At 39.6% G+C, this 60,948-nt stretch overlaps 2 protein-coding genes across 6 annotated transcripts; one reads left to right on the top strand and one right to left on the bottom strand.

The window, feature by feature from the left end:
- Positions 1–703: 703 nt before the first annotated feature.
- chrna2b (cholinergic receptor, nicotinic, alpha 2b (neuronal)) lies at positions 704–17,555 on the top strand. The gene is made up of 8 exons (XM_008397890.3): positions 704–909; positions 5,420–5,949; positions 6,651–8,410; positions 13,641–13,792; positions 14,333–14,377; positions 14,494–14,603; positions 15,271–16,438; positions 17,229–17,555. The coding sequence occupies exons 3-8, from the start codon at positions 8,344–8,346 to the stop codon at positions 17,352–17,354; spliced, it is 1,668 nt and encodes a 555-aa protein (XP_008396112.1). The 5' UTR covers positions 704–909; positions 5,420–5,949; positions 6,651–8,343; the 3' UTR covers positions 17,355–17,555.
- Positions 17,556–18,176: 621 nt separating this feature from the next.
- On the bottom strand, positions 18,177–42,030 carry ptk2bb (protein tyrosine kinase 2 beta, b). 5 transcript variants are annotated; one of them, XM_081602132.1, is made up of 31 exons: positions 41,783–42,030; positions 41,146–41,212; positions 35,236–35,471; positions 34,810–34,988; positions 34,605–34,692; positions 34,099–34,178; positions 33,837–33,899; positions 32,893–32,947; positions 32,631–32,771; positions 32,471–32,545; positions 31,489–31,590; positions 31,231–31,348; positions 31,117–31,159; positions 30,987–31,021; positions 30,830–30,874; positions 30,637–30,734; positions 30,479–30,560; positions 30,292–30,392; positions 30,055–30,170; positions 28,532–28,632; positions 28,333–28,422; positions 27,985–28,189; positions 20,887–20,995; positions 20,718–20,777; positions 20,515–20,637; positions 20,000–20,428; positions 19,421–19,445; positions 19,302–19,336; positions 19,081–19,209; positions 18,864–18,944; positions 18,177–18,714 (listed from the first exon to the last, which is right to left on the bottom strand). In XM_081602132.1, the coding sequence occupies exons 3-31, from the start codon at positions 35,431–35,433 to the stop codon at positions 18,496–18,498; spliced, it is 3,225 nt and encodes a 1,074-aa protein (XP_081458258.1). In that variant the 5' UTR covers positions 35,434–35,471; positions 41,146–41,212; positions 41,783–42,030; the 3' UTR covers positions 18,177–18,495. The 5 variants fall into 5 exon arrangements, with proteins under 5 accessions (XP_081458258.1, XP_081458260.1, XP_017157794.1 ...); XM_081602134.1 differs by lacking the exon at positions 41,146–41,212 and having other exon boundaries at positions 20,000–20,035; positions 20,276–20,428; positions 41,783–42,029; XM_017302305.2 differs by lacking the exon at positions 41,146–41,212.
- Between the last annotated feature and the right edge of the window lie 18,918 nt (positions 42,031–60,948).

The raw sequence follows: 60,948 nt of genomic DNA, 5'->3' as shown, positions 1-60,948 counted from the left end.
ATTTAGACTTTTAAGGTTTGAAACAGACACGGCTCCAGTATTCTTCCTGCTTTATACCAGTTATGATCCAGATTCAGGATACTTTAACTCTTTAACAGAACTAAAATCATCCCTTTCTATCTCACAAACAGGACCCCACACTCCTATTGATGCCCCCTAGTAAAGTAAGTGTATGAAAAGCTTTAAATATGAGATCTCCCATTATTCGCATTATTTAGCGCATTTATGCATTTTGTGTCTTGATAAATTTCCACAAATCAGACTTTTCATGCTTCTAACACAAAACACAATTCTTGCAATATAGCACAATTAACACAATCTTGTCTTTAAACATATAGTTTAATTTTTTTTTCTGTTAACGTGAACAGAAACGTTTTTGGACCGGAGATATGAAGGAATATAATTTCCAAGAGAATGTAAGACTTTTGAACATGCCACAAGAAACTCAGACCTGCACATAATTAGCATGGGTTTAAGGAAAAACGCCATGAAAATTTATTATGCAGATCTCTCGAAGTTTCCATTGTGCTATCAAGCCCACATGCCTACTTACCATAATCCCCATATGTGAAGTAAATTAAGCCCATTCTTTCCCCTCCCTGCTTCCAGCCTCCGTTCCCCGTTGTGGAGAAAAAAGAAATAACTCAGTTTTAGCCTTTTCTGAAAACATTCCCCTTCCTTATAAAACTCCTCCCAGCAGACATGCAGAGGCAGAAGGGCGACCAGGCTCTCCAGACTTACTCTAATTGCGTTTGCGCGTGTCTGCACTTTTCTTTCTCTGACATGAAGGGAAGAGCTGAGTTATTTCTTTTCTGCTTGTAAATGGTACTCTTGAACTTCTGAGTGGATCCGGCGGACTGAAAGAGCAGAAGTGGAAGAATCCAGAGGTGCAAAAATTACTGGAGTTAGGTAAGTCTGATGTGTGGACTGAATGAAACTTTATATAGAGAGTACACTCAGTATTTTCCCTCACGTATTCCTCAGCTAAGGTCAAGACGCTTACATCATTTGCACAAACTTATAAGATGTTAAAGTACATGCATTTTCTGGAGACACTTGAACTGATGTTGCAAATAACCAGGGGAAAATACTGTACCATACTATTAACATACAATTTGTATCATGAAAAATGTAATTTGTAATTTTAAGTAATGTATTTCTAGTTTATTTGTCCTAAAACAAGTTTGATGGGGTTAAAAAAAATCAAGCGTTTCCAAACTTAAGGAAACCAAAAGAATCATGAGGAAATGCGACTCCAGATGAGGGCTGAACTAAGAGAATTCAAAAATTTTCTTACTGAAAATAGAGAAATATATGTATCCATGACTTGACCACACCATGAAGATGTTAAACATATTATACAAGTTAATGTAATATTGGTCTTTTTTACTATTTAACATTTTAAACCCTTTCACTCCTATTTGTGTTTAGCAGAAAAAAACTGGCAACTTTTTTTTTGCTGGCTACCAGAGCCTTCCTTGTCATGGTGCTGCTGAAGTAAATGTGTTTTGACAGCTGTAAAACACACCTGGTCAAGCTTTGACAGGACGGGCCACGAAGCTGAATGGCACCAACCCAACAAACGCTCAGATTTGCTCCTCAACCCGGACTGAAAGAGGAGGACGTGTGCAGCCAAGAGCATCCACATCTACATTTCAGGGATTAATAAAAAGAGATTCACCAAAAGCATTTCTGCAAATGACAGAATCATTTCATACCAATGCCTCATTTTCAGAAAAGAGATACCGTATGTCTGTTCAGCTGCATTCAGGGTTTTAAACCAGATTTTTCCACATACGCTATATGAAACTAACCCTACAAAACTTGCACCAGTGAATCAAGACCTGTACTGACACATGCTGAAGTGTCGCTCTGTGAGAAAAAAATAAATAAAATTTTAGTGTAAAAGACTGCTCTACCGAATATTAAGGAAGCTTCTTGACTTCTAAACACTTGGGAAAAAAAATGGCTAGAATGTCTCAAATTGTTTTGATATCTGGCTAAGAGAGCCAACTCTGATACTAAAAGTTGGTGAGAAGAAAAAAGGTTTGTATCTTTTTATGCAAAGCATACACACATCTGGCTTCAACTGCGCAAATCACTTGAACAACGTTTCAATATTTTCTCATGAACTTTTCTATTTTCTATTTTTAATCAGACCTGCACGCTGTTGCGCTTAAAGATTAAGGTGAAGCATTAAAGGGTTTGGCAAACTCACGGCTTTCCCTTTGTCGAAACGCTTTAAGCCAAGAGAAAAGTCAGCCCATAAAAGTCACTTCCCTGTGACGAATCCTTTGCAGTGAAGCCAAGAAAAACGTGACTACACACTGCAGTCCAACACAAGCACAGTTTGCACCCAACCGTCCTGCATCTTAACTTTCAAGGCATTTTTCAAAGACAAAGACCACTGACTGCTGCTGCAAGTCTGTGATACACTGAAGAATGATCAAGGGTGTTTGCAAAACAAATTTGTCTGTCTTTTCCGAACAGACGAATTACATTTTTATCTTATTACCTTCAGTCATAAGACCAGTGCTGCCACTGCGGACCAACAGGGATTTGTTTTAGTGGTGCTGAAACAAACGTGGTCAAAGTTTTGTAGGAATAAAAAAAGTGTTTGCATCACCACAATTATGGAACATAAAGTGAAGTGCTCCCACTTTATGACAGGTTTCCAATTTAATTTATAAATAAATGTGCCATTTTTCTGTTTGTGGTCAGCTAATTGGTTTTAATCCTCAAAATAACAAAAGTCTATGCAGACTGGATAAAATAATTGCAGAAGCAGATGTAACGCAATGCCGTCATCGACTTGGAACACATCTGGAAAGCTCATTAAATCTGCCTTTATTTTACATGTCAGGTCATCCCAACTGTTACCATACACACAAACACACACATGCAAAAACGCATTACTATGATATCAGGATGTAAACCTCATTGTCCCAAAGTAATCCTATTTGAACATATTTCCACAAAAACCACTGCAACTTAATTGAAGTTGCCATTGAAATGCAGAGGGAACCCTCTTGGTTGTTTTATGGGTGACTGGATGTCTTTCCACACCACAAGTTGCCTTAAAATAAGCAAAATATTTTATTATGTTTGTTTCAGCAGATTTCAGAACAAGATGTACTGAAAAATAATAACTAACCAGACTTTCCTCTAAGCTTTGAGGAGTTTAAAAAGTTTTGAGCCAAATCCAAATGCGATCTGACAGCAGAAATATCTCTGTCGTGCAGTTTATGGTGGATGCCTTCAAATTAAATTTCAATTTTCCATTTCCAGATGCTAAAGCGTGGAACCTAGACAGCCACATAAGTTAATCAAAAACTGTAGTTTGAAAAAAACCCAACCTAGATTGTTTCTTTTTGTACCCAGAAAGACAAAAAGACGACCTGAACATCAGCATTCAGAAGAAAGATCCTTAGAAAACCACTGGAAACAACAGAAACTCTACTGTAAGGAGAAGTTTCAGCTTTCACAGCCTTGGCGTGACACGAGTCACCACACAGTCTAGCCACAGAATGTGAAAAGCTTATTTCTACTCCACAGCTGAGGCGGCACAGTTTTGTGCAATAACTTTTTATATAACAATGATACAAATCCACTGAAAGAGTAAATTTAACCTATTTTACTTCTCACAACAGAAATAGAGAGACATGGTAACTGCTGATGCATCCATTTACAGTAAAACTGTAATCTTTTGAGGAATCCAAAACACCTTTGAGATCTCATACACGTATTTTGAAGGGGCTTCACAGTGGTGCAGTTGTTAGAACTGCTGCCTTGCAGGAAAAAAATATACTTGTCTTGATTCCAGATCTTTCTGCATGGAGTTTGCATTTTTCTACCACGGGTAATCTGGCTAGTTCCCATAGTCCAAATGTACAGGTTAAATGGGCTTAGCAACAAGTGTGTGTGTTTATGGCTGTTTGTCCTGTGTCTTTGGGTTACCATGTGATGGACTCACTGCATGTCCAGGGTGTATCCATGCCTCTAACCCAGTGACTATTGTAGACAGGCACCAGACTCCATGTGACCATGCATGGATAAGCGAGTATAGACAATGAGACTTTATATTATCAAATCAAGTAGTGTGCAGTTGTAAAGAGGAAGGGAAATTGTTGCACACGGGTGTATTTAGTCTGAACTGACAATGAAGCTTAACCCTCTGCTGCAGTGACAACTGGAAGGATTTTGTGATATTCCTCTACCAGCTCTGCACATTTAGAGACGTCTTTGTAAAAAAAAAAAAGAGAGAGAAAGATTGTTTTGCAGATAAAACTACTTGTATAGTAAACTAAATTTAATTGGTAGATGGACAGATTTACTTACCCGTAGTAAGAGTCTCTAAAGCAAGTCTTTCTATTAAATGGAAGTCACTCAGATAGCAGCAACCTGTATGTAGCAAAATAAGACATGTTGTGTGTATATTATTTTATAATCTGCATGTGGCATTTAACAAAAGTTCAACTGAAAAAATGTTGTCTGATAAATTGTACATAGAAAAATATGATTGCTGCTAAAATATGCAGAGTGACATTCAGAGGTTTATGAACCTCGTAAGTATCAGAGAAGAGTCGCAGCCACGTTTAATTCTCAGCTGGATAAATAAGATGAACATTACTGGAAATATTTCAGTATCATTACGTCTTGAGGAAGTGATTTTGAACAAACATTATTGCCATTTGCACAGTGCTGAAGATACAAAAAGTGGAACTGAAAACATATAAATCGGAGTACAAGCTCCGCTGATGGACTAGATGTAAAGTGTAGCGCGCTTAAAAGTGACAGCAGAAAGAAACGACAAAAACATCAGAGCCAGTGGTTGTGAGCAAGTACTCTACTTTATATTTCCAAGATGTTTCCAGCCATTAAATCATCTTATTTACAGAGCTTTTCAAAAGTGCCATTACCTCCTTGAACGTTCGCTACGTTGAGCTCTGCAGTTTGCCTCTCGCTCTGCGCGAGAGGTAATTGCGTCATGCGTCACGGGCAAAAGGTCAAAGGTAACAAGGTGACCGGCTACGAAAAAAACCCAACAAAAAAACTAATAATTTTAGTACATGTTCTTATGTGTCAGAAGAGGGCTTAGGAAATAATAAAAAAATAAATAAAAATAAAAATTTGACCAAAAGGGCACTTGGGGGCAAGGAGCAAAAGGGGCAGGTGCTCAAGCACCCCTTGCCCCCCCCTCTGCACGTGCCTGCTCTTTGAAATGAACAAATGTCACTCTTGTATCTCCTCGGCATATTGGATGTTTGTGCAGTTCAGGTGGTCGTCCATCTGAAAGTTGCAAAATTAAGCTTTAACAGCATACCTTGAACCCAAACCATATCCTCTCACGATCTTACAAAACTCAGAAATCTTCACATCTTTTCATGAAATTTACAATCACTCACCTTTATCTGCTCAGGCTACCATGTGGCAGTTTTGGATGAAACTCATCTTGGCCTGGATCTCCCTGGCAACCCCGATATTTGGCCAAAGTGGAGATGGCGACTGGGGTTCAGGCTTTGACATCCTCCCTGCCTCGATGGCCACCAACGATACATTGGAGGCCATTGGTGACGAGCCTGCGAGTGCGAAAAACAACCATCTCTTAACCCCGTCATCGCCGTCCCCCTCGCTCCAATTTGAACCCCAACCAGATAAGTGCTCTGTCCACTTCAGCACTAAAGCCGAAACTGTTTCAGCTCGAAAGCTGAAGGCCCGGCGAGAGGAGCTGGACTACCTACGGACGATTCAACGCGCCAACAAGGCAGTGGTGGAGAACCTGGCGCAGTTTGTGGGAGCAGAGCTGGGGGATCAGAAATATGAAGATGTGATTAAAGAAAACATCATCAGCATCCAGGAGGACCATAAAGGCTGTAGTGAGGATTTAGAGAAAGCTGAGGAAGATTTGAGAAAGCAGCTGGAGGGAGATGGCTTCGCTGGGATGGAGAAGTGAGTATTGGTTGAAGTTACAGACTGACAATGAAAAGAGGAGAAGATTTAGCATTTCATAAAACATTAGTTATTATTTTTACTACAAACATCTATCTGTGTCAAATTTTTGGCTATCTTGTTCAGGATAAACCAAATAAAGCGTATCAGCACAAAACATTTTCACCAGTGGAGGTATTGTGCTTTGGGCTAATATAGAAACCCATTGGGCCGATGAATCTTGCTGCTGTACACAGACATTTTTAAGCATCGGATAGACCGTCCGTCTGACAGACAACGCTTTGCCCAAACTGAGTCATCGACGGGACAAAACTGCAGCATGTATTTAAAAAAAATAAATATGTCAGGCCTGAACATTTATTTCTACAATTAACAGAATCATTTGGTAAGCTTAATTTATCCCACACAGATGGCGATCTGTCATGGATCATGACTGTTTTTTTGTGTCCTTGATGTTAGATTTGGATCAATTCTAAAGTCTCCAAGCACATCGTAAAATGTAAAACAAGTTGCACTTTTTTTCAACATGGCTATCATTTTCTGAGTCCGTCTTTTCCATTACGAAAACGTCAATCATAATTTACCCCCCGGGAAATGAACAGTAGGTCAAGAGACATTCCTTCATTTGCCTTTTCTGTTCTCATCTTTCCTCCTGAAACCTGTTTTCTTCTCTTTTCTTTTTTTCCCAAATTCTGCCGCAGAGTAAGAGAAGAGTCTGTGGTCTTTGAAGAGATGCTTCGCGCCGCAACGGACATTGCCAGCAGGTTGGAGAGGTCCTCCCAAGCCCTGCATGTTTCATTTACACGGCAGCTGAAAGACATTGTGAGAAATTGATGAACAGAGTTTTGAAACTGTTCAGACGTCAGTTTCCAGTTGCAAAATAATAAATATGTGAATAAAGGCTGGCAAACTGTTATGTGCCAAGATATACAGACCTAAATATTTTGTGTGTTTTTGTTACTCAGATGCAACGATGTCTAGTTGAACTGTTAGCAGGAAAGAAAATGCTGAATAAAATGCTGCAAGTTGGGAGATGATGGTTTAAACAATCCACCCCTCATGGAGTAAGTCATAAAAGCTAGACTTTGTTAAATATTATCTTTAATTCAGGAATTGTTTATGAAATAAATGGAAACAATCTGTGGAGCAAGTTGGAGCCAAGTCTAATATTTATAAAGCAAACTAGAAGAGTCTTTTGGAAAGCCTGAGTAACGACACAATAAGCATTTAGAATGAGAAGACTGTTCATCTATTATGTATTTTCTAGAAAGTGTGGCATACGTTTGTTGAAGAAGAATGTTGCTCTGGTCAGATGAAACCAAAATCAAGATATTTGACTCTACAAAATGCTATTAGATCACCCAAGTTTTAATAGTGAAACTTGGTGGCACCAGGTGTCATTCGTGCTGCGAGGATGCGTTTCTTCAGCAGAAGAGGCAAACTGATTGGAGCCGATGGGAATACAATGTACAGCACATCTGATTAATCTTTCAAAATGTTTTGCCCTGGAAGAACCGATTGTGAAACTGTTTCTCCTGAGTCTCAGAAGGACTGCGTTGTTAATTTAACAGTGTTTGTTCCAATGAAAATCATTTTTCATTAGTCAGTGATGTTACGCAGCTTCTGTGTTCACCCTCACGTTTGGAAAACTTAAAACATCTCCAAGTATATTTATTCACTTAGTCTGCCCTCTAGCTGCTTCCCACAGAAATATCCCAGTTGAGCTGATTCCTGGAGTGAAGAAACGCTTGAAAGAATTGCTTAAATAAAACACTTTCTTATGTGCTCAGATGTAAATGTGGTATTTCAGTTGCCTTTACATCTAAGGTTTATGGCAATCGTAGTGAGAAAGAGAAAGAAGGAGAGAGAAAAGAGAGAGATGAGGAGGAAGAGAAATAGGAGGAGGGACTGCCGGAGGTGTCCTACCAGATACAGGCGCATGTTCCCTGCTAGTTGGATCTACCACTCTCCAGATGAATATCATTAGAAATAGCAAGAGGATAACAGCAACGTGCGTAAAAATGCGCAATAGTTTGGAATTGGCACCGGAGCAAGCCTGGACATTTTCCTACACTTAGGTTACTAAAATAGCAGATTTAATCCACAAATCTGCTATTTGTGGATTAAATAGCAGATCCACAACAGAAGCACATTTCAGTGGTGACCGAAGAGACATTTACCAATGCTGAACCGCGGTACAGTAGTTGGTCGGAGCACTTTTCCACTCTCTCCTCTCCCTCTGATGTAGCAGCAGTTGTGCAGTTTTTTTCCGGATATGCCTCCCAGCTGCGAAGATGACACATGCTTCTCTCACGGACAAAACTCTGACGGATCGTCACCGCTGCGCTTTACTCTCTGATCAAGTTGGACTTATTTTTTCTAACAGAGCGCAAAATGATTCACAACCACCTGTTCCTGAAAGGGACGATCGTCGTCTGGACGCTACTTCTGGGTCAGACAGGTAAGCGTTTTTGTTGTTGTTGTTGTTGTTGTTGTTGTTTTTCCTGTACTGCAAAAACTGAGCATGAATGTAATACACAGACCAGCTGAAAAAAAAAAATTAAGAACCGAAACCTGCGAATTGCAATAACAATCACCTACATTATTTTCCAATAAAAGCCCTACATTTATTCTGACGTCCATCTCTGGACTCGGTAAAAAGCAATGAAATAACTGCGGTCTTTCCTTGTTTGAATTGTTAAACACGTTTTTACTAATTAAAATTTTGTAAAAAAAATAAAATAAAATTCGTATGGTCTTGTGCTCTTGTGTCTCAAACACATCAGGTTTTTTTTATACCTCTATATCCAAATTGAATTAGCCAGCATGGGATATTTTCTTGGTTTAAAGTAGTAGCTACAAACTAGGGATGTCCTGATAGCAGCCCCCCCCCTCTTCGCCCCCCTTGATGCAATATGGAAGCATTTGAGTCTCAAGAAACTTGTAGGTTTAACTGCACACCTGCACAGCACTATAATCAAAATCCTCCAAGTTAAGAATTTGTCATGTAGTTCCAAGTCCCCCTCTAAGGTAAAGTGTGTGTGTGTGTGTGTGTGTGTGTGTGTGTGTGTGTGTGCATGTTTTTGTTTTTTTTGCACTATTTTGTATTTGTCAATGGCATCATCTAAGCTAGTACCTTACATAGTGCAGTTGCATTATGAAAATGCAATGTAAGTTGTTTTTATTGGTTTTCTTGTTTTCTTTTTTAAACAGGTGAAGATGTAAATTATGACATTGTTTTGTCTTTTTTTCTTTCTTTCTGTATGGTCCATTTCTAAATCTGCCCTTTCAGGGTCCCTGCATCTTTTAGTCACAGCCGTATTGTGGCACCGGTTGATGTAAAACAAGACAGCAGGTCAACAACAGGGAATGGGAGTCAAGTCCTACACACTGCCACTAGAATACCAATTAATAAAAAATGCTTTCATTAGGATTTGATACTTGAGATCATATTTGTATTAAAATCAACTGCCTTCTAACCTTCAGATAAATTTCTCCGATTGCAACTGTTTGTTTTCCGTTAGTCAGACATGTTGCAGCCAATATCTCCAGAAGCCATAAAGTCCATAGTGCAGATTTTTAGTTCATTAAAACAAATGCTGGTATCTTTTATTTGTTCCTCATGTTTCACTTTATTAATTCTTTTGTATTTTGTAATTTAACAAGCACCCAATTTATTCTCTTAACCCTGTTTTATACCATCCACCTGATACAAACTGGCACTTTTATATAATAAAATTACTTGCATCGTGGCCTTTCTAAAGTCATTAAACACACAAACATCTTGCAATGTTTGCATGTGTGCCAAAATTGCTAATCTACAACTGATCAAATTCAGATTTTTTTAAATAAGAGGTGGATTCGATATGCATAACCATTGAAGAAAATGTATTTTATGAAAACATTATGCCTTTATAGATATCTGTAGAAACTTTCTCTATGAAAAGAGATTGACAGTAAAGGAAAAGAGTGCTCTTTTTTGCACCAATTTAAACTATGAATCAATTGTTCACTCAAATGCACAAACAAGTAATTTGCAGACTTTCTCAACAGATGCTTGAAAAAAAAACATTTCAAGTCTGCATCTCCCTGCTCCATGTTTCCTTTTTCACTTCTGCAGTAAAAAAAAAAAAAAAAAAGGTAGAAACACAATCTAGAGATGGTTCATTTGCCACCAAGCCAAAGATTAGCTCTTTGACTTGACGCCTTGCAGTTTTCTTGACCAGAAAATGTTCCACGTTGTTCCCCTCTATACTCTTTGCTAAAAGCACTTGACAGTCCAATTTCACCAAGAGTGCCTCTGGCCAAGGAAGCTGCTGACTCGATCCTCCAAACGGGTCAGTGTTTTATAGACCTGGCCGAGGGGCCTGGCTGGCCTCCAGTCTTCTAAGCCCAGTTTGCTGGATTTTGAAGGTGTCATCTCATTTCAAGACTCCACTGGCAGGAGGTTCTTTGATGTATGGTACCCAGGAACCTTTTTTGTTTAGCCCCACACATCTGGTTGCTCCCAGAGGCACGGGAAATGGACGCATCTCACCAGGGCTGTCAAGAGACCAGACAGGAAGCCTCAGCTGCTACCTCATTGGTCAGATTAGAATAAACAAATGAAGGTAGTTGAGTCTATGTGTCCACTTTAAAACCCATCATATGGGAAGGATAATGTCTGGAAAAACAATGCTGAAAATTGTATTTTAAAACATAAAATACTTACTCTGAAACAGCACCGTGATGTTTAAAGTCCATCCAAGATGTCAGTTCTAGCACTAAATCTCTGCATCAGATTTACATGTAGCCACAGGTCTTTACGGCATTGACCCTGCAGAGGGAAGATGTGCAAAGTCCTCTGCACCATGAGAGAAAACGGCAAACATAGCAGGACCTTGTTTAAACCTCGATTATATGTGGATATGCCTGATTTTATTAAGATTTTGAAAAAGATTTTTGAATGAACAAAAGAGAGAAAGGTACTTCTTTCTTTCTTTGTTTGTTGAAAGTTAAAATATTTAATATAACAAAATACTGCCCAGTATTTTTCCTTTATGCCAAATCTTACCTGATTCAAGAACACAATGAAAGCAAGTCACAGAAAGGACACATCACCATTTTGGGCAGTGAAATATAATGAGTTATGGTGCATGACCCATTGTAAAATGTCACACTGTCAGTTTAAGGCTTTTGTTTTAGAGCTAATAAAATAAATGAGGAATTTAACAGTCTTCAGTTGGTAGCTTTTGACATTTTTTGCTAATTAAGGGCTGCTGTTACTCCTCCTAAAGTAATCAACTAGAATAAAAATAAAAGTATAGTACCAGGTCTTAGGCACACTAATGGTCATTGCAATATTCAGAATTGCACATTTTAATCCTTTCCAATATAGTGCACATGAGATACATCAAAGGCCCTTTTTGAAATCTGCTTCTTTTTATGCACAAGTTGTGACACCAAAAGAACAGACATGGTTAAAAACACGCAGTTAAAAATAAATCATTTATCCAACAGTTAAGAAAAAGAAAAGATCCAGTTCTGGTGCACGGAAAAGCATCCATGCCTCAAGACAAGACATGGGTGGACTCATTCTCGTTATTTGCTTACAGGACACCCAGAAAAGTGGAAGAACTCACAGGGAACAACAAATAACTCGAATATGCGGTAACTATTACTGTCAGGACGAAAACAGGCGATGAAAAGCAGGCAGTGATGAATGGACAGGGATGAACAGAGCGTCTGGCAGGAAGGTGATGAAACTGACAGACTTAACTACTGGGAGAGTTAATGAGCGACATGAGAACCAGGAGTGACTAATCGGGGGAATGTGGTGCAGTTGGAGAAAAAGCAGAGCAGGAAAATCAAGACAGACTGACTAATAAACCCAGAGTGAACACAGATGGAGCTGAAAAAGGTCATGCAATTAACTATTAACAGAAAGGTTAGGGTCTAACAATAAAATAATAGTCTTAAACATAAACACAAAAATCCTTTCTCTCACAAAGATTAAAAGTTGCCAAAGTTTCTGCAGCTACAAACTCTCTGGTTTAGCACAGTGTGGATTCAGCTTTTAGATCAACATCAAAACTCGCAGACATTTAATTACGCACAAGCAGCTACATAATTCATGTCCATTCGATCGTTTCAGAGTCACCTGTATTCAAATGTTTAATGTCTGTGTCACATTTGGTGGTTGGCGTTGACCCACAGGCAGAAACATGGAGTGAATGTACACAAAAAGTACAAATAATGGAAGGTAACCAAGAGTGAGATCAGGAGCGTTGCTGGTGCCTATCTCCAGCTAACGTTCCGGACGAGTAGCGGGGTACACCCTGGACAGGTCGTCGGGCAACACCGAAACACACTGGACAAACAACCATGCACACACCTAGGCACAATTTGGAGAGGCAAATTAACCTGCCAGTCATGCTTTTGGACTGTGGGAGGAAACCGGAGTACTGGGGAGAACCCATGCATGCACAGGGAGAACATGCAAACTCCATGCAGAAAGACCCCGGGCCGGGAATCAAACCCAGAACCTTCTTGCTGTATGGCAACAGCGCCACTGTGCGCCCCCATTAGAAACATAATAAAACTAGAGTAACTAAGAGGACTAGACACAAGAAATAAACTTGATAAACTACTGAGATCACTAAGAAAAAACTGGACCAAAGTAAAACAGAAACACAGCTGATCTAATGAATGACAAGAAAGAAGGGACAATGAAATAACAAAACCCAAAACCAGCTCAAACTACCTGGGGTCCTGCTCACCTTTTTCAGTATTAACTAAACTGAATGAAAATGAAATCCAGTTGAATAAGTCAATATTATCATGTTTTTTAAAATATGACTGGTAAATGTAAGTTATGACAGAGACTTTTTTCATGCTCTTAGTCAAAATATCAATGAAAAAAGCTAGTGCAACCTCTACTCCACGGACATTTGCAAATAGGCCAAAACGCTTCATTTTGGTTTCATCTGACCCAAGCACCTTCATTCTCATGTTTGCTGTGTCTCTTTCATGGGTATTTCAAAACTGCAAATGGGGACTTCTTCTCGCTTTCTTTCTAGAAAGTGTTGATTCTTGCCACTGTTTTAGGATCCAGATGTGTGAAGTGCATTAAGAGTAGCTGTTCTTTCAACAGACACTGGCATGTGGCTCTGTCCAGCTCCTTCAGATTTTTCTTCTCTTGCCTGCTGCTATACATAACGCTCTCATAGCCTGTACTTCCAGTTAGTTTGCATTTATTCTGCAATTTCTTTCGACTTTTAGATTATTCTCTGAAAGGTGCTCAAAGCCTGGGATTTTATTTTATAACCTAATTTTGCGTAAAATGTCTTTAAAACGTTATCTGTCTTCTGTATTCCTTGGCTCTCTTGATGCTGACAGTCTGTAATGTTCTCTAACAAGACATCTGGATTCAAACTGAGATTAAATCTCACACAGCTGAACTGCAGCTGGACGTCTGTGATGAAACACCTCCATGTTTCCAGCTCCTGCTCTTTCCTTCACAAGCCACAACATGATGCCATGTTTGCGTAAATTAAACATTATTACATAAAGAGTGTAAATGATCATATTTACTTGAAAACACTTGATAGCATGAAATCAGAGATCCAACGTAATCATCTAAATTAACTCTATGTGTTTGTAAAATTCTAATAAAGAGTATTTTTAATAAATAAACATCTTATTTTCCACAGTTCTTGGTCATGTTAAGACCCATTCACATGCCGAAGATGAACTCTTCAAGACGCTGTTCTCTGGTTACAACAAGTGGTCAAGACCTGTCCCAAACATCTCTGATGTGGTTATAGTCAAGTTTGGACTGTCCATAGCCCAGCTCATTGATGTGGTGAGTTACATGAAAGGATTGTAATTGTGGATGCAAAAGGATTCAAGCAAAATTGTTGTTTTAATGCTAAATATTTTTGTTGATATTCAATATTTCTGAATCTAGCAAAGGATTTGAAGCATCGCAGTGTCATTTTCACCAGTGATTACAGGATGTGGTGAGGGAAGAACTGATGTATCCTCTGTGTGTTTTCAGTAATGCTTGTGCTGCTTGGTCATTTGATGATAAAGAACTGATGATGATAAAGAAAGAAAGGCAAAACTAGTATCGGAAAACTGGTTGTAAAACTGTTTAGATCTGACCTCAAGTCTAACATGAACACCAAATGGAAGAATGGATGTGAAAGAAATTCATGCCAAAAATGCTGGATATATGCAAAAAACAAGATGTTTGTTCCATCGCTTGTAGTCATAATATTCAACCAAACGGACCGGATCTCATGTGTGTCTCATTTAGATTGCAAAAATGTTACTTTACACATACATCTTTAAGTACTTTCAGTTAGTTTGTTCTTTGTTTTCTCCTGCGTCTCCCGTTTAGGATGAGAAAAACCAAATGATGACAACTAACGTGTGGTTAAAGCAGGTCAGAAAACCTGTTTCTACAGTCAAATTTTTTAAAGAATTGTTTCTGCCTTCAATGACAAAATCTTAAGGGATAAAAACTCAAGGATCACACTGATCTCTGTTTGACTCTCCCAGGAGTGGAATGACTACAAACTTCGCTGGAGACCGTCTGACTATGACAACGTAACGTCCATCAGAGTCCCATCGGAGCTCATATGGGTCCCAGATATAGTTCTCTATAACAAGTGAGTTAATAGTTTCTTTTTTTTTAATTTTTCGTTAAGATTTTTTATTTCTGTGATAGTTCTTTTTGATCAAATATTATTGTTTACAAATAGCATCCAGTTTTAATGTATATTGTCAAAAAGTAAAAAGTGTGGAGATCGTTCAGGTGACTATTCAAACTGTTTGCTTTAAAAATTAAATACATATTTTTATTGTATCTTCAAAGACTCTATGACAAATTTATAGGTTTATGATATGTGTATAGTGCCATCTAGTGGTATAATAAATTGATTACTGTTTACATGTATTTGATGAGCTCCCTGTTTAGCACATTGGTGAAGCTCACTCATTTTAAAAAAAAGGCAGCCTTTATGAATGCACCATCGCCATGTGAAATCAGCCTTCAGACTCAAGTCCCAGCACCTAAAGTCACCTCACTCAGATTAAAATCAAGCAGGTTGATGATGGAGTTCTGCTCCGATGAGTCTGTTTAATCACTGTCTAAATTAAACTGATGAAATGATAGCGGCTCTTCAACAGAAGCTATTATAACGATTAAGATAATGAATGGGGTTTAAAGTGAGTTACAGTTTTTCAGCGTGTGATTTTTGTATGTGCCTAAACTTTGCTTCCCTCTAAGCCACGGCAGTGCTGGGTTTGCTTTCGCAACTTCTTTTTCTATTCTAGTGCTGATGGTGAGTTTGCTGTGACCCACATGACCAAAGCTCACCTGTTCCACACCGGTAAAGTGCGCTGGGTCCCCCCTGCCATCTACAAAAGCTCCTGCAGCATCGACGTCACCTTCTTCCCCTTCGACCAGCAGAACTGCAAAATGAAATTCGGCTCCTGGACCTACGACAAAGCCAAAATCGACCTGGAGCGGATAGAAAACACCGTGGATCTCAACAACTACTGGGAGAGTGGGGAGTGGGCCATCATCAACGCCGTGGGAACATACAACACAAAGAAATACGACTGTTGCCATGAGATCTACCCAGACATCACCTACTTCTTCATCATCCGAAGGCTTCCTTTATTTTACACAATCAACCTCATCATTCCCTGCTTGCTGATCTCATGCCTCACCGTCTTAGTTTTCTACCTGCCCTCAGACTGCGGTGAGAAGATCACTCTTTGTATCTCGGTCCTTTTGTCCCTCACCGTGTTCCTCCTGCTCATAACAGAGATCATACCCTCCACGTCTCTCGTCATTCCTCTCATCGGCGAGTACCTCCTCTTCACTATGATCTTCGTCACCCTGTCCATCGTCATCACGGTGTTTGTGCTAAACGTGCACCATCGCTCACCCAGCACTCACAAGATGCCCCGCTGGGTTCACTCCGTGTTCCTGGACCTGATCCCACGCTGGCTGTTCATGCGCAGGCCGGCGCCCGACGGCCGGCGCCGCAGGCTGCTGCTACTCCAACAGCAAATAGCAGCAGAGAGGCGGCAAATGCAGATAGCAGAGTATGAATCAAGCCACTGCATCAGCACCTCTTATACCTGGATGAGAGACGGGAGCACTCTGGAAAACCCGGAGAGAAGCTGCTACGAGGACCTGGAGCTTGGAACGCTGACGTCATATTTCTCCTTCCGGCCCCCCTCTCCGAGACCTCCGGGGTTGACTCCTCCGCTGCAACAGAAAAAAACCCAGAGCAACCAAAACTTGCAAGATGGTGCTGCAGGATTAAACAGACAGCCGTCTGGAGCCAGGTTTAACTCCCCGCAGCAGCCGCCTAAAGGGGACAGCTCACTGTTAGAGTCACCTTTCATACTTTCACCAAGTGTAATACGGGCGTTACAAGGGGTTCACTACATTGCAGACCATCTGAGAGCTGAAGATGCAGATTTCAGTGTGAGTATTGCTTATCATAACTACCGCAGTACTACTATTTTCCTGCTAATGAAAACAAGGTAAGACATAAAAATAAGATATGATTTACCAGCTGATGAGAAAGTTAAAAGTAAACAATGACTAGACATGGGGCCTGTCAATGAGAATTTAAAGAGTCTGTTAGGAAAGTCATTAAATGTTTGTGAAAGGGCAGATTTGATTCGTTCTCTGCTCTACAATACTGGAAATTGAGATTAGATTGGGGGGTTAAACTAATCTCAAAGATTACGCTGAGGATTCACAAAAAGATATCAAGGAATTTTTTTGATAACTAACAAATGGATGAAAGTCAGATCCATAAAACAGCTAGAAAATTAGTCAATTGAAGAACAGAAGCAACTTCTTGTTTTAGGTTTACTAAGGTAAATAGATCATTTTTTGGCAAAAAGTCACTTCAGAGACATTTATTCTTGGGTTCTTGAGCTAGTGGTCTGCTTTTAATGTACCTAAAGTCGTGTTAAAACTCCAGCTGAGAGTCAATATCAGGAGTTCCAGAGAAAAGAATCTTGTGAGTTGATTGATGCTGACAATTTTCAGTAAATCACTTTGCTGGATGGGAATAGTGAGGAGCAGACTTTAAGCTGAGAGCGTAGTCCTCCAGAATATATTGCAGCGCTGGTGTCCTAAAGCAGTACATTAAAAATCTAGTTCATAAACAAAATACATTTATCTCAGAAGATTGCTGTCTTCGCTTAGGCATGTTTTTTTATTCCATTAAATTTTCTCTCCTTCGTTGTTTTTTTTTCCACAGGTGAAGGAGGACTGGAAGTATGTTGCCATGGTTATTGATCGGATCTTCCTGTGGATGTTCATTATTGTGTGTCTGCTTGGAACAATAGGTCTCTTCCTACCCCCCTGGTTGGCTGGCATGATTTAGGTTTTGTGAGATAAAAAAAATAAAATCTGTAGCTGGACTCTGATTTATTGTTGATGTTATTTTGTTTTAATATTACAACTTCTGTGGGCTCAGAAGTCAGAAGTTATTTAAATGGACTTCAGTAATACTGCATCAGGGTTGACAGCAGAATGGTAACATTTACAAGTATGTTCAGAAATAAACATGAATGCTTACATTAAATTAGTGGTGAGATTTATTAACTTGCTAATAATGTGAAATTATGCAACAATGTTGGCCTGAACACTTTTGTATGTGAGCCAGTGAGGTGTCAGTGAAACACTAATTTCTGTTACTTAACTTCTACTGGAACCTCAGTTACTTAAATTATCAATGCTGCAATTATAAGGTATTGGACCCTGTTTTCATGTTTTCTTTTTAACCGTTTAGTTCCCGTCATGTTATCTCTCTCATTTTTCTCTGGTTTGCATCCTTCTCCTCTGTTTACTTTTTTGTTTTCTCTTAGCCATCATTTCCTTCAGCTCCTCTGTGAGCAACATGCACACAAGCATTATTGACATTAATAAGACATTCTTCCTTGATTTGACCAGTTGTTTCTGAAGTGGGAGCGGTGTATTTCAGCAGGAGGACAAGTAAGTGGAGCTCATTTTTTCCGTAGATTATCTATCTACTTTCTTTTTTATTTACTCTTTTGTTCCATCTTGAAAAAACACTGGCAACACCCAGAATAAAATGTTTGGATCAACAGGTTACAATATTCCCTGGTCTTCTAGTAGGACTATGTTTTCTTTGGAAAAGTAAAACCTTTCCTTTGTGGCTATCAAGGATTAAATAAAGGACACATTCTGTATTTACAAAGATTTTTAATTTCCAACTTAACATAAATGTCTCAACATAGACTTCCATTGAAGATCATTACACGCAAGTCCGTTTTTTGCAATTTTTAAAAATATCTTATCAAATAGTGTGGATTTTTGATTTTACTTTGACAGTGTCACTTAAACACATCACTCATTTACACACCGATGGTTCCCCAAAGAACCAGAGGCTGACTTTGGCTCAGATTTATCAAAACCAAACTCTCTGAGGTCCAAATGTTATTTTAGAGAGACAAGAAAAAAGTCAGTTAAAAAAAAAAAAAGAAAGAAAAAAACAAAGCAGTTCACTCTGGTGCAGCTGGTTTGGCTATATTAGCTCTGACTCTTGCTTGGTCCACAGCATCCAACATGTTCTTGCTGTCCATGGCCAGAGTGTGAGCAGCAGCCAGCATCTGTTTTTTGCACTCCTCCTTTAAAGATGTGATGGAGTTCTGCTGGGCCAGGCGCATTTTGCTGATCAGCTCGGCCATGTCGTTGTTGAGCAGCTTCTGGGTACCTTCAATCTAAAAAAAAAAAAAAGACAAAAAAGGGAATGGATCTGATCAAATGAAAGTTGGCCTCATTTTAAATTTGGTGTTTATTTACCTCTGTGCATTCAAGGTAAGGATATTAGTAGCAGTGTGTTTGACTCGTATGTACAATAAAGCAATACCTCGGTCCGAATCGACTCGTGTAAACTCGGCAGCACATCATCCACACTGCGGATCAGATCTCGTAAGGCCATCCCAACAGACTGTGCGGAGAGATCAATAAAGAAAATGAATCAGCTCTGTGACTCAGGAGGTTTTCCTCTGCATTTTAAATTGGCCAATAAAACAACAACGACCTACAAAGCGGAGGAGGAGGGCAGGTAATTTGTCTCAGTGTACCTTGACAATGGAGATGTATTGTTCTGGTTGCAGCTCGGTGATGTCATTCTTGAGTTGGACAACAACTTTGACCAAGTCCATAACGTACTGGTATACTTTATCGTCGGAACGGTCGATCTCTGCTGTGGCCTGAAGTGGAATATTCATTCAGGAAAAGCTTATTAATCAATCTGTTTGAATGAGCACAAAAAAACTTAAGAAGGGTACAACCGTCTACGTACCTGTGCTCTGAGTCGGGGGGGTTTCTCAGGTGGTGCTGTGTGGGAAAGACAGATTTGTTACAGGACAACAAAAAAGGAAAACAATTGAATGTAAAACAGTAATTTGTCTTAGTCCTTACCATGTTCACTCTCATCTTCAATTGGCTATAAAGACAAAAACAAACACGAAGACAATCAGATAAGTACAGAAAGTAAACGAGAATAAAAAAAAAAAACACGTCAGCTTAAGCAGTTCCCAATGTGCGCATCCGACAAGAGGAACTTTTATCAAGTTGTTAATTTTGTAATTTTACTGGCTGGATCTTTGGTTCCAGTTATTCACAAAAAAAATGCCTAAAGAATGTAACCTATCTTTGTTGCACAGAACTTTGCAAAAGTATTTACACCTCTTGAGTTTTTTCAGATCTTGTCAAGCTATAATCACATTTGGGTTTTCTGTTGTATATGTGTAAAAGTTTTCATCCAAAACCTGGAAGAGCAAGGCACAACTGCAACGTAAGACTCGCAGCTGTAATTTCAGAGAAAAACGATTCATCCTCACAATTGTGCACTTTTTTGTTCTGGTACGTAACAAAACCAACATGCTTTCTCACTCAGCTGCGTATTCGTTTAGAAAGTGTGGTAAATAGTCCGAAGTTACTACCTGCTAACTTCATTTAATCTGACTGGGATTTTATTTTGCACACGTGGACACTTACCTCTGCAATGGGAAAGTCATCTTGTCCCATGGGGTCCTGCAAAAGAACAGGCAGGTTCATTTTACAGAATAAAGACATGGGGCCTTTCGTTTGCACTGTTATCAGGGGAACATTCAGTCTAACGCTAGTGGCGCGTCGAGGTTGGACAAAAGTTTTTATTCTATTTAAAGGCGCCTTGTTCCACTCAGACTCCAGGGTAACATTGAACTGGTGAGAAGAGGGACACAGGGACACAGAGAGGGAGTCGACAAAAGCAAAAGATGCTCTGTTTCCCACCAGGAGTCTCTCCTCCTCCTGCAGCCACTTCTTATCCTCCATCATCTGCTCTTTCTGGATCCGCAGAGTCTCCTGCATGTATTGCCGTTCTCTCTGCCACAGCCGCTGGGCGTCCTCCCTGCTGTTTGGCTCCATCCGAAAAAACTCGCTCTCCTAATGCAGAGATGACAGTTTATTTTAACTCTAAATAGATGGCATTTATTGCATGTCAGAAGAAAGCTTCGTTATCGTGATCTTACCCCCACACTGCGGCGACGGGGGGACCTGACCGGCAGAGCGAGCGTGTTTCTGGAGTCAATCGGGGACTGGTATTCACATGGGCTGGCCAGGTCTGGTGAGCTGGCACAAAGGGCTTCATTCAGCTGCACGGACACACAAGAAGATCAGTCAGACTGTAAAAATCCTGTAAATATCCTGGGGTTATTTGGCTAAACTTACACACCTGAATATGTAGACCGATACTGAGCGCGTTCCCAAATCGGCTTGGCTTCGTCCTTGAGGGCTTCAGTAAAGGGTGAAAAAGGTAAGTGAGTGCATTAAACCAGACATTTTTATTATTTCTTTTTGTTATAATATGTTAAAACAAAAATAAAACAAACAAGTTTTTATACCTTGGGGGGAGCATCTGCAAAGTTGACCTTTGGTTCCAGAAACTTGGTGGCGCGCGCTCTGTCTCTTTCTCGCTCTACGTCCAGCTCCTTCTCCATCTTGTGGACGTCACTGAAAGACGCGACGGGATTTACGATCTTGTAAACTGAAGTGACCTTTGAAGTTCCAACTTGAAACATTTACATACAATTGAACAACTACTGACAATTGAATAAAAGAGATTCAAAGTAAATGGGTGAGTCAGTGATATTAACTCTGGGGAAGAAATGTCAACAGCTGCATGATCTATTTTATTTCTTAAGCATTTAGACAGAAGAACCGTAACTCTATTTATGTTCCTATAGATGAATTCTGATGGGAAGCTGTTAAGGAAAGACTAGATTTTGACCTTGGATATAGTTGGCCACACAAAAACCTTTTCAGCTAGCTTTATGTTTATGTACTTAAACAGGTACTGATCTTTAGTTTTCATTTGTAATTCTAAATTAGGCAAAGTTAGTAGTACTACTGGAGTTCAACATGGGGTGCATTTTTGGTCCTCAAGTTTATTTGTATAGCATATTTGAGAAATATGGTTTACATGATGAAAAATTTAAACAACCAACAGCAAGTAACCTGTCATGGATATTGCAAATGTTTGTATCGTGTCTTAAATAGTCGAAAAAAGTGTTAGTTTTAGTTGAAACTATTTTGCAACACTATGTATTAAAATAAATATACATTATCAGTATAATACATGTATATGATATCTGTCATTTCTTGTCAGAGTTTGTGTTACATGCCTGTCAGGCTGTTTGTTTCTCTTTCCCCTCCCCCTCTCTTTTGTTTGTCTCTTCACAGGTAGTAAGGAAAGCTGGTGTCAATCTCTCCTGATTGATCCTCGTCAACCAAGGCCCAATCAGCATCCAGGGAGGCCTTATATAAGCATCCCAGCCGGAGATCTCTTGAGGGGGAACTGACTTTACCTGACGCATGTCTTGTTGCTCTTGGTGTGAAGGTTTGTGGTGGGAGTTAGAGGGCGAGGTAAGTTTGGGGTACCCTGTACATGTCATCACGTAGGTGTTTTTCTGTTAGAAACATTAGGTAAGTAGGTGGGTGCCACCCATGTAAAGTTTTGGTGGAAACTTTTGTTAGATTAGGTAGGCAGGGTTTTTGTTTTCTATTTCTTTTCTTTAGCATAGATGGTAGTTAGGCCCTGTTTTGTTTTATTATTTTTTTTGATTTGGCACCACCTAACCGCCCCTTTCTCCCCCACAGTTTGTACAAGCCTTCTGGGATTTTTATCAATAAATCCCTCTTTTTTAAAACATTCACCTGGACTCTGTCAAGTTTTTGTGGTTGTCGGGTTACTCCCCTCCTCCTCACAAAAGGGGGGGCCGTAACAAGTGGGGGCTCGTCCGGGATCACCATTTTCCCTGAGCTGTAGACATCCACAATAATTTGAGAGATCCTTGTGTCTGTTTAGAAATGAGCTTCAGCTTAGAGGAATTCGTACAGGCTCCTAGCCATGAACAGCTGGAACTGTGTCGTAAGGACGACTTGTTGTGTCTGGCTGAACATTTTGACATTTCAGTGAAAAAACACTTTTCAAAAGCTGAAATTAAAAGCATTGTTGTTCAAAAACTGATTGAGATTAAAGTCCTAGCAGACTCAAGTAAAATGGATGTAGATGTTTGTGCTGTTCCTTCTGTTGATCTAGGACTCCCTCCTTCAAAAGATGGAGTTGCTGTAATGGAAACTCCCCCAAAGGGGTTGGCAGAGCCACAGGCGCCCCCTGCGACTTTACCACGGTTCGATCCGGTGTCACCAGAGCTCAGTGGCTCCAGTGGTAATGTCAGACTCAAGGTTCGGCTGGCTCGCCTACAGTTGGAGGCACAGGAGAGGGAGTTGGTAAGAAAAGCTGAGTTTGATTTCAAACTTGAAATGCGCAAGTTGGAAATTGAAGCCGAAAAGGAGATTAAATTGAAACAGCTTGAGGTAGAAGCTATGAGGCTTTCACGTGGAAACTCACCACCTCGTTCATCTGTGAACTCTGATTCTCCACAGGTGGTGTCAGATAAAAACAAGTTTGATGTCAGCAAGAATATTGCTTTGGTGCCTGTGTTTAGGGAGTCAGAAGTGGACTCTTACTTCAATGCATTTGAGAGGATTGCTGTGGCACTAGAGTGGCCAAAGGAGATGTGGGCTGTGCTTTTGCAGTGCAAGCTCATAGGTAAAGCACAGGAGGTTGTTTCATCACTGTCAACAGAAGACGGCATGAAATATGATGTGCTGAAAAAGTCAATCTTGCGTGCTTATGAACTTGTACCTGAAGCTTACAGGCAAAAATTCCGGAACCAAAAGAGGTCTAATGGCCAGACCTATGTGGAGTTTGCACGTGAGAAGGGACTACTTTTTGATAAATGGTGTGCTGCAAGTGAGGTTAAAGGTAACTTTGAATCCCTTCGCCAACTAATTCTGTTGGAAGACTTTAAGAACATGTTGCCTGAAAGACTGGTGGTTTTCTTGAATGAACAAAAGGTGGCCTCTTTGTCTAAAGCAGCTATTGTCGCTGATGAGTTTATGTTGACCCACAAGAATGTATTTGTGTCTGTACCTCGTGCAGATAAAGTTTTGAACATTCGTCAACAAAAATCTGACCCCACTCAGTCAGAAGCTAAGGCTAAGCAACCACCACTTTCTCCACGTGATGTAAGGGAGTGCTTTTACTGCCATAAAAAAGGCCATGTCATTGCTGACTGCCTTTCATTAAAGAGCAAGGCTTTGGCAGCACAGACAAAAGGTGTTGGGTTGCTTAAAAATGTGTCACCCTCCAGCAAACAGCCTGCTAAACATGAGGATGAACTAGATCCCTGTTTCATACCCTTTGTTACCCAGGGTCTTGTTTCCTTGACAGGGGATCCAAAGGATGGCCGACAAGTAAAAATACTGAGGGACACAGGCGGTTCCCAGACAATCATTCGGGAGGGTATTCTGTCTTTACCCATCATGTCATCTTGTCAGTCCAAAGTGGTTGTCCAAGGTATTGGAATGACTTTTGTATCTGCACCACTGCATAATATCCACCTTAACTCGACTCTTGTGAGTGGTTTTTGCAGGGTTGCTGTCCTTCCCGCCTTGCCCATAAGGGGGATTGATCTCATTCTGGGGAATGACTTGGCTGGCGGAAAGGTATTACCTGTGCCTGAGGTGTTGGACAGACCTGACACAAGCGTGGACTTTGAACCAATGCCTAACGTTTTCCCTGCTTGTGTGGTCACGCGGGCCCAGTCAAAGAAATACAGTCTTGATTTGTCTGACTCTTTTCTTGCTGCAGAGCAGACTCAAGCTGCTGGATCAGAGACTGAACTTAACAAGTCTGAAAATGCATCTCCTCTTCCAGGTCCAGATATGATGAAGTTACCTGCTTCCAGAGAGGAATTCATTGCTGCTCAAAAACAGGACATGACTCTGTTGAAATGTCATTCTTCTGTTCTTACCCAGGAGGAAGCCCAGGGAAAGAAGGTGGCATATGTGTTTGATGATGGTCTTCTGTTGCGACGCTGGGCTGGTGAAATCTTGGAGGACTGGAGTACTATTTATCAGGTGGTTGTGCCAATGAGGTACCGCATGCAGGTGCTAGCATTAGCACATGATCATCCACTGTCGGGGCATTTGGGTATAAATAAAACTTATAACAATGTTCTCAAACACTTCTTTTGGCCAGGTCTCAAGTCTGATGTTTCACTTTATTGTCGTACTTGCCATGTTTGCCAAGTTGCAGGCAAGCCAAACCAGATTATACCTCCTGCTCCGTTGTGCCCAATTCCAGTCATGGGTGAACCATTTGGAAGAGTGATTGTGGATTGTGTGGGGCCTTTGCCAAAGTCAAGAAGTGGAAACCAATTCATCTTGACAATGATGTGTGCTTCCACCAGGTTTCCTGAGGCCGTGCCCCTGCGGAGGATCACAGCTCCCATGGTTACCAAAGCTTTGGTAAAGTTTTTTTCAATATTTGGTCTTCCCAAGGTTGTCCAAACTGATCAGGGCACAAACTTTATGTCTAGGACCTTTGCCCAGGCACTAAAACAGCTGGGTGTGGAGCATGTAACTTCAAGCTCTTACCACCCTGAAAGCCAAGGCGCCCTTGAAAGGTTTCACCAGACATTAAAAGCAATGCTGAGAAAATACTGTATGGATACAGAGAGGGACTGGGATGAAGGTATCCCATTTCTGTTATTTGCCGTGCGTGGAACAGTGCAAGACACTTTAGGTTGTAGTCCTGCTGGACTTGTGTTTGGACATGAGGTTAGGGGACCTTTAAATGTCCTTAAAGACAAGCTAATCTCACCCTCTCACTCTGTAAAAAGTATTCCAGAGTATGTTTCAAAGATGAGAGAGCGACTTCAGGCAGCTTGTGCTCTTGCGCAAAATGTCTTGGCTTCAAAGCAGGTCAAAATGAAACAACATTATGACCGGAAAGCAGTCACTCGTGAATTTCACCCTGGTGATAAGGTTTTGATCTTGCTACCCATCCCTGGCTCTTCTTTGGAAACTAAGTTCTCTGGACCATATGTGGTAGAAAAGAAACTTGGTGAAACGAACTACATTATTCAAACCCCAGATCGTCGCCGTAAGACCAGGTTTTGTCATGTCAATATGATGAAACTATATCATTCAAGGGGGACTGACCAAGCAACCCAGAGTCAGGTTGAAGCCATTTCCCCTGTAACATGTGTTTCAAAGTTGGCTGAGGAGGATATGGTAATGCGTAAAGATCCACCACAAGTTGCAAGGCTTAGTAATGGTGAAATACTGGCTAACCTGCCGGACTATCTGGCACATTTATCAGATGACCAAGTGGAGGACATTACAAAACTCATATCAGACTTCCAATGTCTGTTTGGGGATGTTCCTACCAAGACTAATGTGGTGTCTCATGACATTATTCTTGTCAATCCTGCACCTATAAAGCAGAGGGCATACCGTGTCAATCCCACAAAGAGGGAGGTTATGAAAAAGGAAGTGGAGTACCTTGTTAAAAATGGACTTGCCATTCAGAGTTGCAGCCCATGGAGTTCTCCGTGTCTATTAGACATGAAGTCTGATGGAAGTCCAAGGTTCTGCACAGACTTTCGTAAGGTGAATGCTGTAACAGTCCTTGATGCACACCCGTTGCCTCTCATTGAAGACTGTATTGATGAAATTGGACCAGCAAAATTTGTCACTAAACTTGACATGCTGAAAGGGTATTGGCAAGTACCTCTAACAAAACAGGCCTCTGACGTCTCAGCTTTTGTCACACCAGACTGTTTTCTCCAGTACACAGTGATGCCTTTTGGGCTATGTAATGCTCCAGCTAAGTTTCAAAGGCTTGTGAATAAAGTACTGGGAGATGTGCCAAACTGCAGAGTATATCTAGACGACATAGTTGTATACTCAAATGACTGGCCTAACCATCTGGCAGCTTTGCTTGAGGTCTTTAAACGTCTTTCAACTGCCTCACTAACACTCAACCTTTCAAAGTGTGAGTTTGGTAAAGGTACCATTCTCTATCTTGGCCAACAAGTTGGTGGAGGAAAAGTGTGTCCTGTGGATGCAAAAGTTAAAGTCATTTCTGACTTTCCGGTTCCTTCAAGCAGAAGGGAGCTCCGTCGATTCCTGGGGATGGCAGGATTCTACCGTCGCTTTTGTAAAAACTTTTCCACCGTAGCTGCTCCTTTAACAACTTTGACCAGCCCTTCTAAACCTTTTACTTGGTCTGATGAATGTCAGTATGCTTTTGAACAGCTAAAAGGATTGCTCTCGTGTTCTCCTGTTCTTTCCGCCCCAAATTTCAGTTTGCCATTTAAGCTGGACATAGATGCCAGTGCTGTTGGGGCAGGAGCTGTCCTTCTACAGGATGATAAAGATGGCATAGAGCATCCTGTGAGCTACTTCTCAAGGAAGTTTAATCTTCATCAAAGTAGATATTCTACCATTGAGAAGGAAGCGCTTGCACTACTCTTGGCGTTACAGCATTTTGAAGCTTACCTTGGCTTGAGTGTGGAACCCATCACTGTCTTCACAGACCATAACCCACTTGTCTTTCTTTCCAGGATGTACAATCAGAATCAAAGACTTATGCGGTGGGCTTTGATCATTCAGGAGTACAACCTCAAGATCTGCCATAAAAAGGGGTCAGAGAATGTGTTAGCAGATGCTTTGTCACGTGCATTTTGAGCTTGCATTTTTTTTTATCTTGAGCATTCCAAACATTTTTGTTTGGACTTATAAGGGTGGGGGTGTTACATGCCTGTCAGGCTGTTTGTTTCTCTTTCCCCTCCCCCTCTCTTTTGTTTGTCTCTTCACAGGTAGTAAGGAAAGCTGGTGTCAATCTCTCCTGATTGATCCTCGTCAACCAAGGCCCAATCAGCATCCAGGGAGGCCTTATATAAGCATCCCAGCCGGAGATCTCTTGAGGGGGAACTGACTTTACCTGACGCATGTCTTGTTGCTCTTGGTGTGAAGGTTTGTGGTGGGAGTTAGAGGGCGAGGTAAGTTTGGGGTACCCTGTACATGTCATCACGTAGGTGTTTTTCTGTTAGAAACATTAGGTAAGTAGGTGGGTGCCACCCATGTAAAGTTTTGGTGGAAACTTTTGTTAGATTAGGTAGGCAGGGTTTTTGTTTTCTATTTCTTTTCTTTAGCATAGATGGTAGTTAGGCCCTGTTTTGTTTTATTATTTTCTTTGATTTGGCACCACCTAACCGCCCCTTTCTCCCCCACAGTTTGTACAAGCCTTCTGGGATTTTTATCAATAAATCCCTCTTTTTTAAAACATTCACCTGGACTCTGTCAAGTTTTTGTGGTTGTCGGGTTACTCCCCTCCTCCTCACAAAAGGGGGGGCCGTAACAGTTTGTAACTTGTTTTTATATTTTTTTACAGGAGTATTTTATGTTTCTCTGAATTATTCTATTATATTTTTTTATCATTGTTCATAAAATAAAATATTTTAATTTGAATGTAGTAAGAACCTTTCTCAATAGAAAAAAAAATCACAAATTATACAGAAGGAGATCATGAAAGCATCATGTTTCTCTTCCTGCGTCTTTTGTTCATTTTAAAAAAAAATAAATACCTAATCTTGATCACGAGCTCGGTGAAGCTGGGTCTCTCTCCGGGGTCGTAGGACCAGCAGCGCGTCATGAGTGAGTAAAGAGCTGGAGGGCAGTTCTCTGGTTTGGGCAATCTGATGCCCTGCTCCAGCTGGTTGATGACGTCCCTGTTCTCCAGCCAGAAGAACGGCTGCTGCCCTTGGCTCATGATCTCCCACATACACACAGCTGCAGCGCGATGCACACAAGACAACAGAATACACACTCAGGCATTTTCACTCTGAGACAGAACTACGAAGAGAAGCTTTAAGCATTATAGATATAAAGCAGAGGACTATAAAGGAAATCTGAAAATGCGTCTCTGAGCTCACCAAACATCCAGACATCGCTAGCTGAGGTGAAACGTCTAAAGTTGATGGATTCTGGGGCCATCCACTTGATTGGTAATCGAGTAACAGAAGCTGTGGAGAAACCACCATAAGATCATGTTGAGCCAAAGGTCAGAGGTTACACTTCAGCTTAACCACCCAGATCTTCTGATAGAAATCTTTGTATCATCTTCTCCGTTACCTTTATAATATTCTTCATCCTCGATATATCTCGACAGACCAAAGTCTCCAAGCTTTACACAGTCTGGGCTTGCAACTAACACGTTCCGAACAGCAATATCCCTGAACGCAAACGAAAAAACAAAAGATGAAAATGAAACAGGAGTAGGAGGAATATCATTAAACGAATATTTGGATCAATGAGAAGCTTGTCCTTGAGGAAGAAAAAAATAATTCACCTTCAGATCGACTGGATCAAACCAGGGAGAAAGGAATGTTTACATTTTTTAGGCAGGTGAACATTTCTTTTTGTCAGTGTTTTCTCTTTCACAGAAGCTTGGAGCCGTCAAAGGCTGCCTGGACTCTGCTGATAACATTTAGTATTTCTTTTTCTTCCAGTAGCATGACTGACTCAATTGTTCTGCCTCATGGTCCGTATTTTAACTTCAAGGAAAAAAAATGTTTACAATTCTTATTACATCGTCGTGGTAATTATTTCATTAATATGAAATACTGATGTTCTGTAATCCCTGTCAAAAGCAACATTATTGTAGTTTGGCACTTATTCTTATTTTTTATGTGTTTGCTAAGTTAGGTTCCATCAGCTCAAGTGTCTGGTTTATGATGGATAGACTTGTCTGCAGTAATGTTGGCACTGATTTCTTATGTTGTGTTAAACGTTGAGATAACCCAAAAGGCAAAGTTCTTCATTTACAGACTCATCTATGCTCTGATTTTCACATATGGTCATGAGATATGAAAAATGTTCATTACAACATCCTGGGTAGAAGTTGATGAAATACTAGTGGCTACTTGTGGCAACTATTTGAAAATCACATGTTTTTGTTTGTTTTGTTTTTTTTGCCTATTTATTTCCACCTATGCAGAAAAATAAAGCATAATATAGAGAGCACAAGCTTATCATTTTATGTCCTATATAAACCCTGCTTTCACCTGCATATTAACTGAAAAAAACACATGACAGATCATTTTAAAAATCCTTTTTTTCATTCTATTTTTGAGTTTGGGCATCAGATAGGATGAAATTATAAATAAAAGTTTTGATTTCTGATTTATCTACAGTAGCTAATTGCTCTGTTTGTGAAGTTAGTTGAAGAACTACAAGGACTCCTTCTACTCCTTCAGATCTGTAAATCTAAAATGTATTAGAAATGTTGACCTGAAGGGGTTGCAAACTGGAATGAGGCCAAACACATTGTTTTGACTTTACATGGTTATACGCCACAATTCTTACATATAAATATTAAAAAACCTTTTTTTTTTTAAATGACTGTGAGGCTGATCACAGTATTTGGGGTGAAGCCACAGTGCCATCTAGCTTCTCTCTTGTGTAGCTTTGAGTTCTTTTTTTTATTTTTCTTGCCTTAATTTAGGTTTCTGATATTCCGAGGAACTGACATGCAGAACTGACACATGCTGTCACGAAAAGTTAAAATACACTAACTGCATGCAGAGAAACACACCTTTCGACTTTGTATAGAAGAAGAACTTGCATTTATGTTCATCTTTTAATCCTTTTCTCACCTGTGCACCATGTTGAACCCCCCGAGATAGACGAGGGCTTTGCAGATCTGCAGGCTGAACAGCACCAGCGTTGTGTTTGTCAGTTTGTTTTGGTTCTGAGTCAGGTATTTACCGAGCTGTAAAAATGTTAATAATTTAATCACTCAGGTACATTTTCCCTATACGGCATCAGGCAAAACTGAGCCGAATCAAACCACATGAAACAGTTTAAGACAGAAGCAGTGACTGGGGACGAACCTCTCCGTACTGGTAAAGCTCCATGACGATCCACACAGGATTCTCCTCTATGACGCCAATCAGCCTGACGATGTGAGGATGATCGAGGTTCTTCATGATAACTGCCAAGCAAAGCTCGTACATATTACATGTTGCTCTCATCCGCATTGCTTCTTCTATGGTTTACAGCCAAGGCTGATTCGTATACCTGCTTCGCTCATGAATTTCTCCATCACGTCAGATGAGCAGTCCTTGCAGGTCTTGACTGCCACATTGACCCTCTCGCCATTCTGTCCAACAAAACAACAAACACGTCGTGTTTATTTGTTTTCCAGATGCGCCTGTAAAGCCTAAATAGTTACTCACGGCTCTTTTGTACACTCCATCATACACTTCTCCAAAGAAGCCTTCGCCAAGGATTCGCCCCAGAATGATGTCCTTTCTATCAATCCCATATTTCACCGCTACGGACCCAATACGGGATAGTTTTAATGATCCAAAACGAGTTTCAACTGCTGTTATTTTAAGCAGAGACGAGTGTTAACAGCTTCAGACAAACCTGATTTTGGCCTCTCATCAAGAATCTCACAGTAAATATCCGAACCTGAAAATCCAAATGGAGAGAGAATTGAATCAACAAATGCGTCATGCACTTATTTCTAAACAATTACACAGAAGAGATATATGCTCGAGGAAATGTGAAGTTTTTGGCTCACCCATACTGTGTCTAGATGAGTTGATGGTGTCAGTGCTTTTTGAGAGAACAAACAAGACAAGATTAGTCAGACGTTTTATTCACGGCTTCTTCTAAGTGTCGAGTGAGTAATCCAGTAAAACATCTCTCACCTTGTAGGGATGTCGGGTAGGGACACCCGTGCAGACTTGGCATCTAGATCGAAAACGTTTTAAGAACATTTGTTTACAATTTGTAGAGAATTCGTAATAGTAAGATAAGCACACCTTTGTTTGGTCGGTAAATAACACTGTCGTCTGTGTCATTTTCCAGGCGGCAGTATCCATCGATGAGATCCATCATGTTTTCTGCTACAGGAACCGAAGCCACACTGATAGATAGGTTCTGTTAAAGAGGATAACATGCAAATATAAACAAGATCATTTGATTCCCCCCCCCCCCCCCCCCCCCGCCCCTGGTTGGTTGTATTTACATTAAGCTCTGATTTAAGGAAGTTTTAGACTTAACTTTTTTGCCTCACTTACTTGTTTGGCGCCTTCGACGCTGATGTTGAGGAGAGCTTTATCATCGGTCTGAGGCAAGCATTGGATTTTCTTTATCTGTTTGAAGTCAGTAAGGAACAAAGCCTGTGGCACAAAATGACAGGTAAGTTCAATTATGACGACAATTCTTTGATATGAGACATTTTTACTGATAACTGTAAGCAACAGATACTTCTCCTCATGACATGCGTAGTGAAGTATTTCTACTTATTTAGTCTGAATTAGCAGCTTTGTGGTCATATTTTTAGATCTTTTAATTTGCTTTTTGTCAAAGAAAAGCACAAAAATGTGGTGCAACATTTTAAGGCCGTATTTTTTACGCACTGCATATTAGTTTACACCAAACGAGATGATTAAAACGTGGCCAACGGCGACATACTGAAACGGTAAATAAAGCTTACTGAAACATTTTCCACTGACATTTAATAACATTTTTTCAAAAGTTATCTCACAAGAAATTGACAAAGGAACACCTACATCCGGCGTGGAGCATTAGGTGACACTGAATTTTTAATTTGTGAACTATGATAATGATTTAATTGCCTTTTAATCTGTGTGAACTGAACTTTTAGCCACCTGTTGTGAAGTGTGAAGCTGCACGTCGCTGTTTCATCCAGCGCTTTCACCCCTTGGGCAAAAGTGACACGTTTTGCTTAAACCCTCTTCCTTTATTTAATTAAAATTTAGACCTGCTGATGTGTTAATTTAGTTACAGTTTCACAGATACAGAAAACAAACAACATAGTTGCTAAAATAGAAATCCTCATGGTAACCAGGGGAACAGAAGACACTAAAATCTGTTAGGCACCAGAAGAAATTGGGAATGTTTATTGTTGGGCAGCTGATGCAGCAACTAAGCACCAAAATAGAAAATTATAATGCTGAAAATGACCTGTAAATAAAAAACAATCTATATTTATGGTATGAAACAAGCTAGGAAATGTAAAAATAGCTTTTCTCTCACTGCTGAATCCTTCTGAGAACGTTGGCGAATGCCCCTTCCTCCAATGACCAGCTCCACAGACAAACTCCAACCTTGCTGGTGATGAACAGAAAGGTTTGCGATGAAAACATTAACAACGTGTGTCTGGAGTTTTTATGAGCAGTTATTTACAGCAACTCACCACAAGTTCACATGGAAAGACCTCTTCATCAAAGCTGGCAAACGTCTTGAGGGTCTCAAAAAACTTGATCATGCAGCCATCCTCCTTCAGGGTTGCATACTGTTGAAATGTTTGCTGGATCATCTTCCGCAGCTGCCTAGGCTGGACCACAATCACAAACGGACATCAAAAGTATAACTTTCAGGAAAAAAAACAAAAAAATAAATACATTCTCTCATGGTGCCTATAAATAAAAGACAAATATTTGGGATAGAGGTTTCACCTTCATGCTGTTTATCAGTTGCTGAGGGAAGAAAAGGTCCAGGCCAACTTCTTTTCTAAAGGAAACAAACAAATGTAAAACATTAATTAAGTACCTGGCTTAGCTAAAACATTAATGAGATGCTTTTCGAAATCTGGGTGAGTCACTCTGTCGAGAATGTACACAGCCTAACAAACATATCTATACTGCTGAACCTTTTTCACATTTTGTCACATTACCGCCATACACTTTAACCTACATTGGAGCAATTTTATACAGGAGACCAATACAAGGTAGGGCGTGATAGCAAAGTAAAGGACACTTTTAAATAGTTTTTAACTTGTTTTAAAATCTAGAAATCTAAAATGTTTGGAATGTGTGAAAAGTATGACAATTACAGCACTCTTTTCAACAAAGTTCGTAAAGTCAATTTGTTAAGTGAAAAACTGAGAAGCTTAAGGAATACAAATACTTTTGCAATGCACCTTAACTCTTTAACTTAGAAATCCTTTTTTAATCCTTCCTGACTCTTTAGATGTTCCTGATCATGTTTCTGCATTATAAGTGAAGCAGGAGCATCTCGTCTCTTAGACTTTATCTTCTATTCCTTCTAGTTATTTTTCATTTTTAAAACAATTGTAAAAATCTATGCACCCATTATTTGTAGCTTTTTTTCTTTGTGTTTCATTCCATTCTGTTGATTAGAGCAGTTTGTGAATAGGTTGCACATTTTTTTACAGTCTCCTCTGTTGTTGCTGTTGGCGGCTTTTTGCTTGCCATATTTTGTCTCGGTTGAAAAAAAAAAAAAAACTGTTATGCATCTGACTCACCTAACAAAGAACACTGTTTTGTAACATTCACACAGATTTCAACAACCTGAAACTTTTGCTTTGGACACTTTGAGAGACATTTCTTTAAAAATAAAAAAAAAGAAAGAAAGAAAATGCTTTAGAACAGAAACTCACTCCAGCAGCTCAAAGTTGGATTTCTTTTCAAGACCTTTTGCATTCATGTCTTTGTAGAATCTCCTGCAAACACAGAGTTACATGTTAGTATCTGCTGGATACAAATAGACAAATCCCTCCTGTTATTTCAACAGTAGTTTTATGTTATGCAATACATGTACAACATAAAGGTAAACAAATCATTTGGTGTTAAGCCCGTAAGTAATGCAACCAGAATTCAAATAACTCATTGACTTGTGAGCTGAGGAATGCAGTGACTCACCTGATCTCCAAACAGCCAAGCTGCAGGGCCATCCCATCGCTGACCTTGCTGGCATGACACTGCATGTAGTCGCTGCGCACCTGAAACGAAACATTACCTGCTGTCACTCAGAAAAATAGAAACGTGAGCCATAACTTAACAGTTAAATATAAATCTATTTTTGCCATGTAATGTTTTTTTTCCATCTTTTTTAAGGTTTTGATGGCTCCAGTGACCTTGATTTGAAAGTAGTTTGACTGCAAATAGGGTAATCATGCGGCAAACGTCGCCAGGGCGGGAATCGAACCTGCGACTACCACTGCAAGGACTAAGGCCTTCATACGTGGGTCATGTTTTACCCGTGCACCACCACAGCACTCCTTTCACCAGGCCTTATTAAACAGTTACTGAAAACCTTTTTTATAACAGCCTTTATTTCCTTTTCCTTTTATCAATGTTAGGCGTAGTTCCATTGTTTTACTTCTGTAAGCTACAGCAAAGACAGAGAGAGAGGAGGGGTTCAGTACCTGCTGATAAAAATAAAGAAACGTGGATCTGTCATTTTTAAACTTCTCCAGGAAATTGACTGGAATGTATCTGATCCTCAGGTCATACCTGCGAACAAGAGGAGGAGAAACGTATTTTAACTAGACATGCTTTATTTCTGAATCTCATATCACGGAATTTTATTTTATTTTTTTGCTACAATAAGCCCTAAAAACCTATCAGGACCTCCACTCGGCCTCCACGTGATGACTCTCGTAGCGTTGTTCGACCTCGCCCACGGTCAGATCTGGGTGGAGCCAGTGAAGTTCTTCGGACTTTAAGTGCTTCAGCATAAGACCGTAACATTTTGAGAGTTCAACGTTGGGTCCCAATCGACCGCTGATCAGGATGGAGCGAATGATAGCCTGGGGGAAAATTAAAGACAACTGTCAATTTTTTTTTATCATTTGAATCATCTATAATTTTATGTAGAGCAGAAAATTATTAGACGTCATTGACAAAAAAACAAATGTTAATAGTTTTACGACTTGTGCAGAATCCCTGATTTCAAATCTTTAGCACTTTGTATCAAAAACTGTCATCAAAACAATTACAGAAGCATCTTCAACTCCGCCTTCCGGCAGGTCTACGTCTACAAAACGACGCGCTCACCTGAATTTTCCAGGAGCTGTCACACTTCACCAGCTTAAAATTCTTTCCTAGGTTGTTGTTGGTGCAGAAGCACACTTTGAGGATTTTTACTGGCCCTCCCTCCCCAGTAATCTCGTTTTCGGGGCTGGGATCTGTGCTGCTTTGTCTTGGACTGGCTCCTTTCCAGGCCAGGGTGTCACCAGACATCACCTCGTACATCGTCAGAGCCGGGTTGGCGTCGTCACGCCCGCATCATCCTTTCAACCAAATAAAGAAATAAGAAAGCATTTGATTTAAGGAAAACTGAAGACATTCGACTGAAACAGGTAGGTTTTAAAGACTGCCATTAATAAAAAAAATTACAAACTTGCAATGACAATACCACTAAAAGACACTGTGTTCCCTGACTCAGTTTGTCATGCAAACACAGTCATGTTTTATAACCTTCATGTCGTATTCACCCTGCCATCTTGTGCCTTGTGGGTGCAATGATTCATAACTTTTGTTTCTAAGATCCAAAGATCGCATTCTTTGCATATTTGTGATGTCAAGTGCAGACCTGCAAAATTTGTCAGCTGTTGGACCAGCAATAAAGGGATTCAGCAAGGAAGTCAAGTTTTCATTTGTAACTAATCTTTCACCGCTGTTGGAATTACAATATGGAAGTGGCCGCCTTTTCTCAAAATATCTCTGCATACGCTACAAAAACAATACATCAAACCACCAGCTGCAGTGGTGTCACCATTATCTCTAGTGTTAATGACTGGGGCTCAGTGGGAAGAGCAGTTCACAGGCAAAATGAAGGTTGTGGGTTTGATTCTATGTTCCTTAAGCTACATTCAGATGTGCCACTGGGCAAGGCACTTAAAGAGTGACTAAATTCCAAATCAACGTTTTTGCAGATAAACTGTAAAAATTGGTTATTAAAGCTACATAAATGGTATATTTATTTTATTTTATTTATGTTTTTACATATTCGTGAAAGCTGTCACTATGACAGTACAATATGAAAAAGATAATCTGTGAAAAAAATAAATATCAAGCTCCTTCACAAGCTCCTTGACTCCTATTGTCATTTTCAGAGATACAGCAGTCCCGGACAGAAAAAAACAATTAAGAGTCAGGATGAGCGCTAAGACCCTCAATAGCGCTACCAATCACTGCATGTATGTGCCGCTCACACACTCCTCTATGCTCTTTGCTAAGCTACAGCTAGTTCTCCACTCTGGAATCTGTGTGCATGGCCACCGATCACAGCAGGCAAAGAGCTTCCTAGAAAGTTAGGTTGTTTCTCTGCCATCATTACATTGAGCAGCTGAAACATCTGTTAAATTACAAAGCTCAAACTTTGTCCATGATTTCTTACCATATACAAATCTTACAAGTGTGTACAGAAATGTGAGGACAGCACATTCCGAGAGGAATGTTCAAGATATAATGACAGGAAGTGATTCATAAAGATAAAAAAAATAATAATAATAAATAAGGCCCTGCACTGTTTACAAGTGAAGGCCTATCCACATATAATTTCAATTCAATTTAAGAATGGAAACTAATTTTCAGTACATCAATAACAGCATTCAAAATGTTTTGGTGAAGTAACTAAATTATTCTTCTTTAGCTTAAATGACTATACCAACATTCTGTACTTTAGTGTAGTACATTTGTGAAGTTACAATACTACGTTTGCACCACTTTTCTCTCTTTTCTGCTGGTTTCTACAAATTTCACCACATGGAATAAATAAAAGTTTTTCTTAACGTTGTTTATTCCCAGCGTAGAATCACAATAAACCTTCTGGCTTCAAGCGTTTGTTTCCACCACCATCCTCTATGAATTTCTGAATCTCTATTCCCAGACGCCAATTACCCTCTGACCACCTGGTTTAAAAACAAACATGACCAGGGTCAGCGATTGTAAAAATGATCATAAATCTTTATCGTACTGCTACACAAATGCACATATTGAAACCGTCAACTTGAATTGTATTTCTCAGTCTAAAAAAAAAAAAAAAACACACCTCCAGTGAATGCATAAGAAACATGCTCTTAGAAATTAACTTACTTTAAGAGTCTCTCTGCCCGAAAACTTCCTGCGACTCTTTGAGTCAGCACATTTAGAAACAATCTTGCAAAGACATGTAAGCTCACCACGAAATGTCTGCCAATACCCACCTTGCAACCCCGCTGGTGAGGAAAGAGCCTTTTAAACGTCCTAACTGAGCAGCTCCATGCTGTTAGGCCGCTGTGAGCGGCCCGAGTTGTGTTGGTTTCTCTCAGCGGCTCTTCCACCGCTGTTAGGTTGTGTTTTGTTAGCCTGGGGCCACAAATTCCCCAGCAGGATCATGTAGGCGTGTTTATGTGTGCGAGTGTAAGACAGAAGAGGGAGACAAGCTGAGAGGATGAGAGCAAAGAATGTTGCACCATCATCTGGTGGAAGACCAACAGAGGGGGGGGAGGGCTTCGGCAACTGGTTTTACTTTTTTTTCTTTTAACTGTCCTGCAGATTAATACATAAAGAATGCGGTGTGTATAAACACGGTCTGGACAAAAACAATTAGTAAACACTCAGATCCGGTGTTTGGAGCATTGCCAAAGCTGTTCTGCCAAAATATTCAGCAGAACAGAATATTTTTCTCCAGGAAAAAGAAAGAAATTGTATACACATAGAAGAGCAGAAAATGTGGATGCGAGAAGGGAAAAGTGTAGCTTATTATGTCAATATCTGGCTCGTTTGCAAACGATGGGCTTTTTTTTGTCCCTCTTGCCTCATAACTAGGCGTGTACTGTTGCTTGGGGTCTTTCTGCATGTAGTTTGCATGTTCTCCATGTGTAGGTTCTCTCCAGACACCCTCACTTCTTCCCACAGTCCAAAAACAAGATTTCACATTACTTGACTATTCTAAAATTGCTCTTAGAGTGAATGGTTGAGAGAGTCTTTGTTGCCCTGTGTTGGACTGGCAAAGAATTAAACTCTAAACCAAAGGGCAATAAAAGACGGGCTGTAAACTGTACCATTGCTGAACAAACAAACACAAAAAAATCAGCTTGATGGACACCAGAATAGTGAGCAAGACCTTTTTAAAGGTCTTCATTGCATAGCATATGGTATAAAACTACCACAGTTGATATTCTCCTAGTGGCAGTATAGCATGGTGGTTCTTATGTAATTATCTAGACCTGCTTTATGGCATGCAATAATTGATGGAAGAATGAGTGCAGCTCTCTGCCAATAAATCCTGATGAATAAACTCCAGCCGTCTTCATTACTATTCGCTCAGGGAGCTGTGCAGCTGGACAACGACAAGACGCACACAAGCAAACTCGTCTCTGAATTAGACTATTGGAAGTTCAGACTTACATCAGACTGAGACGCTCTAGGTTTCATCCTAAACCCTCCAATGTGGCTGAATGAAAATAATTCTACAAAGAAGAGGGAAAATGTTGTACAAAGCTGGTATTTTTGTACATAAAACACTCCCACATCAAGTCATTTGGAGCAGGGCAAATACTTCAGTAGGCTACAAGCTACACATGTCAACAACCTAAGGCAAGGCGCTAAAATTTCAGTGTTGCTCCAAATGTATCTTTGCGATTTTCTTTTAGTTTACACTTTTATGCCATCAGGAAAGTGGTATTATGCACAATACTCAGTGTATAATAGTAGGATAATATGTGCTTAATATCAGCAAGTTATACTTGTTACCCTTGAAAGTTATACAAGTTATACTTCTGTGTAGTCATTTGTGGTTTTCTAGCTGGGTTATATTTGAAGCACACTTTCAGATGACTTACAAGTCAACCTATCAGCTCACAATGCTATGGTCTCAGTTTGGTTTTGCTAGTGTGTTATGGTTTATGTTTAGAGTAAACTTGACTAAGAACTTGACAGTTACTGACTCTCCCAAACTGATAATCATCTGCAATATGATTTGCATTTAATAGTAAAAGAAAATGTGTGGCTTTTAGTAAGTTATGTTACAACAACACACAGTATTATGTGCAATTTGATGTCAATTTTAGACATGTCAAATAAAATCTATAAGGTGATTCTTGCTACTTAGAGACATCACATATAGTTAACACCCACAAGTGAAATTGCTATAAAATGAATCTAAGTGAAATGCACTTACTTTATTTAAGTTGAGAGTCACATAACATGTTTTTATTTATTTTTTTGTCAACTTATGCGGAAAGATGATAAACATTTTGACAAACTAGCACATCTGTTTATTTCTTCAACTAAAAGTTGAAGAAATAACGTTTAGTTATTAAAAGTCTGTTGTGTCAGAAAGCCATGTTTGGTTTTCAGTTCTGGTTTTTGTTTTAGCAGGTCAAGCAAAGTAACTTGGTTTTTCTGGAAATAAAGTTTCTTTTTGTCTCTCTTTGAGACAAAAGTTAACAGATATTTTTTTTCACTTAACAGATATTTCCTCTAGGAACCTCTTAACCAGAATTTGAAACTATGATTCATTTGTTGTAACAAATGAATCATAGTTTCATTTCATTTGAATTCATAATCATTTGTGAATTCAGACATTCCTTGTAAGCAAGGCCTTTGCTTTGTTCTTTTAATTGATTTTGTCAACTGTTGTATGAGACTCGGGCTCACAAAAAGTAAATATTATATCTATTTATATCTGGAAAGTACACAGCACTGTTTCTGTTAACTTTGATACACAAAAAATACCCCCCAGTTAATCTGAAAAACTGACAAAACTACTGTTTGTGTTTATTAAAAATGCATTTGAAGTTTTCTCTAAGTTTTTTTCCCAACAACGATGTGGAAAAACTGACCTACTGGTCTTAGAGTTAGCACATGCTGCCTTCCTTCATTAATCTCTTGCTGATGCTTTTCATGGTAACAAATGTTTACCAGGAAGGTTTGTTTGTTTTCTTCTTCTTCTTCTTACGAGACCAAAGTGGTGTGAAGTAACTCTTTTAACACCTCTCTGCTACAGAGACGTCAGAAGGACAACGAGTGGGGATATTCATCAGTCAGACATTTTTTTTTACAGATAATACTTGCCCAAGTACTCTGTGTCCTTGTTGTGAACAGTCAAGTTGTACTGAAACATGCAGTATCTTCATGAGGGAACAGTGACAGAAGAGAGTGAAATTCCTCAGCAGCCGACAGAGAAGGAGGAACATTAAACAAGGCTTGAGGAAAGAGGAAGCTCATGTATACAGTGTGGAACGCAGCATGTGATGGACCAGCTTCTTGCAACACACACAACCAGTCTAGCCATGCCACTGTAGCTTCTGGGTTACGCGAGACACTCCAGGTTGAGCGACAGTTTGATAAATTAGTGCTGCTTTAAACTTCTCCACAATTTTATCACTGATCTGCCTGCAGTTTGGGTAAAAAGTCAGAGTAAAAAGGGTTAAATACAAACAACATTTTATTAGGTTTCTGAGTATACAAAAAGGTTTGAAAACCACAAACTTTTTGTGTTCCCTTTTTCACAATAATGTAAGTACTTTTTTTCAATGAAAACATATTAAACTTTCAAGTTACAAAAAAAAAGTGATAAAGTTTTATAAATCAGTAAAATATTTAAAAGTTGTCCTACTTGAGTTGAAAGGTACTTTCAGCCTAGGAAAACAAACAAAAAAACAGACCTTCTCTGAGAAATAACACATTCCTTAGTGCATATTAACACTATTAGTGTTTTTGTTTGTTTTAGAAACCAAAATGTGAAGACGATTCTTAATTTAAATTCCTAACTACATCAGCATTAAAAACACCATTTGTTTAACAGAGTAGAGCCTCCCTGTTGCAGCCCTATCTCTCAGTATAGTGTCCTTATTCCCAGGTACAGCTCGGTGTTGCAAAGAAAAACACAAAAAATCTGTTAAGACATGCACCCCGGCCTGTGCAAGCATCTGTTCCACCCTAACAGAGAATCAGATGGCACTTCTTGGTACTTACAGTGCTGTTCTCCGTATGTCAGAGCTTCTTATCACTTTTTTAGGATTTCTTTCTTTCTTTGTTGCTTCTAGAAACCAGTGACATTTCAGAGATAACCAATGTTAAAACACATGTCAGGATCTTCATCTTTCCTTTCTATGATAAATTTCTAATCCTTAATATAGAACTGTAATTCTGGAGGCGCATATCCAAACCCAGTCCACTCATCCAGCCATGCCTTTGCCCTGAACAGATAGCAAGGGGTCTATATATCGCAACATTATGACCCCAGGGCCTGGAATGCGCCCGGCTGCCTCCTCACCTGCACAGACATGCTTTGCTCTGGAACATAGTTCTTCCTCTGTGGTTATAAAAAAGCACCTTGAGTTTCACATTGTGCCGTTACAATCACCATAAGTAATACTTAACAGTACAACAAAAGTTGCGAGATATAATTACGCAGTTTGCTTTTTTTTTCTGAAGAAAGTCAACATTAAAAAAAAAAAGTAGACAGAAACAGCGCACAAAACCAATTCATCTCGACTTTCATTCCTTTTTTTTTGGACGTCCATAAACTTTGCCCTTTTTGTAAACAACTCTAAGAGAAGACTATTTTCGTTGGTGAGAAGCAGAGGCATAGACTAATTTCGACTCTTACCTGATTCTACTGAACTTCTCCCAGGACAACAGCTTGATAAAAAGGGAGAAAAAAGTATATAAATCCCTCCAGGAGCGATCAAGTCGAACAGAATGTCAGAAAGTGGAGCAGAAGGTGTCAGGTGGCCACTCCCTCACCTCTACGGTCCTCAAATAAGGTGGCTCCACTTCCTTATTTCAGGAATCTCAGCTTCCTAACTGAACACAGCGGAATGTGGCTTCATTTATACCGCAAAAGCACCCAAATTTTTCATCTTAGTCTTCCTTCATTTTTTTTTCCTCCAAAAGAAGCTTTTCTAATAAGTACGAAACATTTTGTAACGTAACTGCAATCGACGCAACATATGTTTTACAAAATTAAATACTGGTGTTAATTTAAAAGACTCATTAAGAAAAATGAAGACTGAAAATGAAGTCTTAACTGTTTCATTCAATTATGTTCTAATTCTTGCGCATTGGTTCTTTCCGCTTTCCGTCTTTTATTTTTTAAGCCCTCAGTTGCGATTACACATCTTGCCCAGCAGGTGGTGGTGTGTGCTTAAGAATTGTTCCAGTTTTTGCTTCATTCAGTTAAAATATTGATAATGTGACACACGATAAATGACAATAAATGATAAATCGTGATGTCAGAAAAATGTAAACAATTTTATATAAATTAGAAAATCGTGGAACAACTTATTCTATTCATGTTGTGCCTGAAAACAGCAGTTAAAAAAGTTGATGAAGAAGAGATGATGAGTCTGTGACAACACCCACTGCCTTGTCCCTGGAGTGACTCTTAAGCAGGTTTCTGGACAGGAAGTAGAGACACCCCAACATGCCTTTCAGCTCCAAACAAGAGAGCTGAAACAGGAATTTTTTTTTTTTTTTTTTTGTAGTGTCGTACTAATTCATTTCCTGTTTTATGTCACTAGGATCACCCAAATTATTTCAATTTCCTCTCTCATATTCATAAGCCTACATACATTTCCACTGTGTTCAGTACAGTGTAAATAGTATAACTCCAGGTTAAATGATTTTCTTACCCAGTCACAAGCTTTTAACAACAATTTGTGTAAATGTTTTCCCGTTCCTCCTGACAGAACTGATGTAACTGAGTGAGTCGAGTTTTCGGGACCGTCTTGATTCCAAACAACTTCTCACCTCTGGCCACAGTTATTTTATGGGTCTGAGATCGGGGCTTTGTGATGGGGACTCCCAAACATTGAATTTGCTGTCCTTTGTCATCATTTCCAAACTGTAATGTGATCTCTATGTTTCTTTTTTTTTTTTTTTTTCGTAGTAAAGGCTTCCTTCTTTTGTGAGAGGCATTTCAGTCCATGTCTGTACAGGATCGTATGACTGTGGATGTGACACCTTCTCACCGGCTTCATCGTCCTCACAAGGTTTTTTTTAGCTTTTCTTGCCCTGCTGAACATGTTGACTTCTGGGACAAACATCTTCTTTCTACACCGTCTGAGATCCACGTTTCTTCACAGTTCTCACAGTGTAAAAATAAAACATTAAATCAAATTATTTCAGTTCTGCTTCTTGTTGCCCGAATGTTTGTCATTCTAAAATTACATCTCCACGATCCCAGAAGGAGTAGTAGCCGTGACTCATATTATTTTCTCATTTACATGCTGCCATAACATATATGATACTTTTGCAGTCCTCCCTTGGGGATCTGAGGTACGCAGGGGAAAAAGCAACGCCACATGCCAAAAAGCCATCTGCGCAGCCTGAGTTTATGTTTCTGAATGCTGGCACAGCTTCATGCATGAAGGCGACACCCACCGAGGCATAAATGAGGGAGGAGGAGGAGGAGAAGGAGGAGAATGTGACGATGACAGCTTAGGGGGGATTCAGGGTAGGAGAGTTCCTAAAAAGTCGGCGTTAATGATCACATAGAGCCCATTGAACAGCCAAGCCATTGTAACCGCCAAAGTGCCCACGCCTGCTACCGTGTGAGCGAGTTTAAGTCAGAGATTAATAAGCACCTGTTGGAAGATTCCTGGCCTTGATGCTGCTCTAATCTGACGGGCAACGGAGGGTGTGGTTCGGACTTGTTCTGCCCCAGACTTGAACTCTTCTTACAGCTGTCACTGTTGGACACAGTTATTTCAAAAGCCCTCTGGCTCAAAATAGAAAGCAGTGGATGCTGCAGTGAGGCGAACGGGGAGGGCTGCTGAGGGAAGAAGAGGAGCTGCCACGGGCAAGTCTTCAGATCTGTGTGTTGTGTGTGTCAGCGAAGAGGACCCTTATTACCAGCAGGAACAATGAAGCTGGTGTTTCTACCTCTATTTGTCTTTTTAGCTTCTAGTCACATATTGTAACCAAGCTTTAGTCGTAAAAAAGCCATGACATTTTTACAGAATGAGATCAAAATAAAGCTTGAGTTAGCGGACAAATGAAGACCTTGTAAACAGTTGGGTTTACTGGTCAAAGTAATTGTGGAGGGCAGTTTTGCTTTGTGTTTTGGTTTTATGGTAATGAAGTTGAATTAGATGAGACATCAAGGCTGAGGGGAGTGATCAGCGCTGGAGTTAAAATGTCTTCGTTAGCCCTGGGCCCCTTTGTTTTTCGTGTTAAGTAAAAGCACGAGAACCATGGTGTTTTCCAAACAAAACCCACACAGCACAATGTCTGAATTTTAGGATGTTTTTAGAACTTGCATTATGTAAACACAAGAATATATATATATTTTTTTAATTTAACTTGATTTCTTACTGGATTTATATTGTTGAAGTTTTTTCTCTTTTTTGTATTTATTTGCTTTAACTCTGGGTTTTCAGCACTTGACCACCTTCGCTTTTGCAAGTTCAGTTTTATTAAAGGTTTTATTTGCATCTTCCAAGATGACTGCATGTTGGTAGGTGTCTGGATCCCTCCACCAAATCTGAGATGATTTGTTTGCAAAAAAAAAACAAAAAACAAATCATCTAACCACTAACAAAACAGATCTTGTCTTCTTAGGTTATTTCAGTAAATGTGCAATAATTTCTCAACTTATCAACTTTTGTCTTTGAACTAATAGCTTGTCATCTTATTGAGTTAAATTACTTTGTGACCCTTTGTGTTTTTAAACTCATCTAAATCAAAGACAAAGAGAAGCCAACAAAGGTTATCCAGAGCCAGCCATGGTGACTCACCTAACTCTAGCATCATGCTGAGGGGGAAGCCTGTAATCGCTTAATTAACACATAATTATGGTCTGCCACAAGCTACTCACTGAAGACGTGAAGGATGACATTTTGCTGGTCTAAAATTAATGAAAGTGCACCAGTATGATCTCATTATCTTAGCTAAAGTGCAAGGGTAGTCAGTAAGTAGACATTTTTGTCTGTACGATGTAGGAACAATCCATTTGTGATTTGTCCTAAAATCCTCCAATATTTTATTTATAAATGTAATTTTAGTGAAGTGGTTTGACAAACAGGAGGTCAGGAGGCCCATTGTGTATCATCGAACAACAGGCTTGGGATGAATTAAAATTTCAATTTCAAATGACTTTAAATAATTTTTTTTTTTTTCCTTAGTTGTTGAGTGAAAAATAAAATGGTGAATATCTGTTTCATAATTGTGTTCATGATTGAATTACCATATTTTTCGGACTACAAGCCGCTACTTTTTTTTCCCCCATGCTTTGAACCATGCGGCTTATAGCCCGGTGCGGCTTTTCTGTGTATTTTTCTTCAACCACCAGGGGGCTCTTTAGCAGGAAGTGAATCATTGGAAGTCAAAATTGGAAATCACAGAAGAAAGTGCAAATTTTCATTTAGAACAAGCACATGCTAGCAGCAGGCACAATGGAGACATTTCTTCAAACTCATACGATGCAGCTTTTAAATTGAGGGCTATCGATCTGGCAGTACAGGGGGGAAATAGAGCAGCTGCACATAAGCTCGGCATGAACGAAACTATGGTTCGGTGTTGGCGACGCAGGGCTGCGTCCTAATAAATCCAGCAGGTTTAGTAGGACGCAGCCCTCTGCTGCACTCTGCTGGGTCCTTGTGGAAAACCAAGAGCGATGGAGATACCAGCGGCTTAGCGGCTTACATATGTAAGTTTCCATTTTTTTCCCTAAAAATTTGTAGGTGCGACTTATATGGTGCGCTCCATAGTCTGGAAAATACGGTACCTTATAAATATAAAAATTAGCCAGCAATAGTATATGTGACAACAAGCATCTTCCCCTGTGATGCTTTTGGTCAGCTGCTGAAAAACTTAGAACCAGCAATAGTTTAGAGCGAGTTCATCATGTTTTATTGAGGCTGGCCATTATTTGCCTTGTAGAAAGTACAAGCATAATGTCATGAAAGCACATGTTTCCTCTTAGAGTTCCTCTGCTTGGTAGAATTATTTGCGTGAAGTCTTTTTTAAATAAACATTGTAAAACTGAACTCTGCCTCTCATTCTGAAGGGATCAAAAGATCCCCAGTAATTCCTTACAAACACATCTGAAGCAGAACGCTTTGGTTTTTAACAACACTCTGAAGATTTCTGTGCTGGAAACAAAGAAAATTTAAAGTGGCAATTAAGGCTAGCAAATGTAGAGCTGGAAAGATGAACCCACCAACTGGATTAATAAGCAAAAATAATTTGTGTTCAGTTTGAAAAATGTTTCAATCCCTAAATTCTGCATGGCAGTGGAGGTAAAAAAAAAGAGATAATAATTTACTAACATTTAAACTCATCATGTGGATTAAAAGAAATAGCCCTGCAGTTTTAATAAAACCAAGAATCATTTTGTTTTTATGAGTAGCGTGATTGTACAAAAGCAATCTGAGCTAGAAAACATTAGAAGTAAGAGATGACATTGTGATCTCACTTCAGACCTTTATCTCAGGCATCCCCTGATTTGAGAAGAGAAACACTAAAGTCAAGCAGACCATTAATGTATATATTCCTTTTATACAACACAATAAAAGCTACCCTCCCCTCCTCTCTTTGTTTAGGATCTTTATAAATCAGCATCATTTCATGTTTTCTTGACCAATTATTTCTTTGTCCACAGGGGGATTCCCAGCACACTTTTTCTGATGATGCGTTAAATATGTGCTGTGCTATCATTATTCATTCCACTACTTCTTCCCGGAACATCTGGCGGTTCACACAGCAAATATTGGGTTTTGTTTTAACTAAGGTGGGCCTGCCCTCTCTCTAATTTTAGAGAGCTGGCTGCTCCTTTATGAGGGATCATCTGTTCTAAGTGGTTTAATGACGCCGACTCCTGCCCAAGCACCCCACTAAAGTCCACACCCTGAGTCCAGTGCTGTGCCGGTGGATATTGAGGAATGCTTTGATCCTCCAGGCCCACTCCCCTACCAGCACCTGACTTCATGGAGGAAACCCACCGTCTGTGTCTTTAATAATGTCAGAAATATTTATCTTTCCTCCTGTTGGTCTTATTGGACAGCGAGTGAGGTCAAATGGCTGTTGACATCAGCTCAGTGAGTAACGGTCCACCACAACGCGTCCGGGCTCCTCTGTTTGCTTACCTTTTGACTTGTAGATGGGACACCTGCGAGACAAAGAAATCGGCCGGTGGAACGGCCGAGCGGTGAGAGGGGGAGTTGTTTGGTTTGGGGAGCAGGTGTGTAGCTCTCTGGAGTGCATGTGTGTGTCAGTGTGTGTGTTCGGTAAGAAGCGGTCATTGACTCCCATCCAGACTCAGTGGGGGTCCGCAGTGTTCACCGAGGTGTGAAGTGGCCTGGGCCCTGACTGGATTATAACCCCTTCCTGCATTACAATGAAGGTGAGAAGCAGCAGGGGCGGCGGTGTTGCAGATTTGGCAAACAAGTTAAAAATGCACAAGAATGTCACATGTGCCCTTAAAGAAGTTTGCTGAATAGAGAGCTGCTGTTTAAAATGATACACAATTAAGCCCCGTGGAGAAAAGCATTAAGGTCACAGTAATGGTTAAATGGCTCTCACAGTAAAAACATTAACGAACAGCAGGCCATTAAAAACAGGTTAAACTGGAAAAAAACACAAGAGGGAAAGGTTATAACATTATAAAAGATTATCAAAATGTAAAAGGAAATTAGTTTGACTACTTCAATACATTTAGGTTTTGGCAGGCAAGTAAATCCATTTTAAATGTTACAGAAACAGAACATAAATATTTTCAGTGAGATCAAATTTGAGATATAGAGACGAGAATGAATAAAATGAAGATCTGATAGCTAATTGTTATATTTCAAGCTGAGTCATTGGCTTTAGTCAAACTTTTCAAACCCACTCATCAGATAAAAAAAATCTGAATGGACAATTAGATGGCTGAAATATCTACAGCTGAGTCAGAACTTCAAATGTAAAACTAATTCATACAAATTCATTTACGTACCTTTGAGATTTGAAGACCTTTTTGCCATCAACCTGATGTTTAGCTCCTCAATTTCCCTGTTAGATTCAAAACCAGGAGTCTGAATGTACATATTAAGAGTTAAGCAGAGGGACTGGGACAGTTTTAGATAGAAACAAGTGAGAAAGCAATGACACATTCACTCAATGGTGAACCACTTATTACCTAAGCTCATGTTGTAGTACGCCCAAGAAGTATTCACCATTTCAGGACATTTATCAAGCAGAATAACATGTTTTTAGAGATGTACAGACTTTTTTATGCTGTTTTGCTGCCTTTTTAAAAAATCTGTGTCCCATATATAGTTTGAATGGAAATGTGTGGGCAGAAAACGAAAAAAAAAAAAAAGAAAAAAAAATCAGTCTTAACAGAAAAAAAAACTTTTACACTTTATCACCCAGTGAAGTTGCGGAGATTCAACACTTGAACAATAACACATTTAGCAGACATGGATAAACTTTAGCATTAAGTTGTCATGTTTCTGACCATCTGACCAACACTGGTAATCACTGTTTTTTAAAATTTATCTCCTTCAATCCTTGAGAAAATTAACATGCTCTCACTATTCTACACCCGATATGCTTTTGATCTCTGCACCTGTTATGCGAAGTGCAAAAACAAACTTTTTTTTTTTTTTGCCAGACTTTGATATTGAGAAATTTGCACTTGTAATTTAGGAACAGCAATTTAATCCATTTTATCATTAAATTGCTGGTTAAAGCTTTCAGTGAACTAAAGACATTTAGACATGAACCATGCCTTTCTAGAAAGTCATTCCTGTGGTGATTTAAAAATAATCCATTTGTTAACTCTTAAATTTAGACTTTTACTTCCCAGTCACATCTAACTTTTTTCTGCTTCTTTTCAACACAACAGTTTAAAGCATCACCTTGCAACAGAAATTATCAGTTACACATGAATTACAACCATAATATTTATACAGAAAAGGAAATAAAATATGAAAGTTTGTTTGTCCATCATTGCATTTCTTGGTAAAGCACCAATCCGTGTGCGAGATCAGCCAAAGTATTCAGGGTGTGTTGGGACATGTGCAAAGGCCAGGGATGGCATGGCTGCAATGCATTCGGTGGGCTTTACAGGCGTCAGCTGCAGCGGCTGGTGTAATAACCTGACAGAGGTCAATCACTGCAGAAGGTGACAGTGGCTCATAATGAAGACAGGAGAATGTGGGTCAGTGTCAAGAGATTTCTATGCAACACCACAGATTACAGCTGGAGGTCGCAGAATAACCGTCTCATTTGGTATTTTCAGAAAAAAAGAAACTGTATTTTTTTATGGTGAGTGTCACCAATAAATGTGTTTAGAGGCTCCACATTGAGGCTATTAAGATACGCTGATGACTGAGAATGAAATGTAAATAAATGAGTGATCACAGCATAACTAGTGTTACCTCTAGCAGATATTATTTGACATAAAAGCAAAGCACTGTAGTTATGGCTGTTGTATAGATTTCACAGACTCCAGTATTGCCCTGCACTTTGCTACATACAGCGTCCCATTCTAACTGGCTTCCCTGTTCTGCTGAAGAAAAAAAAATAGTCCTACCACCATGTTTCACTGTGGTGTGTTCAAGGTGATGTGCAATGTCAGTTTTATCTTGCAGGCAACAAAGTGCTTGCAGGCCAAAAAGCTACATTTTTTATCTCAGCTGACCAGGACAGCGTCTTCCATGTGCTTCATGTGTCTCCTACAGTGAGATTTCTAGCTTTTTACAGCTGCTTTCTTTTTGATACATGCTTCCATATTAACCTGATTTGTGGATTTTACAATAGACAAATTTCTTGTGGGCAGATTCTTTATTTAACTCTGCTTTAAAGTTGGAGGTTATAGTGTAAGAAGAAAAAAATAGGACAAAAGTTCAAGTTGGTTGGTGCCATTTGGTAGAAACTGCAAATTAAAAATATTTATTTCAGGTGAAAATGTAATTTAGAGTGTGAAAACGTATGTCTGATTGTCAAATAATGCTAAACATAATCTTAGAAGGCACTGCAGTGTTGTCAAAGCTTAAGAAGATCTGGGAGTATGCAAAAGCTGCAGCTTACTGCTGTTGTTTTTCACATACTTGTGTGTGTTTGATGCATAACACAAACAAAATAACTGCTATATTCTTTTATAATTTTCTATGCAAAACAAAGAAAATTTTCTTCCCAAAAGCCAGAAAGAGGTGGAGAAAGTCACACATCCCACTTATCCTTTATGATGGGAGTCGCTTTTTTAAATTATTAGATTTGTTTTATTATTATTATTTTATTCACAATTGTGTTAATTTTTGCAGTGCTATCCCCCTGACATGTGGTGCTACCAAGACAAACTGATTACACTTATGAAAATAATGGAAATGTGCTTAGAAACTCATCATATAAAGTGAACCAATAAGAATGCTGAAATACACAGTAGTTAAATGGGGAGAAAAAAAATGAAGTTTGTTTGGAAACACTTGGGTCTGGTCTCTTTTTCACAAATGCTGCTCACACTTTTTGCTCACGGTGGAGTCAAGGGGTGTAGTGGAACATCTGCTTACAATACATAGGAAAGAGATTAGGTGCAGAAAGCAAGCTCTGGACATTACAATACCACCAATAGCTTTTAGTTGCGTTGGACCAAGACTCCTCATACTGCAAGGACAAAAGAGAGTCGGGAAAGTTTCACAAGGCTTCATGCCTCCTTTTTCACACTGTCTCACCCACTGATGTTTCCGACATTTTACAAGAGAGCGGTGTGAAAAATCTCCCACTGAAAAACCCTACAGATCTCTCAGATACTTGCTTTCTGTCACCATTAGCTTTTCTTGTTGTTGATGATGTTGCCTGGAGCATGGCACTTCGCCCCAAGTTGCGTATCAGTTTGTGAATGTGTGACCAGCTGGGGAAATGTGGCTCTAGTGTAGAAGTGCTTCAAGTAGTCAGTATGACAAAAAATAAAAACAACAAAAAAAAAACAACTTATTACCGCCTAGTGGTAGGACGGTGATATTGCAGCAAGTTTTGTTATAATCATTTGAAGCAATTCTTTTTGAGTGTGTTATAATTTCTTATGCAAATGGACACAAAACATTTGCAAGTTAAAAATACGTAGAAAAACAAACAGAACTGAGCAAGAGGTACAGAGGGCAAAGTATCACCCATGACTAATCAAACCAATTGAATTTTTTGTTTAGTATTTTTCAAAGCAACATATCTATTGCAAGTTCAGTCAGCAAAATGTATATTGAAGTTACACATTTACCTGACACTATTCATTTGTATATATGGACTTTTTGTTTAAATAAATCTTCAGGTTTCAATCTAAAACATTTTACTGTCAGAAATTTGTTGGCCCAACTGTTGCTGGACGTTGTAAATTAGCATAAACCAATTACACAGTGACAAAAACAACTCTAAAAACCAATTATGCTACTTTTATCTCTTTCAGATTACAGTTTTTATCTTTAATTATGTCCTAAAAGGGGGGAAAATGGTTGCTGTCAATCAAACCCCCACTTTGTTGTTTTCTGACCCTGAGTGGGGTCCTAATGGGAACCACTCCTACAAACAAAACTGTGGGCAACAAAATGGAAAAAAGAAAAGTTCATCATAGCTGAGTCAAATTCCTACCAACATCTAAGTCAGATGCGAGGGCATCAAGTCTTCTTTCGGTAAAACCACGAAAGCAGGTTTGGCTTCTTTACAGTAAATAAGGGCTCAAAAGAGAGACGGTGCGCAGACAAAACACTCACCTCTGCTTGCATGTGTCTCTTTAGAAAATGCTTCCCTGTGCGCACGCCTTTATGCACACAAACAAACACACTCCCTCACCATCCAGCCTTGGAGGGAACACAGGAAGGGAAGGAGGGAGGGGGGTAAAGAGAGAATGATGTCACCTCTCTAGACGGCTGAGGGCTGAGGCTTGAGATAATGGTGACATTTCAGGGGAGGTGATGTCATTCTTCCACCTCCCCTCTTCTTTCCGCTCATGTCCTCCCTTCCCTTTCTTCCCCTCCTCCGTGCAGGTGGCCGTCCAGGCTCTCCGAGTCCTCACGCCGGAGAATTAGCTTTTGAATAGGCTCCGAGTACACAGGCAAAGTGAACCCAGCCCCCCCCCCATGCTGTGCTCATAAGTTGTGATGTGTGAGACTTAATGTGCGTGGGCGTCATGTGGGTGGTTTGTGTTTGAATGTGGGAGATTTTTTAATGTGGGAGTGTATGGCTTTGGACATGGATGTTCCTTTTTTTTTTTTTGCGTTAACATGAGTGTGATTTGGATGTCTGTGTGCATCCCTTTAAGTACACCAGTGTGAGCATGGTCCGGCTGTGCTCATGCAAGTGTATGTAGATGGGATTTCTGCCCCTTCATCCCAGTTTCCCACTGAGACCAATCAAGCCGAGAAGTGCCAGGTTTCCAGGCTCGTTGGCAGTGAGTCCCTCGCCGAGCTTCTCACCCTCAGGATCTGCTCATTTAAGGTTTTCTGGCTTTACCCCTATTTCTCTCTCTCTCAAAAAAAAAAAAAAAAAATCGGCGATATTATGAAGGATTCACTGGTTTCATTTGCTCCAAAGTCTGTGAAACAATGTGCCTTTACAAATATATTCCCGAAAATACACCCAAGCATCTTGTTTTTTGAAGATATAAAAAAATGCAAGCCTTCCCTGCTGGAGAGTTTGATCCCAAGTCTTCACGGGTCATTTGCATTTTATGGAGATTTTGGTTAACCTACTTCAACAACACTGGGCTGATTGCCACAGATAGCTGATGGTTTAAAGCCCGGAGGCTGTTGTACCTCTAGTCCCACTGCTGAGCTCTCAGTTGCTCATCGGCAGTATTTATATACCTGAAAAAAACTCACCACTAGTGCAGCGCACTTTCAACTCCGCCAAGTTCTGATACCCTGTCTTTCTTTCCCTGTCGAGAGGACTCAAAGCGCCGTGTGTGAGCTGTAAACAAGTTCCCACCCCCCACCCACACTGCCACACACACACACGCACACATGCACACTCGGGCTGTATCTGGGCAAAAAGAGCTTTCTGAAACCATAAGCATCCGTCTTATCATATGATTGCTTTTTTTTTCTTTCTGTATGACATGCTTGAATCACGGGGTGCAGAAGGCTTCACTTCACACCTAGAGGAAGTTGACCAGAAACCAGAGCACATGTTACAACTACAGACGGAACAACTGTCCACAAATGTGTGGAGAATACGAACACGAGCAAGAACAAGGGAACAAGGGCTGCAAACAAAAACAACTACTTATTCTATTGCTTCCGAAGCACGCAAAAAGTGTTGTTTGGAACTTTGTTTTTCTTAACAATGCAGCTAGTCCATTATGTCACTGTTGCTACTCAAGCCTCATGCAGCTCCCACATAAGCATGTATTTAAATGGTAAAATAAAAAGAAAACGTGGGACAAAATTGTCCTGGAATTTCACAATGAATGTTGGAGTGAGTGAGTGAGTGAGTGAGTGAGTGAGTGAGTGAGTGAGTGAGTGAGTGAGTGAGTGAGTGAGTGAGTGAGTGAGTGAGTGAGTGAGTGAGTGAGTGAGTGAGTGAGTGAGTGAGTGAGTGAGTGAGTGAGTGAGTGAGTGAGTGAGTGAGTGAGTGAGTGAGTGAGTGAGTGAGTGAGTTTTTTCCAATGCCATTGTGCATGCATACCAAGGCTGCAGGAATAGTGTCTATAATAATGAATTTCTTCAGTTGCATTTTCAATGTGCATTGGTGCTTTGTGTAGTTTTAGTTATTTGAAATATGCTTGTTTTAATAAAACCCACCCTCTCTTTCAGATCAGTATAATGTGGGCAGGAGTCTAACAACTTCATACACGCTGAAGAATGTCGAGTAATTCCTGCAACCTCGAATTCTTTGGTCACAGCGAATGTCGTCTCTAGGCCTTTTACAAAACTATCAGATTCAGTTCTTAAACAGAAACATAACCATGCAGTCAGAATCAATGTCAGCTCCATTCTAATTCTGAGAGAATGCAGTCAAGTTTAGATTCTTGTGTAAAAAAAAAAAAAAAAAATGTTTTCTCTCGGCTGCGGTGGCTGTGGAAAGGAGAACTTCCCTTGAACAGGAATAAAACCTCCAGCTGAACCTGGCACAGTGTGAGCGGCCATCTGTCCTGACCGTCTGGGGGTTTGAGAAGACAGAAGTCTTTGACATTATAAGGTTGTCCTTGTTTATCCTTCACTCTCTGGTGCAGTCATTAGCGCTGTTGCCTCACATCAATAAGGTCCTACATTCAAATCTTGGCCCGGGCCATTTTCTGCAGACCTTTTTTTTGTCGCACTAATGGCTTTTATTAAAAGTATTGATACAAGGAATGGCTAGAGAGAAATGTAAGAGGAGGGGGTTTGGGATTTATGCAACATGGATTCAAAGGTCATGAATCAAACCCCGGAAAGGAAAGCTGCATTAAGTATCAGCAGCCTTTGCATATAGGACTTTCGTTCTGCCGCTACACCAAGCGTCCCCGTGTCTGAAACCGCTTCATTTTTCTCTGTGCTTGCATGGGATCTCTCAGGTTACTCCAGTTTCTTCCAATTGTCCAAAATATTCACTTTAAATTATTTAGACACTCTAAATTATCTTTAGGCTTAAGTGTGTGCATGACTTACGCAGTCCCCTTTAAATGTAACTAATAGGAGGCCCAGACCGGTATCAAGAGTAGCATGCAGAGGATGTATTGTATGTGAATGGAAATGGTTATGGGGATGTATCAATCTGACATTTGTGTTTTTATGTATTTTTTGCTTTTATGTATTTATTTATGGCTGTTGTAATTTTTGGATGTGTTTTTCTTATTGTTGTACTGCAGTTTTTGCCCCTGATTTATTAGTCTCCTATGGGAAACTTAGCTTAGCTTAGCTTAGCTTAGCTTAGCTTAGCTTAGATGTGCATACCTCTTCCTGGGTATACCCAGTTTACAGTAGGAGGTTTCTGTGTACGATCATAAATATATTTTAAATCTAGAAGAGCAAACGTAACTAATCAGCATGCATCTATTTTGCTTTGTTTACATCTTCCATAGCCTGGTAAAGCCCTCTGTTCGAAGCTTTGAAAAGGGTCTTGACCCTCGGCTATTGAGAAACAATTGCTTCCTGGAGGCATGAACTCTGTTGGAGTTTAAAATTTTACCCAACTGCTAATGTTTATCTGTAACTTTGCAATGCATCAATTCGACACCATGACGCTCCTGGAAACTGCCTGCGCCGTAAACAGTTACCCCCCCCACACACACAGCGCAGAGAGAAATGTCAAGTGAAACAAGATGGCTGTTAATTTTAATTCAATATTTAAAAGTGTGCCCAACACTGACAGAAAGGCGCAAAATATCGCAACTTTTCTGTCTGCTCTCTGATCGGCGTGGTAGAAATCTAACTGGAGGAGTCCAGCTCAACGGGAGGGAAATGAGATGAGAATCGAGCAGAATTGCGTAGGAAGGCAATGGTCAGGCTAGCTCTCCTAAAGTGTGAAAACACTGCTAGTGGCTAACAGCATGGGAAGCAGGTTAATTTACAGCATGGGCTCTGGAGGTACAACTGCTAAATCATTCATAATCTGGAGGCTTTTGACATTTCCAAAACTCCTCCTAAGGGTCTGTTGCGCACATTCATAAATTTGACTAGGGAGAGCACAGTGAAGAAATGAGAGCGGTGCTGTGACATGCGATGACAGGTTACTTTAATTTGCCAAAACAACAGGTGCGCCTGCACAGGAATTACCTCAAAGCCCCGTTTGGTAAACGCTCAGCCAAGATGCAGTGACAGGTGGCATTTCTAAAACCTTGAACATTCATACGCGATGCGGCTGTAGTGCTGTGCGGAGAGTCCCTCAGGACGCAGCGCTGACAAGCTGATGGACTCATTAGATGCACGTCAATGTCTGTACACTAGTGGGCCCGCTTTTATCAGCCCTGGGGTGTTTGCAACACCCCACCCCTACTTCCACCCCACATACTCTGAAGGGGTAGTATATGTGCTAATTAAGATATAGAGATACTCTCCAGCCTCCGAGGTGTCAATGGGGAAGCTAGCACAAAAAACTTTCTCCTACTCTGCTGTTCTTATTTTCTTGCTAATGATTCATGGGAAAGGTTTAGAGCTGCAGGACACTGATAAATCCATGTAGATTTATTAGAGTAGTAGAATATAGATCTTGTATAAAGTCATCAGAGTTGGACGACATCTAACTTTGGTTCTGTTAACCTTTCCAAACAAATCTGCTGTATAACCATCAACCTAGACAGGTTGAAGTTCCTTTTGTAAAACATAAAGTTTTTAAGTCATTTGAAAGGTTTCTGTTATATTTGAACTTTCACTTCACTTCTCAGATTAACGTTGCACAAACAAATATGCTTTCACTGCCGTGGCATCAAACTAGAAAAATCTCAAATGAAAACACTGACAATATCGAAATGCTGTAAAAAAAAAATAAAATAAGCATGTCATCTAAAACCTTTTTGATAAATTTTTGGCCTGTGTGGAGGATTTACCAAGTTTGAAGAAAAGCATGTTCTTTATTTCCTCTATAGCCTCTTCGCAGGTTTCAGGCTCTCTATAATGTCCTGTCAATTCCACTTCTGCTAATTTTGCATGGTGTGTGCTGCCACTTTAACAATGCATATTTTTTAGTTGAAAGTGAGTGTCCAACATTATTTTCTTATGTTCAAGCATGCAAAATGTAATACTCCAAGTTTATTGTTGAAAAAGTTGGTTGATATAGCTAGTTCATTTTACAAACTTCTTTCTCTTGTTAATTAAATTTAAAAAAAAAAGGTTTTTGTCAAAATAATGTCACATTCAAGTCATGGTGCACCTCCCTGAAATATAACTACAGAGACTTCCACAGTGAAGGAAAAATGGACGCAGAAGAAAAGTCATCCAGGATATTTGTTTTTTCATGTACAACTCTAAATAATAAGAGCAAGCTTTAATTTTGGCATTACTTTAGTACTTCCTAGCTGAGGTCATAATTTCCTTGTTCTTCTCCTCCCCCTCCTCTTTCTTTTCCTGTGTCGGTGATTCTCATCTACTCTTGTTGTGCTGAGCTCCCACTTATTTGTGTCTCTGTGTGCCATCCAACAAAAGCCTCCCTCTGCACCTAATTTGGTTCCTCGAGTTTTTTTTCTGGTTCAGATCACAATAGCAGTACTGGAAAACTGAGACCACTGCTGGCACACCTGCATCCTATTTATCTCATAGCTCACCTGCTTGTTCCCTCTTGCCTACAAATACTCTCACGAGATCAGAAACTGTGTCGGGAGCAACACCGATCAGATATTCCACGTATCGCTTTACTTGCCTACCTCAGCCACCCATTTATCTACAAGCCCCATTGCCTGCATGAATAATCTTCACAACTCAAATATAAGAGACAACATTCATAAACCAATCCTCGTTTTCCTCTTTTGGACATCCTAACGTTACACAATTGTATAAGAAGTTATTCCTGAACACATTCCGAGGCTCTTACTGTACTTGTTTTGTGTAAAAATGGAAATCTCACTACGACAACATTTTACCAGTTAATGGCTTTTCCCAGGTGTTCCCAATTACAGTATTTTCATCATTTTGGAAAAGCTGGAGGCTTCTTACTGGATTCTTTGGGCATTTTTATTAACAAATCAAGAACAAATTACTCCTCTTGATGTAGGGACACAGCAAGCTCAAAAAGGCAAAGCATGTGACACCACAAGACATAAAGAGATTTTATGTACAGTAGTAGCTCTCATGGCCTTCATGTCTTTATTTTGACATCCACCATGTTAATTAATTGCTGAAAAGCTCACATGCTGCAGCATTAAACTGAAAACAAGTGAAAAATGTCTCAGGGTTTACAAGAAATGGCATGATTTATGAAGTGCCCTTTATAATTGCCCCAAATAGTCTTTCACTTCCTTGTCTGGTTATAGTAAAAGACTTGATGCCGTGAGAAGCTTCTGAGTGGACGCCAGGAAGTTATTAAAAAAAACTAAATGTTTATATTTCCTGTAATTACTTCATCATGGTGTGAGTCTGTTTGCATCTATCTACCTCTTGAATTATGAATTTGAATGTGATTTAATAACACAGAGATAATGCTTATTGTCTTTATTTAAAATGCTCAACTTCCATTTTATCAAACATTTATCCTGTCAAAAGGTTTCACACTCATTGACCTGTGATGTTTAGGAGACTGGGTTGCAAACATTCCAGAGGTGGATTTTCCCTGACCGGACTGACTACATGCAACAAGAATGCTGTGTTGCAGTGGCCCAGGCCCTCTGCACTGCTGACGCTAAGTGTTTGCCATTTGGGTTGGAGCCTTTCCTGTGAAACCCCCAATTCTGGCTTATGAAGTGCAGGTGGCTCCTAAAGAGGTCAAAGGGTTCTGGGAGGGAGACCACAAAAGCGAAGCTTCGGGGGGTGAGGTCACTTAATCCTGACGTGTCGATGGCTCATTTACCATGCGTGGGAGCTGCTCCTGATGTCATCTTTTGCCTCTTTTGAAAACCCAATGTCCAGTCCACCCACATGAAAGAGGCTAGAAATGTATTTTAGTCTACTTCGTCCCACTCCCTTTACTTTCCGCAAGACAAACACTCACATTCAACAGTCTAAATTGAGACTGGAGATTTAAGGGCAGGCTTCTAAAAAAAGAAAGTCCTTCTAATAACACCTGTAGGACTTTTAAGGAAATTAAATAAATTTGTGAACATAGCAGCGGTCATCCTGTTTCAAAATATTATGTTTGCTCTGCTTGTAAAAAAAATCCCCTCAAAATCAGGGAATCAGCTTTTTTTATGTATCCTAAAAATAAATACATAAGATCTCTTTAATAAAATGCTAAACTTTGTTTTCCATTTTTACTTTACTACATATGTATGAAAATGTAGAACACAGGATTAGAAAATAAATTGCATATCAAAGCATATAACCCTCTTAAATATATTATGGATATTTACTATATTGTTAAATATTAATCATAATATTAATCATTATAAATTAATAGATTATGGATATTTTAAATATTTTAAAGCAGGGATTGGAGGACTGCTTATGGGAATCTGGTACTTTAGACACTACTTAGAATAACACCAAAATATGCTGTTTAGAAATGTAAGTTTCTAAACAGCATATTTTAGAAACTGATATATATATCAGTATATATATATATATATATATATATATATATATATATATATATATATATATATATATATATATATATATATATATATATAAAAATAACATCAGTCTGAAATTTTCTAAAATAGCATGTATATAAACATCAATTAAAATTTTTATGAGTGGAATGTATTTTTGTACAGCTCTGCTTCAGGATTGGTCCTCCAAAAATAGTTATTCAGCGTCGTATCAGAATATCTTCCTTCCTTTCCAAACTGAGTTGGCTCTGAATGACGTTGATTGCAGGTAAGGTGGAATTCACGCCTCCCGGTCCACTCCAAAGTGAAGTCTTTTATATAAATTCCATCATCTGTTCCTGCACACAAGATCCACACTGGGCTCTCGAAGGATTTTGGCATGCATGGTAGGTGCTTTGAGACTGTCCTGTCAATTACGTAAAACTCCCATTAAAGGTTGACATTGAACACGCAGCACACAAACATGATTCAAACTGTAGCCCCATTCACATGTTAACCCCACAATGAACACAGTACCAAGACCCACTCAGTGCAGTTCACTAAATAATTTCGACAACATACGAGGAGATCTGCTAAAATCCCGTCAGACGCTTTTGGTCAACTTACAGTTTTTATTAGCTTTTGCTCTCAGGATCTGATCACGAAGCCTAGGGAACAAATATGGATCATGGAACAAAAAGATGATCTTAAAGAGAAAGAAAAATAATCCCCGTGTGATCAATTTTATCCTTGCAGAACTCAAAAACAGTATTATATCCCTGGTGAGAGATCACATGAAGTACTACTCTTTCGTAAAATACCAAAACAGAGTCAATGCAGCAAAAAATCAAAAGGCACTTTTCCATTTGTGATAAACACATTCCCCGCTGGTGCAGTAGTTAGCTCTATTGCAGTATTAAAGTCCTAGGTTTCATTCCTGGCCTTGGAGTTTTTTCGCCTGCATGAAGTTTGCTTGTTCTCGTCTCTCTGGGTACTCTGGCTTCCTCCCACAGTCCAAAAACATCACAGTTAGGCTTGAAAGGGGTTTACTATAAATTATTCTTAGGTATGACTAAGAGTGTGCATGGCTGTGTGTCTCTGTGTTTCCCCTGATGGATGGAAACCAGTCCACACACATTAAGGCAACCTGTAGCCTGCCTCTTGCCCAGTGGATGAACTGGATCAGGTAATGTTAACTATCCCTGTACCTGTTTTATAAGTCAATTTTGCATTTGTTAAATTTAATGCAATTTTTCATTTCTAGTATTCTGTTTGAATTAATTACTGTGGATTTTACGAATCAACCTTTAAAAATTTCTACAACTTTGGATTAATCTGTGGTGCAAAATTATTTCAGGATAATTCATTAGAATTAGGTCGTTACAGTTAAACAAACTGAATGGAAATTTAAATTCCATTCAGTTTATTTAGCATATCATACTCGTGTATTGAAAATATCCCTACATGGATGACTAGCTATACATTACTAGGGTAATGTATAGCTCACCAGAAAGACTTTTAAACACTAAATAAAATGTTCTAGAGATGAAGAACACACTGAAACCACAGAGTTGCTGCTTACATTTAGTTACAGAGTGTTTAGAAATTTGTCCTTTGATTTTGAATAAAGTTAGAAATTTTCAGTAACCTTACAACATTCATATATTGATTATATATACTGAAATATTATTTTTTTGTTGTGC

The sequence above is a fragment of the Poecilia reticulata genome, chromosome 21, assembly GCF_904066995.2.
Source record: "Poecilia reticulata chromosome 21, P_reticulata-male-v2, whole genome shotgun sequence".
Taxonomy (NCBI): domain Eukaryota; kingdom Metazoa; phylum Chordata; class Actinopteri; order Cyprinodontiformes; family Poeciliidae; genus Poecilia; species Poecilia reticulata.
Note: the sequence above shows the minus strand (reverse complement) of the source record. Positions and strands in the feature narration are given on the sequence as shown.

Bases quoted from the DNA above. Each gene is read 5' to 3' on its own strand.
- chrna2b (XM_008397890.3), top strand. From the start codon at position 8,344: ATGATTCACAACCACCTGTTCCTGAAAGGGACGATCGTCGTCTGGACG. The intron at 14,604-15,270 runs GTGAGTTAATAG...TTTCTATTCTAG, and splicing joins GATATAGTTCTCTATAACAA to TGCTGATGGTGAGTTTGCTG. The intron at 16,439-17,228 runs GTGAGTATTGCT...TTTTTTCCACAG, and splicing joins CTGAAGATGCAGATTTCAGT to GTGAAGGAGGACTGGAAGTA.
- ptk2bb (XM_081602132.1), bottom strand. From the start codon at position 35,433: ATGTACGAGGTGATGTCTGGTGACACCCTGGCCTGGAAAGGAGCCAGT. The intron at 33,900-34,098 runs GTGAGTCACTGC...CTGTGTTTGCAG, and splicing joins CTTGGCTGTTTGGAGATCAG to GAGATTCTACAAAGACATGA. The intron at 19,337-19,420 runs GTAAGGACTAAG...TTTCCCACACAG, and splicing joins TGAAGATGAGAGTGAACATG to CACCACCTGAGAAACCCCCC.